The sequence below is a fragment of the Sorex araneus genome, chromosome 9 (genome assembly GCF_027595985.1).
Source record: "Sorex araneus isolate mSorAra2 chromosome 9, mSorAra2.pri, whole genome shotgun sequence".
In the NCBI taxonomy this organism is placed as follows: domain Eukaryota; kingdom Metazoa; phylum Chordata; class Mammalia; order Eulipotyphla; family Soricidae; genus Sorex; species Sorex araneus.
In genome coordinates, this window is record NC_073310.1 from 20,691,229 (window position 1) to 20,763,317 (window position 72,089).

Below are 72,089 nucleotides of genomic sequence, written 5' to 3' on the forward strand. Positions count from 1 at the left end.
ACTGAAGGGTTAGACTAAGGATATTTACTCATAATGTTGAGTTTGCCTTATATATGGACACTCCTGAACATGTCTTGATTAGAGGTGTATTGTCATGGCAAGGATGAAATCAAACGAGTAGAGAGGTCTCTGTTAGAGTAGCATAAATTCTGAGCTGAGGGATGAGAGTGAGCTCTGCAGCCTTCCTCTCCTTAGGCAGCTCTATGGTCCCTGCTTTCCCAGCACTTCAGGTTATCAGTAATCACTCATCTTTGGTCTGGTCCTGATCTGAAGGTTCTGTTGCCAGGTCTTTTAGAGGGTTTCAACAGGAAGAGATCTAGGAGATACACAGGTAAGATTGTCAGCAACAGACTCAAAAGCAATCACAGTGAAGAGATTCTCTGCGAAATCTAGAAAAAAGAACTGAATATAGTCTATAGATATTGTATTTTTGTGGGTTTTTCAGGGAGGAAAAGGCATCACAGCCAGCTATGCTCAAGGGTTACTCGTGGCTCTTCACTCAGGAATTACTCTTGGCAGTTCTCTGGGGACCAGATGTGATGCTGAAGATGAAATTCAGTTTGGGGACATCTAAGGCAAACCCCCGACCCACTGTACTATTACTCCAGCCCTTATCACATTTTTTTCTGCTTTAGATGTTGCATTTACTTTAGTATTTTAGATCAGTGTTTGTAACTGTTTTTACACCGTTGAACTAGCACCTGTGCTGCAAATAGATATATGACCTATCAGAACTGTCCATTTATTACCAGTGTAGTAAACTGGTGGATTAAATCTTTCTATACCTGTGGACAGGTCCATTGAATGGTTGTTAAAGAATGCTGTTCTAGCCTTTGAAGAACAGGAATCACTGTGGATGAATATAGTCTCAGTAATGAATGTGGGCATGGATACAACACGTGATTTGTGTAACAAAAGGCTTGATGCAAAGATGTGCTTTTCTTTTGAGTAGGCCACAGAAGAGCTTGTGGATTAGGTAAATTCTTTTTTTTTTTTTTTGCTTTTTTGGGGTCACACCCAGTGATGCCCAGGGGTTACTCCTGGCTTTGCACTCAGGATTTACTCCTGATGTTCTTGGGGGACCATATGGGATGCCGGGGATCGAACCACGGTCGACCACGTGCAAGGCAAACGCCCTACCCAGTGGGCTATTGCTCCGGCCCCAAGATAAATTCTAAATTTATCTCCACCAGCTTAAACTCCACCTGCCTCCCCTGGGGATCAAAGGATAAATTGTAAGTCACCATCCTGTTTAAGCTCCATGCTAACATACACATAGATGGATCCTAAGGCTATAGGTATCTCCTAAAGCAGGGATTTGTGTAATTGTCCCTTTTAGTATTGACTCACTGGCTATTTGTTGGAGGTTTAGTTTCCACCATTGTTGGTGAATATCTGTTTCCACTCTAGCACTGAACTATGGAGCCTGCTCTCTGGTGTCTCTGTTCTCTATAGATATACACCTGACTGTGATTCGAGATGCAACTTACCTCCTTGCAAATCAAGGTAATCTGGAGATACATCAATAATATATTTACACTTACTGTGACCCGTTTCAAAGTCTTCCACAGTCTTTCACTATGGGCCCTTGCTCCTCCAACTATTGGGTCACTTTTCATAACTGAAATTTCATTTCATTAATAAATCCATTGAGATATTGGAGAAAACATGTAGCATAATTACTCGTCTACTATTTTTCTGCTGAAGGCTTCATGATCCATTGTTTTCATTACATTTTGACTATAAACTTAAGCAATGGGTTGAGACAAACAGTTGTGAGATCATTCTTTCCCCGTTGGAAAGATTGCAATGGCATATATTGAGGATATTTCAGGTAGCCTTTTGACCTTTTCTCTAAACAGACTGGGTGACCATGTCAGTCCAGCTGCCTTCTTATCTACTGCAGTAATGGCACTCACAGCCACTCTATGTTTAATGCCATAAAGTAAAGCAACTCAGAAGATAGACAGAGCAGCTTTCAGTGTAGTTTCAGTTGCTTGAATCACATCAACTCTGTCAGGATCCCAAAATATCAATAAATTGATAATCTCTTCCAGATTTCTCCCAGAATGACCATCAATCATCACCCCTTCTTTCAGCAAACCTGTATTATACTAAAAGTCATTCTTGGGGGGGGGGAAGACTGAGTATACAAATAAGACATGTGGTACATGTGATAGCATGTTCTCTCCACTGTGTCTGTGCACACAACTTTGTGTCTCACCACCGAAAGATGCTTAGACATCACTTCCTTCTCATTGGCAAAAGATTTCCCGCATCTTTTTCAAAGTAACAACTAAAAACACAGTCTCATGCTCAATTAGTAAAACTAAAAGCAAAATATTTTCAGTTCATATATGCTTGAAACAATATTTTTAATGTTGGAGATACACTTCTTCATCTCTGACAACTGATGAATAACAAAGGAGAATCTGGTGACCTGCACAGGAGGATCTATGACAATTTTTTTTATCTAAGAGCATATGGTATGAAAAAACAGGTGCTCATATATGACCACTCAATAAAGGCTGGACCAGTTGGCATTCCTACCAACAGTGAAGAAGCGTCCCTTTTTCTCCACATCCACGCCAGCACAGGTTGCTTTGAACATGCTTCAATTAGCACAGAAGAATCCTCGAGCTTAGATTCTCTGCTCAAAAGAGGAAAGAAAAGTGGAAAAGGAGAAGGAAGAAGCGCTGATTTATGAAGTATCCTCCTTCTCAAAACTCCTACATACAGTTCCTTTCTGGAAAATCACAGACACTGAAGTTAGTTACTTTGGGACCTAACAACTTCAGATCAGAGAAAGGAAGGTTTGAAGCTAGAAAAGAGACAAGCAAAGGTGAATGTTCTCATCAGTGGACACTAGAGGGGGCAGTGTGCCATGTACTTAGAGCAAGCTCTGCAATGAGATGCAGCCCCAGGCCCTGCGCCCCTGTCTAGTGCATGTCACTGACGTGGAGCAACTCAGAAACTCTGCCATGGTCACACTGCTGAGTGACCCTCAGGAACTCATTTGCATGACAGCCCCACCTTCACAGGAGGAAGCAGGTATAAGGAGAACTTGGAGGGTGGTCCTGAGCTGAGGAAGTCTGACACATTACAGCATTGGGTTGTCTCCACCATGGCCTGGGCTCCTCTCCTGCTCACATTTCTGGCTCACTGCACAGGTCAGGGGACTCTCTGGGTTGGTGGGAGAAATTAGCAAAGGATGCTCTGCTTCTTTATAACATCTCATCTTAAGCCCTTGGTCTTACATCTGTTTACAGGGGTCACTTCTCAGAATGTGGTGATTCAAGAATCGTCATTGTCCACAAACCCTGGGGGTACAGTTACATTCACCTGTGGCTCCAGCACTGGGGCTGTCACCACCAATAATTATGCTGATTGGATTCAACAGTAGCCCTACCAGAAGCCCCGGGCTCTAATAGGTGATGCCAGTCATAGGCATCCAGATGTTCCTGCCCGATTCTCTGGCTCCCTGCTTGGAAACAAGGCAGTGCTCACCATCACTGGAGCCAAGGAAGAGGACGAAGCTGAGTATTTCTGTGCTCTGTGGTTCAGCAACCATTTCCACAGTGACAGATGCAAGTGGGGAAGTGAGACATAAACCTGAGCTAAGCTTCATCTTTTCTGCTGAGTAGAGCAGGTCCTCTCATGAAGTCACCCAGCTCAAGATCTTCTCTATTTTGTTGGTGGAAAATGGCAACAACTCTTCAATGCTAATTTTCAAATAAACAAAATTGTTCCAGGGCTTGATGAACTCCTTCACTTTTATACTGTTGTCCTATGACCTACCCTCACATTGAGTTAGGATTTACTCTATTTTGTTATTTTTTCTTACACAGCTAAACACAGTAAAATTTTCAGGTATGAACAAGTTATGCTATTACTGCAAAGTTAATTACATTTTCTCAAAAGAAGCCTCATAGTGTCCATTCTCACTAGGGCTCAGGATGGAAACAATAGTTTATGCATTTATAACATATATTTTCATTTTATACAATATAAGTATTTGTATTGCTATAAATTCATATGCATAAAATATAACATAAATCATATATGCAATATTTGAAAATTAATTCAAATTATATCCTATAGCCACTATTTTCCAGAAAAGTATTAAAAAATTTTTATGAAATAAAGGAATTTCTATACTGGAAAATTTTCAAAACTTGTAAATATGAGGAAGTAACCAGGGGACATCGATGCTTTTGATGTTTTGGATTTGGGGCTGGGGACTGTTGTATTTTGAGGGGGTGGTGTGTGTGGACATACCTTAAATGATCATGCTTCGGTGATGGTCCAGGATCTGTACTCAGGAATTAATCCTGAATGGTGCATGAGACCATATGGGATGCCAGGGATAGAACCTGGGTCAGGGGCATTCAAGGCAAGGGCCTTACCCACTGTACTGTCCCTCCAGCCCCATGACACTATTGAAGTGAACAAGGCCTGCAGAAAATCTAGATTTATGAGCCTCAGAAAATCTAAATCTCTCTGGTCTGAACTAGACGTGCCAACAGGTGCTTCCTCCTAGGGGACTAACCCAGCCCCCAACCATCCCAGGCTTGCCCCTCCCAGCAGAGCTAGTCCTTAATTGAAGACACAGTTGGGGTTGGGCATGTATGCTAAAGGGCCAGGTTTTCAGCAAGCACACCCAACAATAACACTTCCCTCAGGGCCAGAGGAACATGAAAGAGGCCCTAGAGGTCAACTATGGGGTCAGTGTGTCCTTGAAAGTCATACTATGAGTAAACTCCTCTCTTCTTTCTTCTTGTTCTCTTCTTTACTCACTGGCCAGGTTTGTGGATATTTCCTTAAATGATTTTTTAAAAATTATTTATTTTTTTATTGTATAACTGTGAAATACAGTTACAAATTTTCATATATGATCCACCACCAAACCCCCACATACCTCCCTCCCACTCCCCCTCTGCCTCTGTGGCAGACATTTTTCACTTTACTATTTCCTTACTCTGATTACATTCAATTTTCAACAGGAATCTCACTATTATTATTTGGAAGTTTTCCTCCAACAGTCAGACATGCTGGATGGCATCAATAGATTGTATGTTTTCATTTTTTGGAAAAGGTCTGTCCCAGTCCCGAATCCCGGACCATGATAGTAGCTGCTCAGTGTCGCCGGGCTCCATCTGGAGAAGGCGTACTGGCTGTACCTCCTTAGTCTGGCTCCCCGGTGTTGCTGGACTGGTCTTGGGTCCGGAGCATTCTCCGGCCTGCGTGGCTTACCAGAACTCCTAGATTCTTCCGGTTTGTGGATATTTTGATGACCTGCCTTTGGAGGATTTATTGGACTTCAATCTTCATTCCTGACATGCTTCTGTTTCCATTTCAGTGTCCAGTTCTCAGGCTGTGGTGAATCAGCCTTCACTGACCATGTACACACAAGGGACAATAATTTCACATTTAGTCTCAGCCTGGAGCAGTCACTGATGGTCAGTCTTCATACTGGTTTCAACAGAAGACTGGTCAAGCTCCCAATATACTAATTGATGACACATCCAAAACACTGCTGACTTTGGCCTGATTCTCTATCTCTCTCCTTGAGAACCCAGCTGCCCTCACCCTCTCTGGGGCCCAGCAGAGCAGTGATGCAGGAGCAGGGAAAGCTTGTCTCTGTGTTCTTTACAAGGTTTTAGATTCTTCAATATTTGTAGGAATGCTCCACGGCATGGAAAACGACCTCACATGCTGGAGGAAAAGGCAGCTCAGATAGAGAAGGGAACACCAAATAAAAGATATTGGGAGGACCCATTCGGGTTGAAAGATGTGTGCCAAAAGTAGACCATAGACAGAACATAACGACTGCTCAATACCTCTATTGGAAACCACAATACCCAACACAAGAGAGGGAGCACAAGGGAATACCTTGCCACAGAGGCATGGCAGGGTGGAGGGGATGGGGTGGGGGTGGTGGGAGGGATGCTGGGACCATTAGTGGTGGAAAATGGGCACTGGTGGAGGGATGGGTACTCAATCATTGTATGACTGAAATGCAAGCATGAAAGTTTATAAGTCTGTAACTGTACCTCACGGTGATTCACTAATATTAAAAAAAAAGACAAAAAAAGATGCTCAAAGTTAGAAAATAGAAATAGGTCTTAGAAATTAAGAACAATAGAGAGGCTCAGTTTAGAAGTAAGTTAGATATGCTTCCTGTGTGTGTGTGTGTGTGTGTTTGGGTGGGGGGACTGAGGGGGTTTTATAAAAACTGGGTCTTCATTCGCGTTGAAAGATGCAAGCTGAAAGTAGACTATAGACCGAACATGAAGGCCACTCAAAGCCACTCAATAACTCTATTGCAAACTACGACACCGAAAAAGAGCGAGAACAAAAGGGAATGCCCTGCACAGAGGCAGGGTTGGGTGGTGTAGGGTGGGGTGGGGGTAGTGAGAGGGATACTGGGATCATTGTTGGAGGAGAACGGCAGTGGTGGAGGGATGGGTAAACGATCACTGTATGAGTGAAATTGCAAACACAAAAGTTCATAACTTTGTGACTGTACCTCACAGTGATTCTATAATAAAAAATTAATTAAAAAAAAACCAAAAAAAACCCAAAACAACCAAAACAGGATCTTTGTGCTACTTGCCAAGTTACTAGCTTTTCATGAGTAGTTAGGGATATTACACTGTGAGCTGGCTGATTAAGGTCTTTGGGGTTATCTGCTTTACCATTTAAGATAGGTACTGCCCATTTTCTTTTAGTGGCTAATGAGCCTAAGCTCTGTGGTAGGAGGTGGTACTTTTGTCTTGGGAAATTTCAAACTTCCCTTCCTCAGAAAGGTAAACCCTAGATGTGAGGGGATGATTAAAGTGTGGAATGAAGACATCTAAAAACGGACTTTTTTTTTTCATCAACTACTAATGAGAAACTGAGGTTCCCTCTTTCATTCCCTCCTCTCAAAGAAAAAAAATTGTGACTGCAGTCAGGAAATAGAGAATCAGATTGCTCAAGGTACTTCCTGCTTAGGGGCATAAATAGGGTTCTAGTGCAGTGAAGGTGTTTTAGGAAGAAGGATGCGGGGAGGTCTGCAGTAACATGCCTTAGTCCCTTGTGTCCGTGGTTACACATTCGTCACCCTCTGTGGTTTAATGGCCTCAAGCATAAGGCACTGTAGCACTGTCTTCCCGTTTTTCATGGATTTGCTCGAGTGGGCACCAGTATTGTCTCCATTGTGAGACTTGTTGTTAGTATTTTTGGTATATCAAATATGCCATGGGTAGCTTGCCAGGTTTTGCCGTGCTGGCAAGATGCTTTGGTAGCTTGCTGGGCTCTCTGAGAGGGATGGAAGAATCAATCCAGGTTGGCTGCATGTAAGGCAAATGCCCTACCCGGTGTGCTATCTCACCAGCCCTCAATCATAGAGTCCTCAAGCATAGAAGAAACAAATTAGACAAGAAGGCTATAAGACCAGGTCCAGTTGTAGTCAGAAGACCACCATGGATTAAAAAAAGGCAGGACTTAAAAGAGCCAAGATTTAGTATTTACCATGGAAATCATGCCTGAGAAGCCTGTTCCCACAATTAGGGAATCTTTTAGTGAGTTGAAGATTGGTCTGTATTTGTCTAAATTTTTTCATCAAAGAAGCAAAATACCTTTCTATGCGTAGCACACCAATGATGGACTGATGAAACCTCACCTTTACGCGATGGGTAAAATATTTCAAGGTCAAAAGCCAATTATTCCCAATACAATGGAGAACTTTAGAATTTATTTTTTTAGTTTGTGGTATTGGAACATAGTCATACAAACAGGGGAGAGGAAGTTGAGATGATTATCTAAGAGTAGAATCTCCATTCTGGATGGCGTCAACAAATATAACTTAAAGTACTGTGAACGAGAGACAAGTTTTGTAAGGTGTACAAGAGGTAAGCTCCAAAGGTTTTAATCGATTTGTTCAAGCAGACACCAGTAAGTCTCTCATTGAAAGACTTATTATTACTGTTTTTGGCATATCCAATACGCACAGGTAGCTTGCCAGGCTCTGCCGTGTGGGCTCCGTACTCTCGGTAGCTTGCCAGGCTCTCTGAGAGGGGCAGAGAAATCAAACATGGGTCGGCCATGTGAAAGGCGAAAGCCCAACCACTGTGCTATTGCTCCAGCAAAAAGGTTTTAATGTGGGTAAATAATTAAAGATCTTAAGAAAACCTTGCTTAGTGCTAGTCTGCCCTAGAATGCATCAGACCCAGTAATTGAAGTTACTTAACCCCTCCAATTCCAGCGGTTCTATAGGAGCATCCTCAAGCACTTTAATTAGGAATGGGTGGGATGCTCAGCCAGAGGAAATACAGGATGGAAAGGATTTCAAGTTCCCTTTTATCTACAACAGAGTTTGTTTTGTTTTCATTTAAGAACTGAGAACTTGGTCCCCGGCACCATCTTGCCGCATTCAGCATTGAAGAAACCCAGTGGGCACCACAACACTGGAGATTTCTCCATGCCCCATACCAAGCCAATATCTCTGGGATGCCCCAGATGGAGCAGGTGCAGTCTCCCTGCCTTCTCCAGATGGAATCCCAGTGACCATGAGCTTCTATAAGCATGTCTCCAGTATGTGGCTATCAGAACTATTCCTCTGACCTTTCCTGATATGCAATGTGAGCAATGAAAAATAAATTATCTAGCATCTGCCCCTGGCCAAAACTAGAGAGAGAGCAGTGACATGTGGGGCCTCACAGCATGGGGGATGGAACCAGCACCTCTCCCCACCCTGGCGAGGCCCTGAACAGCAATGATCCCAGAGGCACACAGGCCAATCTTGAACCCAGTGGCTTTTGGCAGAAATGCATCTGGACTGAGCATTGAACTACTGCTCAGTATTCAACATGGTGCCACCCTGGGGGCAGGAAAGTGTTTTTCCCTCCCATCTTTTCTCCCTGGCAGTGTGGTGGCCACCAGCTTTCCAGAGCCTATTGGAGAGCCAGGTATGAGACTGAAGTGACGTTTCACATGAAGCCTCTCCGGATGGGAGGTGGAATAGGCCCCTCTTCCTGCCCTGATGAGGCCCCGAGTTGCTGCCCACAAAAGGTTCCTGGCTCCTAATCAGCCATGATCCCAGAGGCACACAAACCAATCTTGGAACCCAGAGGCTTTTGGCAGAAATCCCTCAGACTTATTACTAAAATATCAGAAATTCAAAATCATGCAGCTGCAAAGAGGCGGTGTGACATGATATGCTTTTGATAATTAGCAATAGAAAACAAATTATCTAATGATGCCTATTTTGTAAGGTCTGATTGTTGAGGAAAAATCCAAATAATAATGGTGGGTCTTTTGTCAAAATGTTGAATGTGATTAAAGTGGAGAGAGAGTAAAATCATCTGCCACATAAACAGGGGGAGGGGTGGGACAAGGGATATATCGGGGTTCTTGGTGATAGAAAATGTGCACTGGTGAAGGAATGGGTCTTGGACCATTGTATGACTAAGACTTAAACTGAAAATCTTTGTAACTACTCTCACAATAATTCAATAAAAAACAAAACAAAACAAAAAAACCCTGAGAATTGAATAGCACTCAGCTTTAAAAGGCACTGGTAGAGGTGAAGTATTACATGTGACATCATCAATTACCCATATGGCAAAGTATCCACATTAGTCCATGAGTTTCTCAGGAACTTGCAGCAATTAACAGAGAAGAATCCTAGACCTCAGAGCCTCTGCTCAACAGAGTTGTCTAAGGAAAGTGGAGGAGGATAAAGAAGAAGAATAGTGCTGATGCTTGCAGATTCCCCTTTCACAAAACTCATTCATCAAGTTTCTGCCTGGGGAATCACAGAGACTGAATTTAGATTGTTGGAGACTTAAAACCTTCAGATCTGAGCAAAGAAATTGGAAACTAGAAAAAAAAAAAAAGACAAGCAATAATGAATCTTCTCATCAGTGGACACTAGGGGGGGCAGTGTGCCATATTCTGAGAGCAAGTTCTCCAATGAAATGCAGCTGCAGACCCTAGGGCCCTCTAGTACATGTCACTAACATGGAGCAACTCAGAAACTGCCATGGTCACACTGCTGAGTGACCCTCAGGAACTCATTTGCATGACAGCCCCACCTCCACAGGGGGAAGCAGGTATAAGGAGAGCTTGGAGGCTGGTCCTGAGCTGAGGGGTCTGACAAGTCACAGCCTTGGGTTGTCTCCACCATGGCCTGGGCTCCTCTCCTGCTCACATTTCTGGCTCACTGCACAGGTCAGGGGCACTCTCTGGGTTGGTGGGAGAAAATGGCAAAGGATACTCTGCTGCACTTTTACATCATTGTCTCATCTTAAGCCCTTGGTCTTATATCTGTTTTCAGGGGTCACTTCTCAGAATGTGGTGATTCAAGAATCCTCACTAGCCACAACTCCTGGAGGCACAGTTACACTCACCTGTGGCTCCAGTACTGGGGCTGTCACCACCAGTAATTATGCTAATTGGATTCAACAGAAGCCGTACCAGAAACCCTGGAGTCTAATAGGTGGAACCAGTAATAGGCATCCAGATGTACCTGCCAGATTCTCTGGCTCCCTGCTTGGAAACAAGGCAGTCCTCACCATCACTGGAGCCAAGGAAGAGGATGAGGCTGAGTATTTCTGTGCTCTGTGGTTCAGCAACCATTTCCACAGTGACAGATGGAAGTGGGGAAGTGAGACATAAACCTGGGGCTAAGCTTTATCTTTTGCTGCTGAGTACAGCAGATCCTGTAATGAAGTAATCTATTTCAAGGTTTTCTCTGTATTTTTGATGAAAAATAACAACTATTCCTGCAAACTTTCAAATAAACAAATTTATTCCACGTTATGATCAATTTCTTCACTTAAACACTGGTTTCCTAGTTCCTGAATTCTCATTAAGTTAGGATTTACTCTATTTCTTTTTTTTTTTTTTTGGTATACAAGCTGATCACAGGGTCTAGGAATTTTCCAGGTATGCACAGGTAATATTATTGGGGTAAAGTCAATTATATTTTCTCCATATGCAGCATCACTAACAATGTTCATTCACATTAAGAGTAAGGAATAAAACAATATTTTATGAATTTATAACATCACTGAAAAGCTTTTTATACAGTGTACGTGTTGCTCTAAACTAGTATACTTAAATATAACATAACCAGATGGAATATTTAAAAATTAATTCCAATTATATTCTGTTATCATTAAAGTCCAGAAAATCATTGATAAATACTTATGAAATAAATGATCATTTGCTCTGAAAAATTACAAACAACATTGTGAATTGAGGAAGTTACCATGGGACAATGATACTTTAGACTTCAGAGTTTTGGGTTTTTTTGTTTTATTTTGTCTTGGCGGCCACACACAGCAATGCTTAGGGGTTGCTGCGAGCTGTGCACTCAGGAATTCCTCCTTATGTTCTGAAAGATGACAGTTGATGTTTCTTTGGATGAAGCCAGAGTGGGATATATACACTTTATCAATATAATAACCTACAACCGGGATTTTTGAAATTTAATTTAGAACATTTGTTTTAACATTTAAAATTATAGGTTAGTCAGAGAGATAGTTCGGTAGGTTATGTGCATTCTTTTCATGCCAGAAACATTGGTAAATTCTCCAGGATAGCATGTTCTTTGAGCCTTCCGGGGTGACTTCCAAGCACAAAGCTGTTGTTGCCCACAAATCCAACAGAAATATAGTTAGATGTATATAAATTCAATTCTTTTGAAAATTATTTATTTGAGTATTTAATATTTTATTATTTATTTTCAAAAATATGATATTTATTTTTCTAAAATATTATGAAAAAATATTTTTATTTGTTTTTGAGCCACACTCACTAGTTGTCAGAGTTCTGCACAGAGGGATCACTCCTGGTGTCCTCAGAGCCCATATGAAATGCCAGAGATTAGAGCCTGGGTTGACCACCTTCAAGAAAATGGTAGGAGACTACAGAATTGTCTAGAGGAAACCTGAAAGCCTGTGTAACATCTCCTGAGCAAGCACACTGACTCAGACAAGGACCAGGGCTTGTCTGTACCACCATTCTAGCCCCTTATGAAAATCACTGAAATGAAATTTGACCATGTAATCTTGAGACTTCTCTAAGTACCCTCATGATATCTTCTATATTTTATGCAAATCTATAAACTTGCTCTATATGGCTTTTCATATCTTTTACTGTTGCTTATTTTTATCTAATATACAATTCTGTATCTTACTTGAAATATTATTTGTAATCTAGTCTATGAGCTCTTTTTAGATTTTATTTTCATTTCAGTTTCTTCAAATACAATTAGCAGGGTCACTGTGGAACTACCTGTGCTTCTTTATCTGTTCAGTGAGATCAGTAAACTTGGTGTCTGGGCTGGTGGCTGTTCCCTGTGCCCTCACTGACGAGACTCTGCAGCTGCTCCTTCTCTGGCCCATCAGAGTCGCTGAGCATGGACTTAGTCTCCGTAGGTGCTTCCTGCTGGGCTCGCCCATGGGGGAAAGCAAATCTCCTTCCTGCTGACTCTGGGCTGAGATTTGGGTTCTAGACGCAGGACTCCGGAGGGTGTAGGTAATTCACTGTATCATTGTCATCTAGTTGTTCATTGATTTACTCGAGCGGGTGCCAATAATGTCTCCATTCGTTCCAGCCCTGAGATTTTAGCAGCCTCTCCTAACTCATTTTTCCCAATGATTGGAGGGTCAGAAGAATGAGACCTGTTATTGTTACTGTATTTGGCATATCGAATACGCCATGCGGAGCTTTCCAGGCTCTTTTGTGGTCCAAAAGATGAGAGAGAGAGAGAGAGAGAGAGAGAGAGAGAGAGAGAGAGAGAGAGAGAGAGAGAGAGAGAGAGAAACAGAAAATGAAACTGTCTGAAAAAGAGCAGAGGCCTCCTGTCCCCACTGTCCGCAGCCCCCAAAAGCCGTAGGTAATTAATGGATGGAAAATTGTTTGCATAGATAGTCCTTACATTGACATAGAGTGAAGAAGAAAAGGAGACCTGGGTAGAAATTCTCAAAGGTGGGGTCAGGGATCTTTATGTACCAGGGCCCGGGCTCCTCTCCTACTCGTGTGCCTCTCTCATTGCACAGGTAGGTCAGACCTGAAGAGCCAGCCCCAACATACCCCACAACCTAAATATTATTTCTCCTATCCCAATTTTGAAGAAAAGCTTCCATAATGGCCAACTGAAGGAACAAGATTGTCATGGAAGATAAGACATACAGGATAATTCAGGAATACATTTGCAGATCAACTCAGAAAAAAGTTAGTCATATCCAATGTGGGGCTGGAGTGATAGCACAGCGGTGGGTGTTCACCTTTCCTGCGGCCGACCTGTGTTCATTTCCTCCACTACTCTCAGAGAGCTGGGCAAGCTACCGAGAGTATCTCCGGCATGGCAGAGCATGGCAACTAAACGTGGCTTATTGGATACACCAAGAACACATACATGAAAGCTTGTAACTATCTCAAGGTGATTCAATAATATTTAAAATTTTTTTTAAAAAAAGAACAGTAACAATAAGTCTCACAATTAGAGACATTACTGGTGCCCACTCTAACAAATAGATGAGCAACAGGATAACAGTCACAGTGACATCCAATGTGATAATTTAATTGACTAAAAAGCCTGAATGTACTTGCTGGAAAATGAAATTGTTTATTTGTTCATTTTCACTTCTTCTGAATAATCACATATGTTAAAACTAACCAAAACATAAATGAACCAAACAAAGAATATCCCTTAGATTCTTTAGCAAATTTCTCGAGAGTTGACCAATTATAAATAAACACAAAATACAAATCTATTTAAAAATCAGTAGAAATAATAAGGCAAGAAAATAGGAATGAACTTTAAAAATAGAGTTAACAGATTGCTAGATATTCACAATATAAGGAAGAAACACAAGAACTTATGACCTACATAATTAGGGAATTATAAAGTAAAAAATAAATTAGATATCACCATACAAAAATAGAAATAGAATAGAAACAGTTTCAGTGTGCTGACAACTATTTGAAAATGGAAAGATGGAAAAATTGTAACAGTAACTAAAGTATATACCCAATAACCAAATGATCAAGATTAATATAATACCTAATTATAGGTAAAAGGCAAAACATATATAAGAAATATTTCTATATTTTTTGCTTTTCTCCGTAAATATAAAATTCTCACAGAAAAAATATCCCCATCATGAACATAGAGAAAAGGAAAAAAAGGTATTCTTTTTTTTAAAAAAAGTATTCTTTTTCCTCTGCTGTTTTAAATATTTGCCAGACCTAATTTTTATACTGCATGTAATCTGCATGTAATCTCATACTAGCCTATAAAACCTTTTTTGCAAGGTGGTACATAAGGCTTACTCCTGGCTGTGTGGTCAGGGATCACTCCTAGCAAGCTTGGAGGATAGTATTGGGGATTGAACACTTATCAGCGCCATCTGAGGGAGGTACTCTCCCCACTGAACCACAATTAAACCAAGACAAAGATTTTTAACCATAAACATAATGTCACCTTGATAAACACCCAAAACCAATAAAAATATTTATGAAATAAAATCAGTTATGAATACAAAGAAAGAGGAAATTACATAAGTGGTAATTGCTAAATGGGTGCAAGGATAGGTAGACACTTAGGCAGAATTGAAACTTTGAGAAGGATATTGAACAGAAGTAAAGAAGTTTCAACAAGGATTAGTAAAGATTGAATCAGAGTGATGGTACTAAGGAGAATTCAAAGGGTACTTAGTTGAATCCTAGCAACATTTTGAATGACTTCCATTTTTAAACAGAAGCAAAAGCAAAAATAAGAATTTGGTTTTACATGGCAAAAAAAATGTTTAATGCCATCAGTAATAAAGCAACTCAAAAGATAACCAGAGTAGTTTTCAATGTACTTTCACTTGTTTGAATCATATCAACTGTCAGGATCCCAAAATATCAATAAATTGGTAGTCTCTTCCAGATTTCTCCCATAATAAATATCAATTATCACCTTTGTTTCAGCAAGACTGTATTAATACTAAAAGTCCTGGTCTAGGTGAAGACTGGCTATACAAAGAAGACATGTGGCACATAAGAAAGCATGTTCTGTCCACTGTGTCTGTGCACACAACTTAGTGCCTCCCCACCCCTAGATGCTTAAATATCACTTCCTTCTCACGTGCAAAAGATTTTCCCAGTCTTCCTCAGAAGAACAACTAAAATCACAGTGTCCTGGTTAGTTAGTATAACTAAAAACAAAATATTTTCAGTTCATATATGCTTGAAAAATATTTTTAATGTTGAAGATACACTCTTTCATCTCTGACAAACGATAAATAACAAGGGGAATTTGGTGTCCTGCACAGGAGGACCTATGAACAACTTTCTTATCTAACAGCATGTTGTATGAAAAAGCAGGGGCTCAGTTATGACCACTTGTTTATAAATAAACCAAGAAACCTAAAGAGTCCAAGTGGAGCATCATGGTTTGCCTGAGGTCCTGAGGAAGCCACAAAAAGGGTGATGTGTCATGCTTCTAAGGAGAAACGTTGTGAACTAGATAGTGGGAAGCAGGACGTACCATACTATCACAAAGTCCTGTACTAGTGTCCCTGAGCCTTTCTATATATTAGGGGTACATTCCACACCCAAAGTGACTAGGGATGAGCATAGTCGGGAGCAGCCACTTGAAACTGCCTGATGGTCTCTACTGAGGGCTGAAAATCTACAATATTCAGGTGCATGGATACTAACACAGGCAACTTGAAGAGATACTCTATGAGGTTCACCATGCAAAGCAACCCTAAGCGGTAGAGAGTTTCTGTTTTTTCTTCAAATAGAAGTAATTTGGGGTTTGCAGCAGCCCATTCTCAAGCACTTAAAGTGGGGTTCGAATGCTCAAACAGGAAGTATAGGATGCAATGGATATGAGTACACTCTATCATAGGAGATTTTGTTAGTGTTTAGTTTGCTTTGCTTTAAGAACTGCAAACTAGACAATATTCAGGTACAAGTTCTAACCGAATTGGAGTGGTGAAGCATACAAACATGACATAAGAAATTATCCATCTGGCAAAGTATCTATATTATTCCAGATTTTGATCAATTCCTTCACTTAAATCCTGGTTTTCTAGGACCTGGCTTCTCATTAAGTTAGGCTTTACTTTATTTTGGTTATTTTTGTACACAAGCTAAACACAGGAAATTTTCTAGGCACGAACAAGTTATGTTATCACGGTAAAGTCAATTACATTTTCTCAGAAGCATCATAATATACATTCTCACTAGGGGTAAGGAGGGAAAAAATAGTTTATGTATTTATGGCATCTATTTTCATTTTATACAATATAAATATATGTATTGCTATAAATTCATATGCATAAAGATATCACATAAATCATATATGCAATATTTGAAAATTAATTCAAATTATATACTATAGTCATTAATTTCCAGAAAAGTATTGAGAAATTCTTATGAAATGAAGGAAATTCTCTTCTGAAAATTTTTCAAACTTTTTAATATGAGGAAGTTACCAGAGGACATCGATGCTTTTGATTTTTTGATCTTGGGGCATGGGTCATGTTGTATTATGCAGGTTATGTGTGGCCACACCTTACATGACCATGCTCAGGTAATATTCCTGTTTCTGTACTCAGGAATTAATACTGACAGGTAGAGGAGACCATATGGGTTGCCAGGGATAGAACCTGGGTCAGGTGCGTTCAGTTAGGGCAAGGTCCTTACCCACTGTACTTTCTCTCCAGCCCCATGACACTTTTAAAGTGTACAAGGCCTGCAGCAAATCCAGACTGTATGAGCCCCAGATAATCTAATCTCTTTGGTCTGATCTATAAGTGCCAACAGGTGCTTCCTCCTAAGGGACTAACATAGCTCCCAACCATCCCAGGCTTCCCCCTCCCAGCAAAGCTAGTCCTTAATTGAAGAGACAATTGGGGAGGGCGTGTATGCTAAAGGACTCAGGTTTTCAGCAAGCACACCCAACAATAACACTTCCCTCAGGGCCAGAGGAACAAGAAAGAGGCCCCACAGGTCAAGAGTCAACTATGGGTTCAGTGTGTCCTTGAAAGTCATACTATGAGTAAACTCCTCTCTTCTTTCTTCTTGTCCTCCTCTTCCTTACTCACTTGCCCAGATTGTGGAGATTTCAGTGACGAGAACTTGGAGGATTTCTCTTGACTTCCATCTTCATTCCTGACATGCTTCTGTTTCCATTTCAGGATCCAATTCTCAGGCTGTGGTGAATCAGCCTTTACTGACCATGAACCCAGAAGGGACAGTTATTCTCACATGTGGTCTCAGCATTGAAGCAGTCACTGATGGTCAGTATTCCTACTGGTTTCAACAGAAGACTGGTCAAGCTCCCAAGACACTAATTTATGACCTATACAAAACACCGCTGGGTTCTGGTCTGATTCTCTGTCTCTCTCCTTGAGAACTAAGCTATTCTCACACTTTCCTGGTCCCAGACAAAGAAGTGATGCACAGCAGGGAAAACTTGTCTCTGTGTTCCCTACATGATTCTAGATTGTTCAATATTTGTAGAAATGAAAACATTGTTTAAAAAATGGATGCTCAGGGCTGGAGCGATAGCACAGCGGGTAGGGCATTTGCCTTGCACGTGGCCATCCCGGGTTTGATCCCCGGCATCCCATATGGACCCCCAAGCACCTCCAGGAGTAATTCCTGAGTGCAGAGCCAGGAGTAACCCCTGAGCATCGCTGGGTGTGACCCAAAAAGCAAAAAAAAAAAAAAAATGGATTCTCTAAGTTAGAAAATAGAAATAGGCAGAGGAAATTAACTAGGAGAGAAAGAAATTTTCCAACAGTGGAGAAACTTAGCATAGAACTAAGTTAGATATAGCTCGAGTTTGTGTGTGTGTGTGTGTGTGTGTGTCTGTGTGTGTGTGTGTGAGTGTGCATGGTGGGCAGGAGGGGGTTATAGAAAAACTGGGTTGATCTTTGTGCTACCTGCCAAGAGACAGGCTTTTCATGAGTATTTAGGGATATTACAGTGTGGGCTGGCTGACTTAGTTCTTTTGGGATATTTATTTGACCATTTAAGATAGGTATTGACCATTCTCTCTTAGTGTCAAAACACTCTAGCTCTGCAGTGGAACTTTTGTCTTGGGATATTTCAAACTTCCCTTCCTCAAAAAGGTGAACTCAAGACGTGAGAGGATGCTTAAAGTGTGGAATGGAGACAGCTAAAAACGGACTGGTAACATCAGTCGCTAATGAGAAACTGAGGCTCCCTATTTCATTTTCCCCTCTCAAAGAAAGAAATTCTGACTGCAGTCAGGAAATGGATCATCAAATTGCTCAAGGTACTTCCTGCTTATGGGCATCAATAGTGCAGTGAAGGTGTCTTCGGCAGAAGGATGTGGGGAGGTCGTCAGTAACATGCCTCAGTTCCTTGCGTCTGGTTGCACATTAGTCACCTTCTGTAATTTAATGGCCTCAAACATACAGGAAACAAATTCGACAAGAAGGTTATAAGGCCAGATCCTGCTGTAGTCAGAAGCCCACCATGGATTCAAGAAAGCAGGACCTAAGAGAGCCAAGACTAAGCATTTTCTATGGAAATCATGCCTGAGAAGCCTGTTCCCAACTAGGGGGTCTTTCAGTGAGTTGAAGATTGGTCTGGATTTGTCTAGATTTGTTCACAAAGGAGCAAAAAACCTTTCGAAGCATAGCACACCAATGATGGGCTGAGGTGACCTCACCTTTAGGCAATGGGTAAAATATTTTGAGGTCAAAGGCCAATTATTCCCAAGGCAATGGAGGGCTTTAGAAATTTTTTTAAAAAATTCATGATATTGGAATGTAGCCATACAAACAGGGAGAGGAAGCTGAGATGATAATCTTCAAATCATGTCTATTCTGGGTAGCGTCAGGATATATAACTTAAAATATTGTGAATGAGAGTCAAGTTTTGTGAGCTGTACAATAGGTATGTGCCAATAGTTTTAATGTGGGAAAATAATGAAAAACTTTAAGAAAAGCTTGCTTAATGCTAGTCTCCCCTTGAATGCCTCAGACCCAATAGATGAGATTATTTGACTCCTCTAACTCCAGGGGTTCAGTAGCAGCACCCTCAAGCACTTTAGGTTGAGTTGGGATGCTCATCCCGAGAACATACAGGACTCAAAGGACTTCAAATTCCCTTTAATCTACAATAGATTTTGTTTAGTTTTCATTTAAGAACTGAGAACTAAATAGTACTCAGCAGTAAAAGGCACAGGTGGCAGTGAAGCATTACACGTGACATCATCAATTACCCATATGGCAAAGTATCCACATTAGTCCATGAGTTTTTCAGGAACTTGCAGCAATTAACAGGAAAGAATCCTGTAGCTCAGAGCTTCAGCTCAACAGAGTTGTCTAAGGAAAGTGGAGGAGGATAAAGAAGAAGAAGAAGAATGCTGATGTGTGCAGATTCCCCTTTCATATAACTCATTCATCCGGTTCCTGCCTGGGGAATCACAGAGACTGAATTTATATTGTTAGAGACCTAAAATCTCCAGATCTGAGAAAAGAAATTGGAAACAAGGAAAAAAAGACAAGCAATGGTTAATCTTCTCATCAGTGGACACTAGGGGGGGCAGTGTGCCATATTCTGAGAGCAAGTCCTGCAATGAGCTGCAGCTCCAGACCCTAGGGCCCTCTAGTACATGTCACTGACATGATACAACTCAGAAACTCTGCCATGGTCACACTGCTGAGTGACCCTCAGGAACTCATTTGCATGACAGCCCCACCTCCACAGGAAGAAGCAGGTATAATGAGAGCTTGGAGGCTGGTCCTGAGCTGAGGAGTCTGACAAATCACAGCCTTGGGTTGTCTCCACCATGGCCTGGGCTCCTCTCCTGCTCACATTTCTGGCTCACTGCACAGGTCAGGGGGACTCTCTGGGTTGGTGGGAGAAAATGGCAAAGGATACTCTGCTGCACCTTTGTATTATTGTTTTATCCTAAGCCCTTGATCTCACATCTGTTTTCAGGGGTCACTTCTCAGAATGTGGTGATTCAAGAATCCTCACTAGCCACAACTCCTGGAGGCACAGTTACACTCACCTGTGGCTCCAGTACTGGGGCTGTCACCACCAATCACGTTGCCAGCTGGGTTCAACAGAAGCCCTACCAGAAACCCTGGGGTCTAATGGGTGCAACCAGTAATAGATATCCTGATGTTCCTGCCCGATTCTCTGGCTCCCTGCTTGGAAACAAGGCAGTCCTCACCATCACTGGAGCCAAGGAAGAGGACGAGGCTGAGTATTTCTGTGCTCTGTGGTTCAGCAACCATTTCCACAGTGACAGATGCAAGTGGGGAAGTGAGACATAAACCCATAGCTAAGCTTCATCTTTTGTTGCTGATTACAGCAGCAAAAGATAGATGACTTCTAGTAAAGTCATCTATTGCTATGTCTTCTCTATATTGTTGATGAAAAATAACAAATATTCCTGCAAACTTTCAAGTAAACAAAGTTATTCCAGGTCATGACCAATTCCTTCACTTAAATACTGGTGTCCTAGTTCCTGGCTTCTTATTAAGTTAGGATTTACTCTATTTCTTTTTTTTTAGCATACAAGCTGATCACAGGAATTACCAGCCATGCACAAGTAATGTTATTGGTGTAAAATCAATTATATTTCCTCCATATGCAGCATCACTATCAATGTTGACTCTCATTATGAGTACAGAATAAAACAATATTTTATGTAATTATAACATCACTGAAAACTTTTTATATAGTATACATGTTGCTCTAAATTAATACACATTTAATATAACATAATCATATGGAATGTTTAGAAATTAATTCCAATTACATTCTGTCATCAGTAATGTCCAGAAAATCATTGAAAATTACTTATGAAATGAATGATCATTTGCTCTGAAAAATTACAAACAACATTGTGAATTGAGGAAGTTACCATAGGACACTGATACTTTAGATTTTGGGGATTTGGGTTTTGTTTTGTTTTGTTTTGTTTTGGCGGCCACACCCAGCAATGCTTAGGGGTTACTGCTAGCTGTGCACTCAGGAATTCCTCCTTATGTTCTGAAAGATGACAGTTGATGTTTCTTTGGATGAAGTCAGAGTGGATGTATATACTTTATCAGTATAATAACCCACCTTTGGAATTTTCAAAATTTAATTTAGAACATTTGTTTTAACATTTAAAGTTATAGGTTAGTCAGAGAGATAGTTCGGTAGGTTATGTGCATTCTTATCATGCCAGAAGCATTGCTTAATTCTCCAGGATTGCAGTTCTTTGAGCCTCCCAGATGGGACTTTCAAGCACAAAGCGGGGGTTGCCCCAAAATCCAAACAAAAATAAAGTTAGAGGTATAAAAATTTAATTATTTTAAAAATTATTTATTTGAGTATCGAGTATAGTATTATTATGTTTTCAAAAATATGATATTTATTTTTTAAACAGCTTATGAAAAGGGCTGGAGCGATAACATAGCGGGTAGGGCATTTGCTTTCCATGCAGCCAGGGGTCAATTCCTCCATTCCTCTTGGGGAGCCCAGCAAGCTACTGAGAGTATCCCTCCCGCACTGCAGAGCATGGCAAGCTACCCATGGCATATTCAATATGCCAAAAACAGTACAACAAGTCTCAAAATGGAGACATTACTGGTGCCTGCTGAAGCAAATTGATGAACAATGGGACAACAGTGCGACGACAGTGCTATAGTTACAAAAAATATGTTTGTTTGTTTTTGAGCCACACCCACTAGTGGTCAGAGTTCTGCACAGAGAGATCGCTCCTGGTGTCCTCAGAGACCATATGAAATGCCAGAGATTAGAGCCCGGGTTGGCCACATTCAAGGCAATGGTGGGAAACTACAGTATTGTCTAGAGGAAACCTGAAAGCCTGTGTAACATCTCCTGAGCAAGCACACTGACTCAGACAAGGACCAGGGCTTGTCTGTACCACCATTCTAGCCCCTTATGAAAATCATTGAAATGAAATTTGACCATGTAATCTTGAGACTTCTCTAACTACCCTCATGATATCTTCTATATTTTATGCAAATCTATAAAATTGCTCTACATGGCTTTTCATATCTTTTACTACTGTTTATTTTTATCTAATATACAATTCTGTATCGTACTTGAAAATTGTTTTTAATCTAGTCTATGGGCTCTTTTTAGATTTTATTTTCATTTCAGTTTCTTCAAATACAATTAGCAGGGTCACTGTGGAACTACCACCTGTGCTTCTTTATCTGTTCAGTGAGATCAGTAAACTTGGTGTCTGGGCCCGGTGGCTGTTCCCTGTGCATTCAGAGGAGACTCTGCAGCTGCACCTTCTCTGGCCTATCAAAGTCACCTGAGCCTGGACTTAGCCTTCATAGGTGCTTCCTGCTGGGCTCTCCCATGGGGGAAAGCAAATCTTTTTCCTGCTGACTCTGCACTGAGATTTAGACTCATTTAATTAATGGATGGAAACTTGTTTTGCATATATAGTCCTTACTTTTACATAGGGTGAAGAAGAAAAAGGGACTTGGGTAGAAATTCTCAAAGGTGGGGTCAGGGATCTTTAGCTACCAGGGACCGGGCTCCTCTCCTACTCATGTGCCTCTCATTGCACAGGTAGGGTCAGACCTTAAGAGCTAGCACCAAAACCCCACAACCTACATAATTTTTCCACCCCAATTTTTAAGAAAAGTTTTCATAATGGCCAACTCAAGGAGCAAAATTGTGATGGAAGGTAGCACATCCAGGGTAATTCAGGAACACATTTGCAGATCAACTCTGAAAGAATCACTCATACCCAATGTGATGGTTTAATTGGCTGAAAAGCCTGAATCTATTTGCTGGCAAATGAAATTGTTCATTTGTTCATTTTCATTTCTTCTGAATAATCACATATATTATTCACATATGTTACTCTCTGCAGGCAGAAAGGCTCTTGCCCGCCCGCCTGGCTGTCTTCCCCAGGGCCCCTCGGAGGGGATGGGCTCCAGCTTCCCTCCACACCCTGAGCAGAGCTCCCAGCGGCCGAAAACCACCAAACCTAGCTATAGCCATGCTTGAGGCCCCTCTCCACATCTTCGGAGAGGCCTCACGCATGAAGGTACTGGCAGAGGAACCCAGGTGTGTGTAATCCCATCAATGGCCAACATCCAGAGAGAGACTTAAAAGCAAGCTCCCAGAAGAGATATCCTGTAGCCTACTTCTCCCTCTGGGAGAAACTGGCAATCTTCTGACAGTTTCCTGCCCACATGGGACAGCCTTGCAAGCTTCCCATGGTGTATTCATGTGCTAAATCCAGTAACAAGCTGGATCTCATTCCCCTGACTCTGAAAGAGCCCCCAGTGAGACATCCTTGGGAGGGCCTAGTAGAGATAGACTTATAAGATCTCAGGGAGGGAAAGAAATGAGAGGTTACTGAGCCCATTCAAGAAATTAAAAATTAGCGGGATTTCATGATTGTGATCATGAATCACATATATTAAAACTAACCAAAACATAAAGAACCAAATGCAGAATATCCCTCAGATTGTTTAGCAAATTACTCGAGAGTTGAACCTATAATAAAAAATAAGGCAAGAATACACAAATGACCTTTAAAAATAAGTCTAACACATTGTTAGATATTCACAATATAATATAAGAAATAAACGCAGAAACTTATGAACTATATAATTAGGGAAATATAAAGTAAAAAATAAATTAGATATCACCACACAATAGAATAGAAAAAGTTCAGTGCATTGACAACTATTTGAAAATGAAAAGATGGAGAAATTGTAACAGCAACTAAAGTAACCAAATGATCAAGATTAACATAATACCTAATTATAGGTAAAAATCAAAACATATGTAAGAAATATCTATTTTTTGCATTTTGTCTGTAAATTTAAAATTTTTACAGAAAAAATCCACATCAAGAACATAGAGAAAATAATTAAAATGTATTCTTTTTTCTTCTGCCTGTTTTAAATATTTGCCATATCTAATATTGTACTGCATGCAATCTCATACTAGCCTGTAAACCTTTTTAGCCACATGGTATTCAGGGCTTATTCCTGGCTGTGTGGCCAGGAATCATTCCTAGCAAGCCTTGAAGACAGTATGAGATACTGGGGATTGAACCCTATTCAGCCACATGCAAGGGAGGTACTCTCCCCACTAAACTATAGCTCAAACCAAGACAAAGATTTTTGACAATAAACATGATGTCACCTTGATAAATGCCCAAAACAAATAAAAAATACTTCCAAGTAAAATGAGTTATGAGTACAAAGAAAGAGGAAATTACATAAGTGATCATTGATAAATGGGTGCAAGGTTAGGTAGACACTTAGGCAGAACTGAAAGTTTGAAGAGGATATTGAACAGAACTAAAGAAATATTAATAAGGATTAGTAAAGACTGAGTCAGAGTGATGGTACTAAGGAGTATTCGAAGGAAATAAGTTGAATCCTGGCAATATGTTGAATGATTTCCATTAAAAAACAAAAGCAAAAATAAGAATTTGGTTTTACATGATGAAAAAGGATCTTTTAAAAGACTAAAAAAGACATAAACAAAACCACTTTGCTCTGAATAATTAAAATACACTAAACATTATCTTGAGATATCAACAGGGGGCACTGTTGCTTTTGAAGAAAACAAGGCATGTAGCATGCCCAGACTGAAGAAGTGTCAACAGGTGCTTCCTCCCAAGGGACTAAACCAGCTGAAAACCACCCCAGAGTTAGTGTTGCCTTGAAGACACAGTATTGGGGAGGGGATTTATGCTAAGTGACTCAGATTTGCAGCAAGAGCCCGCAACACAAACCCTTCCCCCTTGGTCAGAGGGACATAAAAGAGGCCCCAGAGTCTTGTGTCAGCTCTGTGGCCAGAATGTCCTGGAAAGTCTGCAGCATGAGCAGGACTCCTCTCCTCCTCGTCGTTCTTCTTGTCCTTACTCACTGCCCAGGTTCATGGAGATTCAAGTGACCAACTTTTGGGGAATTTCTCTAATTTCCATTTTCATTCCTGACATGCTTCTGTTTCCATTTCAGGGTCCAGTTCTCAGGCTGTGGTGACTCAGGAGCCTTCACTGACCGTGAACCCAGGAAGGACAGTCATTCTCACATGTGCTTCCAGCACTGGAGCCGTCACTGATCGTCACTATCCACACTGGTTCCAGCAGAAGTCTGGTCAAGCTCCCAGAACTATGATTTACAACACAAACAAAAAACACTCCTGGACTCCGGCCCGGTTCTCAGGTTCCATCCTTGGGGACAAAGCTGCCCTCACAATCTCGGGGGCCCAATCAGAGGATGAGGCTGAATATTGTTGTTGGCTGTTAGATAGTAATGCTTGACACAGTGACAAATTTAGATGAGGTACCAGTACATAAATTAGCTGCCCTTGTTCCCTTGGGTCTATGAGTAATCGTGCTATACAGTTGCTGCAAATCTCTATGCATTTAAAGCTTTACTCTACTCAATAGTATTTGAAATATTCTTTGAATTTTCACTAATCTTTTAATTTAAAATTTTATTCTTTATCATGAGTCTGATTTGGCAAGTTGTTCATAATACAGTTATTTCCGGCTTCAATGTTCCAATGCCAATCCCACTATCAGTGTGTTTTTCCCTCCACCAATATGTCCAACCCACCACTCGAGCTTGCCCTCTTAGCAGGCACAAACAACTTTGCTTCATATTGCTTATTGTAACAAAAAGATGTGCCCTGGTGACCTAGTACAAGTAGCCAATTCCAATGCTTCCTGTGACTGATGATTACAGACATAAACTACTGACTGATGGTCAGTAGACAAGTTTACTCAGGACAAGCCATGATTATATAAAAATGAAAGAAATGCACTACGTGCAGGACAAGGGCATGTGGTAAGGGGAAGTGAAAGCAAAGATTAATGGGAAGGGAAATTAATCTTTATATGGGCTATGTGTAGTTTCTGAAAAGGAATACGTACCCAGGGTCTCAACGTTTTCTAAACAGGAACAAAGCTTTTACTCCCTTAGAGGATTCATACAACAAATGAAACCCACATCCCCAAGCCCAGCCAATGATAAATTATTCATCTTTAATTAATCTTTAATATTCTCCAGGAAACATTAGGTCCCTGACTTCAGTCTGTTGCCATTGTTTGGACTCAGTATCCAAGCTTTTGCCTCTCGGATTCCCTGGAGCATTCTCACAGGTTACCCAGTCCAGATGTCTCAGGTGCTGAGCCAGCAGGAACTCCAACATAAAGGGAGATGGAATGATCAAAACTTAGATCAATAAAATCAAATTTTCATAATTATTGTCTCACAATTGATTACTAAAGTTATAGTCTGATAATTTACTGGGTTGACTGATGCTAACTGAATCTTCTGTATTATTTGGTTTGCTCATTGGGATTGGTGGACTTCTGTGTGACTTTTCATCAGATTTTCTGTGGTCCTACTGGGCTGACAGTACTACAAAATTTGGAGGTATTTGGAGCTGGAACGATTTGTGTCTGGATAAGTTTCGGTTGTGGGGCTGGGCAAGTTCCATGCCAGAGAGGGTCTCATGTTTCTGGGGGCTCCTGTGCCTTCATGCAGAAAGGAGAATCTGCCAGTCCTCCTTCCAAGAAGGCCCAGATGATTCAGATTCTTTTTTTTCATTCTATTCAAAGTTACTTATGGAGCTGGGTTGTTTCTATGCCAGGGGCTGAGGGTTGTGATGGGGCTGCTGTACCTTTTGGCAGAAAGAGGAATCTGCCACCCTATTACAAGAAGGCCCCTAAGTTTTCAGTCCATAGACCAGTCCCACCTGGGAAGTTTCAGTTGCTTGTCATTCTTTTCCTGAGATTACATTTTTTCCACCATTTGTAGCACATTTCTGTGTTTTCTCATTTTGTTTAAAACTACTGATAAGTTTTTTGTGCAGTGGGGAGGAGAAAGACAGTCACTTTTCCCCTTCTGCCTCTGCCACCCGGGACCCAGGGTTATTGGGTTTCTGTCTGTCCTTGCAGAAAAGCATTTCAGAAGTAGACAAGCAGTGAAGCAAAACAGATTATATTTAAAGGATTTGAAGGGAATAGGGGAGAGAAAGTGGAGAGAGCACCAAGTACTGTGCTCAAGAGAGAAACCAGGCTTCTCCAAGGGCAGAGGGAGCCTCTACACACATCCCGGTATTAGACATGAAAATATGAAAGCACACATCTCAAGAGGGGAGATGCTGGCAACACATGTGCTCGGGCAACACATGTGCTCAGGTAACACATGTGCCTGGCCACGTGGGCACAATCAGCACATGGGTTTGGGCAGCAAATGTGTGCCCCTCCTTTGTTTAAGGTGGCATTTACAGGGTTTCTCCAAGGTGCCCCCCATGTGGGGCTTCACCTAGGTCAAAGTCCATTGTTAAGGAGGTTGTCAAATGGGGTAGAGTTGGGAGTGGTGATGGACTTCTTTGAAATTCCTTTCTGGCCTTTTATTCCTGATGGAGCTTCTGTCAGAGGGGTGCCAGCCTCCTCAGGGTCCATTGCTGGAGCCAGGAGAGGGTCTTATCAGGCCTTAGTTCCTGTTTTCTTCAAGGTTGGTCTTTGCAACTTGAGAACTATTACTTCCCAGGAAACTTACTGCCATCATCTGGGGAGGAGAGCTTCCCTATCTGCCTATATCAGTATTATGTGTCGAGTTGGATTACTGTATTTTCTTGACTTGCTTTTCAGACTTTATGTGGAATTTGTAAACTGAAGGGTTAGACTAAGGATATTTACTCATAATGTTGAGTTTGCCTTATATATGGACACGCCTGAACATGTCTTGATTAGAGGTGTATTGTCAATGCAAGGATGAAATCAAACGAGTAGAGAGGTCTCTGTTGGAGAGTAGCATAAATTCTGAGCTGAGGGATGAGAGTGAGCTCTGCAGCCTCCCTCTCCTTAGGCAGCTCTATGGTCCCTGCTTTCCCAGCACTTCAGGTTATCAGTAATCACTCATCTTTGGTCTGGTCCTGATCTGAAGGTTCTGTTGCCAGGTCTTTTAGAGGGTTTCAACAGGAAGAGATCTAGGAGATACACATGTAAGATTGTCAGCAACGGACTCAAAAGCAATCACAGTGAAGAGATTCTCTGTGAAATCTAAAAAAAATAAAACTGAATATAGTCTATAGATATCGTATTTTTGTGGGTTTTTCAGGGAGGAAAAGGCATCACAGCCAGCTATGCTCAAGGGTTACTCCTGGCTCTTCACTCAGAGTTACTCTTGGCAGTTCTCTGGGGACCAGATGTGATGCTGAAGATGAAATTCAGTTTGGGGACATCTAAGGCATCCCCTCGACCCACTGTACTATTACTCCAGCCCTTATCACTTTTTTTTGTGTTTAGAAGTTGCATTTAATTTAGTATTCTGTATCAGTGTTTGTAACCATTTTATACCCTTGAACTAGCACCTCTGCTGCAAACAGATCTATGACCTATCAGAACTGTCCATTTATTACCAAGGTAGTAAAGGGGTGGATTAAACCTTTCTATACCTGTGGACAGGCTCATTGAATGGTTGTTAAAGAATGCTGTTCTAGACTTTGAAGAACAGGAATCACTGTGGATGAAAATAGTGTCAGTAATGAGTGTGTGCATGGATACAATACGTGATTTGCCTAACAATAGAAATGATGCAAAGATTTGTTTTTCTTTTTTTTTTAATTTATTTATTTCTAATTAGAGAATCACTGTGAGGGTACAGTTACAGATTTATACACTTTTGTGCTTATACTTCCCTCATACAAAGTTCGGGAACCCATACCTCCACCAGTGCCCATTCTCCACCACCCGTAAACCCAGCGTCCCTCCCACCCTCCACAATCCCATCTCCCCCCAACCCCACACTGCCACTGTGGCGGGGCATTCCCTTCTGTTCTCTCTCTCTAATTAGCTGTTGTGGTTTGCAATAAAGGTGTTGAGTGGCCGCTGTGCTCAGTCTCTAGCCCTCATTCAGCCCGCAACTCCCTTCCCCCACATGGCCTTCGACTACAATGTAGTTGGTGATCGCTTCTCTGAGTTGCCCTTTCCCCGGAACGTGAGGCCAGCCTCGAAGCCATGGAGTCAACCTCCTGGTACTTATTTCTACAGTTCTTGGGTGTTAGTCTCCAACTCTGTTATTCTATATACCATAGATGAGTGCAATCTTTCTATGTCTGTCTCTCTCTTTCTGACTCATTTCACTCAGCATGAAACTTTTCATGCCCATCCACTTAACTACAAAATTCTTGACCTCCTTTTTTCTAACCGCTGCATAGTATTCCATTGTATAGATGTACCAAAGTTTCCTCAACTAGTCATCCGTTCTGGGGCATTCGGGTTTTTTCCAGATTCTGGCTATTGTAAACAGTGCTGCGATGAACATACATGTGCAGATGTTGTTTCGATTGTACTTTTTTGCCTCCTGGGATATATTCCCAGCAGTGGTATTGCTGGGTCAAATGGGAATTCAATATCTAATTTTTTGAGAATCGTCCAAATTGATTTACAGAAGGGCTGAACCAGTCGGCATTCCCACCAGCAGTGAAGAAGGGTCCCTTTCTCCCCACATCCTCTCCAACAGCGGTTGCTTTTGTTCTTTTGGATGTGTGCTAGTCTCTGTGGTGTGAGGTGGTATCTCATGGTTGTTTTGATCTGCATCTCTCTGATGATTAGTGATGCAGAGCACTTTTTCATGTGCCCTTAGGCCATTCGTATTTCTTCCTTGGTAAAGTTTCTGTTCATTTCTTCGCCCCATTTTTTGATGGGGTTGGATGTTTTCTTCTTGTAGAGTTCAACCAGTGCTTTATATACCATTGATATCAACCCCTTATCTGATGGGTATTGTGTAAATATCCTTTCCCATGCTGTGGATAGTCTTTGTATTCTGGTCACTGTATCTTTTGCGGTGCAGAAGCTTTTTAGTTTAATGTAGTCCCATTTGTTGATCTCTGTTTTTACTAGATTGCTTAGTTCTGTGTCACCTTTGAAGATACCTTTATCTTCAATATCGTGGAGAGTTTTGCCGACCTTGTCTTCAATGTACCTTATGGTTGTGGTCTAATGTTGAGGTCTTTAATCCATTTTGATCTGACTTTTGTGCATGGTGTCAGGTCAAGGTCTAAACCCATTTTTTTGCATGTGGTTGTCCAGTTGTGCCAGCACCATTTGTTAAAGAGTGTTTCCTTGCTCCACTTCACATCTCTTGCTCCCTTATCAAAGACTAGATGATCATACATTTGGGGTTGTGTGTAGGGATATTCCACCCTGTTCCATTGGTCTACGGCTCTGCCTTTGTTCCAGTACCATGCTGTTTTAATTGTTACTGCTTTGTAGTAAAGTTTGAGGTTGGGGAGGGTGATGCCTCCCATCATCTTTTTCCCAAGAATTGTTTTAGCTATCCTTGGACGTTTGTTATTCCATATGAATTTTAGGATTGCTTGATCCATTTCTTTGAAGAATGTCATGGGTATACTTATAGGGATCGCATTGAATCTGTATAATGCTTTAGGGAGTATTGCCATTTTGACAACATTGATTCTCCCTATCCACGAGCAGGGTATATGTTTCCATTTCCTCATGTCCTATTTGATTTCATGGAGTAGCGTTTTGTAGTTTTCTTTGTAAAGGTCTTTTACTTCCTTGGTTAAGCTGATTCTGAGGTACTTGATTTTCTGGGGCACGATTGTGAATGGGATTGCTTTTTTCATGTCCCTTTCCTCTGCCTCATTGTTTGCATATATGAAGGCCATGGATTTTGGGGTATCGATTTTGTAGCCTGCAACTTTACTGTGTAAGTCTATTGTTTCTAAGAGTTTCTTAGTAGAGGTTTTAGGCTTCTCTCGATATAGTATCATGTCGTCTGCAAATAGTGAGAGTTTGATTTCTTCCTTTCCTATCTGGATGCCTTAATCTCTTTTTCTTGTCTAATAGCTATCGCAAGTACTTCCAGTACTATATTGAAGAGGAGTGGTGAGAGTGCGCATCCTTGTCTTGTGCCTGATCTCAGAGGAAAGGCCCTTAGTTTTTCCCCATTGAGGATAATGCTTGCCGTAGGCTTGTGATAGATGGCTTCGACTATCTTGAGGAAAGTTCCTCCAAACCCCATTTTGGCGAGGGTTTTCATCATGAAAGGATGTTGGATCTTGTCAAATGCTTTCTCTGCATCTATTGATATGATCATATGGTTTTTATCTTTACTTTTGTTGATATGCTGGATTATGTTGATTGATTTCCGAATGTTAAACCATCCTTGCATCCCTGGGATGAATCCCACTTGGTCGTGATGTATGATCTTTTTGATGAGTTGTTGGATCCTATTTGCTAGTATTTTGTTGAGGATCTTCGCATCGGTGTTCATCAGGGAAATTGGTCTGTAATTTTCTTTCTTAGTGGTGTCTTTGTTTGCTTTTGGTATTAGGGAGATATGTGCTTCATAGAAACTGTTTGGGAGAGTTCCTGTTTTTTCAATTTCCTGGAAAAGTTTGAGGAATACAGGCAATAGGTCTTCTTTAAATGTTTGGAAGAATTCGCCAGTGAAACCATCTGGGCCTGGGCTTTTGTTTTTGGGGAGGTTTTTGATTACAGTTTCAATTTCCTTAACATTGATGGGTCTATTTAGGTATTCCAGGTCTTCTTTCTTCAGTGTTGGGAGATTGTAGGAATCAAGGAATCCATCCATTTCTTTTAGGTTCTCCTTTTTTGTGGCGTAAAGACCTTCAAAGTAGTCTCTAATGATCTTTTGAATCTCCCTGGTTTCTGTTATGATGTCTCCCTTTTCATTTCTGATTCGATTTATTAGAGTTTTCTCTCTTTCTTTCTTTGTGAGTCTTGCTAGCGGTTTATCACTCTTATTTATTTTCTCAAAGAACCAACTCTTTGTTTCATTGATCTTTCGGATTGTTTTTTTGGTTTCGATGTCATTAATTTCTGCTCTAATTTTTATTATTTCTTTCCTTAGGTCTGGTTTGGAGTCCTTTTTCTGGTCCTTTTCTAAGGTCTTGAGTCGTGAAGTCAAGCTATGTATGTGGGTCCTTTCTTCCTTCCTGAGGAATGCTTGGAGACCTATAAATTTTCCCCTTAACACGGCTTTAGCTGCGTCCCATAGGTTTTGGTAGCTCGTGTCTTCATTCTCATTTGTTTCTAAGTATCTTTTGATTTTTTCCTTGATTTCCTTCCTGACCCACTCATTGTTCAACATTGAATTGTTTAATTTCCAGGTGTTTGATTTGATTTTCCGTATTTGTGAGTGCTTAGCTTCTATCTTCAGCGCATCGTGGTCTGAAAAGATGGTTGATACAATTTCTATTTTTCCGATTCTATTGAGATATGTTCTGGGGCCCAGTATATGGTCTATTTTAGAAAATGTTCCATGTGCACTGGAAAAGAACGTGTATTCTTTCTTTTTGGGGTGTAAGGCCCTGTATAGGTCTATTAGGCCTCTCTCTTCAATTTCTTCTTTCAGAGTCAGTGTTTCCTTGTTGAGTTTTGTTCTTGTGGATCTATCTAGAGGCGATAAGACCGTATTGAAGTCTCCGACTACAATTGTGCTGTTAGTGATGTCCTCTTTGAAGTCTGTTAGGAGTTGTTTTAAATATTTAGCCGGTCGTTCGTTAGGAGCATATACGTTTAAGAGTGTGATTTCTTCCTGTTGTACATATCCCTTGATAAACAGAAAATGACCTTCGCTGTCCCTTTTGATCTTTTTCATCCTGAAATCTATGTTGTCGGATACCAGGATGGCCACTCCAGCTTTTTTAAGGGGGTTGTTTGCTTGGAGGATTGTTTTCCATCCTTTGACTTTGAGTCTATGTTTACTCTGTTTGTTCAGGTGTGTTTCTTGCAGGCAACAGAATGTTGGGTTTAACTTCCGGATCCATTTAGCCACTCTGTGTCTCTTGATAGGTGCATTTAGGCCATTGACATTGAGAGAGATTATTGTGATGTGGTTTTGTGTCATCTTTCTGTGGGATTTGTTGTTCTTATGGGGCTCCTCCTTGTCTTACAGTAGCCCCTTTAGACCTTCTTTCAAGATTGGTTTTGAGTCTATGAAGTTCCTGAGCTGTTGTTTATCCGAGAAATAGTGTATGGTTCCTTCGAGTTTGATTGAGAGTTTAGCCGGATAAAGTATTCTTGGTGAGGCATTCATTTCGTTGAGTTTTTTCACTATGTCCCACCATTGTCTTCGGGCTCGGAGGGTTTCTTCTGACAGATCGGCCGTAAATCTGAGGGGTGCTCCTTTGTATGTGATTTCCTTCCTTGACCTTGCTGCTTGCAGAATTGTGTCTCTATCCATGGTATCCGTCATTCTGACTATGATATGCCTTGGGGTCTTTTTATTCGGGTCTCTTTTTGCTGGTACTCTTCGGACTCCTTGTATCTGGATGCCTGCCTTCTCCAGCTCTGGGAATTTCTTAGCAATGATATCTTTGACTGTGTTTTTTTCATTGGGGTTGCTTCCCTGCGGTTCTGGTACTCCAATGATTCTTATGTCGTTCCTCTTGAAGTCATCCCCCAGGGCTCTGATTCGCTCTATAGCCATTTTGAGGTCTTTGGCCATGATTTATTGTTGTCTATAAGCTTTCTGCAGCTCATCTTCCAGCTCACTAATTCTGTCTTCGGCTGTAGTCATTCTACTGTTGAGGGCATCTAGTGAGATTTTTATTTCATCTACCGATTCCTTTATTTGTGAGACTTCTGTTCGAAGGTTTGAAATTTCTGCTCTCATTTCTGCTCTCATTTCTTCCTGGATTTTCTTGGTAGACCGTTCCAGCGCTTCATTCATCTCCTCCCTTAATTTATTGGATGTCTGTTCCATATTTGCTTGGAGTAGGTCGACTCTCCTCCAGATTTCCTCTCTGAATTGTTTATCTGAGAGGTCGTAGATGTGAGAAAACCTGTTGAGGTTTCTGGTATCTTTTCTTCGCCCTCTCTTTGCGGAGGGGATTTTCGCTGCTTCTTCATATTGTCACGGAAGTATAGAGTTGGAACCTTGTAGTTATTTATTCCTCTTCCTTTTTGTGGAAAGAAGGGGCTCCGATTGTGCTAAACTTCTCTTATTCACTGATAGCTTTTATACTGTCAGCCTAAGCTAATGGCTATTTTGCGTAAGTGTTTGAGATAGAAAAAGTGAATTTTCAAAGAAATACACAGTACCGATTGAGCTGAGGTAGGAAAGAATAACTGCGGCCGCATTAGTGGCCACCGCTCTGAAAGCAGGCCACACCCACTTTGAGACCACGCCCACTGAGACACAGGCCACGCTCCCAGTGTCTTCCTGTAGATGGGGGGGACGGGAGGGCATGGCCGAGGGATGGTCCTCGTACCTGAAGGACGTGCGCAGTTACAAGCTGGTTCGGGAGACGGGGTGCGCAGGGCGGGCGGGGAGTGGCTTCAGAAACTCGGGGGACGCAGACGGCAGCAGGAAGGGGGCGCGGGAGGGCGTGGCCGAGGGATGGTCCTGATTTGTTTTTCTTTTGAGTAGGCCACAGTAGAGCTTGTTCAGTTCCCACCAAATTCTAAATTTATCTCCATCAGCTTAAACTCCACCTGCCTCCACTGGGGATCACAGGATAAATTATAAGTCACCATCGTGGATAAGCTCCATGCTAACATACACAGGATAAATTGTAAGTCACCATCCTGGATAAGCTCCATGCTAACATACACATAGATGGATATGAGTACCCATCTATCAATGCTTTGCTTTAAGAACTGAAAACCAAACACAATTCAGATATAAATTCTAAACAGAATTGGACTGGAGAAGCATTCATAAGTGACATAAGTAATCACCCATACGGCAAAGTATTTATATTATTCTACACGTTTGGGGAGAACAATTAACACAGAATAATAATACTGCTTAGATCCTCTGCTCAAAAGGGCTAAGAAAAGTAGGTAACAAGAAGGAAGGAGTGCTGATTCATGAAGACTCCTTCTTCTCAAAACTCCTCTATACAGTTCCTTCCTGGGAAATCATGAAGCTAAAGTTAGCTACTTTGGGACCTAACAACTCCAGATCCGAGAAAAATTTCTAAGCTAGAAAAAAGACAAGCAATAGTGAACACTAGAGGAGGCACTAGAGGGGTCAGTGTGCCATGCCCTCAGAGCAATATCTGCAATGAAATATAGCCCCAGACCTTGGAGCTCTCTTCTGTATGGCACTGACTTGGAACAACTCAGAAACACTGTCATGGTGACACTGCTGAGTGACCCTCAGGAACTTATTTGCATGACAGCCCCACCTGCACCGGGGAAAGCTTGTATAAGAAGAGCTTGGAGTCTGGTCCTGAGCTGAGGGGGTCTGACAAAGCACAGCCTTGGGTTGTCTACACCATGGCCTGGGCTCCTCTCCTGCTCACATTTCTGGCTCACTGCACAGGTCAGGGAACTCTCTGGGTTGGTGGGGGATAAAAGCAAAGGATACTTTGCTTCTTTATATCATCTCATCTTAAGCCCTTGATCTCACATCTGTTTTCAGGGATCACTTCTCAGAATGTGGTGATTCAAGAATCCTCACTGTCCACAAATCTTGGGGCCACAGTTACAGTCACCTGTGGCTCCAGCACTGGGACTGTCACCACCAGTAATGATGCTCGTTGGATTCAACAGAAGCCCTACCAGAAGCCCTGGGTTATAATAGGTGGTACCAGTAATAAGAATCCAGAAGTTCCTGCCTGATTCTCTGGCTCCCTGATTGGAAACAAGGCAGTTCTCACTATCACTGGAGTCATGGCTGAGGATGAGGCAGAGTATTTCTGTGCTCTGTCATTCAGCGACCATTTCCACAGTGATAGATGGTATTGGGAAAGTGAGACATAAACCTGAGCTAAGCTTCATCTTTTGCTGCTGAGTAGAGCAGGTCCTCTAATGAAGTCACCCAGCTCAAGATCTTCTCTATTTTATTGATGAAAAATCGCATCAACTCTTCCTGCAAATTTTCAAATAAACAAAGTTATTCCAGGGTTTGATGAACTTCTTCACTTTTATACTGGTGTCCTAGGACTGCCTTTATATTAACTTAGGATTTACTCTATTTAGGCTTTTTTGGTACACAAGCTAAACACGGGAAATTTTTCAAGGAAGAACATGTTGTGCTATTACGGTAAAGTCGATTATATTTTCTAAGAAGCAACATCATAATGTTCATTCTCAATGGGGGTAAGGAGGGAAACAATAGCTTATGTATTTATAGCTTCTATTTTCATTTTATATAATATATGTGTTGCTATAAATTCATATGCATAAAAATAGAACATAAATCATATATGCAACATTTGAAAATTAATTAAAATTATATCCTGTAGCCACAAATTTTCAGAAAAGTATTGAAAAAGTTTTAGAATTGAAGGAAACTCTGTTCTGAAATATTTTCAAAACTTGTTTATATGAGGAAGTAACCAGGGGACATCGATGCTTTTGATGTTTTGGTCTTAGGGCATGGGGAGTATTGTATTTTGACAGGGGAGTTGTGTGGCCACACCTTACATGATCATGCTTACATGATATTGCTGGATCTGCACTCAGGAATTATTCATGACAGGCACAGGGGACCATATGGGATGCCAGGGATAGAACCTGGGTCAGGTGCATTCAAGGCAAGGGCCTTACCCACTGTACTGTCCCTCCAGCCCCATAACACTTTTAAAGTGTAATTGGCCTGCAGCAAATCCAGATTATACAAGCCCCAGAAAATCTAAATCTCTCTGGTCTGAATTAGAAATGCCACCAGGTTCTTCTTCTAAGGGACTAACATAGCTCCCAACCATCCCAGGCTTGCCCCTCCCAGCAGAGCTAGTCCTTCATTGAAGACACAATTGGCGTTGGGCATGTATGCTAAAGGGCCCAGGTTTTCAGCAACCAATACATCAATAACACTTCCCTCAGGGCCAGAAGAACATGGAAGAGGCCCCAGAGGTCAATTATGGGGTCAGTGTGTCCTTGAAAGTCATTCTATGAGTGGATTCCTCTCTTCTTTCTCCTTGTCCTCCTCTTTCTTACTAACTGACCAGGTTTGTGATTTCAGTGACCAGAGTTTGTAGGTTTTCTCTGACTTTAATCTTCATTCCTGACATGCTTCTGTTTCCATTTCAGGATCCAATTCTCAGGCTGTGGTGAATCAGCCTTCACTGACCGTGAACACAGAAGAGACAGTCATTTCACATGTGGTGTCAGCATTGGAGCTGTCACTGCGGGTCAGTGTCCATGCTAGTTTCAATAGAAGACTGGTCAAGCTCCCAAGACACTAATTTATGACACATTGAAAACAGTGCTGGACTCTGGCTTATTCTCTGTCTCTCCTTGAGAACTAAGCTTCCCTCACCCTCTCTGGGACCCAGAAAGAGAAGTGATGCAGGAGCAGGGAAAGCTTGTCTCTGTGTTATCTACATGGTTCTAGATTCTTCAATATTTGTAAGAATAAAATATTATTTAAAAAGTGATGCTCAAAGTTAGAAAACAAAAATAGGTCTTGGATATTAACAAGGAGAGAAAGAAATTTTCCAACAGTGGAGATCCTTAGTATAGAAGTAAGTTAGATATGGCTCCTTTGTGAGTGTGTGTGTGTGTGTGTGTGTGTGTGTGTGTGTGTTTATGTGTGTGGTCGGTGGGAGGGGGTTATAGAAAAACTGGTTCAGTCTTTGTGCTTTCTGCCAAGTGACAGGCTTTTTGTGAGTATTTAGGGATCTTACACTGTCAGCTGCTTGATTTAAGTCTTTTGGGCAATCTACCTTACCATTTAAGATAGGTATTGCCCATTTTCTCTCAGTGCCTAATGAGACTAATGCGATTCAGAGACAAGCACTGGACTAGCTCTGTTACTGACTGGATTCCATGGGATATCAAAGGACCGCATGGCTGCCCACCAACAAGATGGTCAGACTTCTTCGACAAAACTCTGAATGAATGATTTGAGGCTCTTCCTGTTCCTGGAGCGAGCAGATATCATTGGGCTACACTAACACACGACAAAGACAAATGGAATTGTCACTGGCGCCCACTCGAGCAAATTGAGGATCAATGGGATGACAAGTGATACAGTAATACAAGTCTAATGAGCCTAAGATCTGAGGTGGAAGGTGGAACTTTTGTCTTGGGAAATTTCAAACGTTCCTCCCTAAAAAGGTAAAGTCAAGATGTGAGAGGAGGTTTAACATTTGGAATGAAGACAGCTAAAAACAGACTGCTAATGAGAAACTGAGGCTTCCTCTTTCACTCGCTGCACAAAGAAAAAAATTCTGACTGCAGTCAGGAAATGGAGCATCAAATTACTCAAGGTACTTCCTGCTTATGGGGATCAGTAGGGGTCCAGTGCAGTGAAGGTGTCTTAGGAAGAAGGATGTGAGGAGGTCTTCAATAACATGTCTCAGTCCCTTGCATCTGTGGTTACACATTAGTCACCTTCTGTAGTCTAGTGGTCTCAAGCATAGAGGAAACAAATTGGACAATAATGTTATATGGCCAGATCCTGTTGTAGTCAGTAGCCCACCATGGATTCAAGAAAGCAGGACCTAAGAGAACCAAGACTAGTTATGTTTCATGGAAGTCATGCCTGAGAAGCATGTTCCCAGAATTTGGGGGCCTTTCGGTGAGTTGAAGATTGGTCTGTATTTGTCTAGATTTGTACACAAAGAAGGAAAACACCTTTCTAAGCATAGCACACTAATGATGGGCTGATGTGACTTCATCTTTAGGCAATGGGGAAAATATTTCGAGGTCAAAATCCAATTATTCCCAATATAATGGAGAGCTTTAGACTTTTTTTTAAATTCATGATATTGGAATGTAGCCGTACAAACATGGGAGGGAAAGCTGAGATAATCATTTTCAAATAGAATGTCCATTTCATGTGGCATCAACAAATATGACTTAAAATATTATGAATGAGAGAAAAATTTTGTAAGGTGTACAAGAGGTAAGCGCCAAAGGGTTTTTAAAAAATTTATTTTAAGTCTCAGTCATATAATGATTAAACTCCGATCCCTTCACCAGTACACATGTTCCACCACCAAGAACCCCAATATACCCCTCTTCCTCCCACCCTCCACCTAAGTAGCTAATGATTTTCATTTTATTCTTTCTATACTTTGAATGCATTCAATATTTCAATAGAGAACTCACTATTATTGTCTGGAATTTTCCCCCAACAATCAGGCCTGCTGAAAAGGCATCATTTAATAATTTCTTTTCATTGCTGAGAATGAAGACTCTATGAGTTTTGGATTTCTGATATTTTAGCTCAGTTCACAGTCTAGATGCATTTCTGTAGAAACCTCTCTGGGTGCCAAAATGGGTTAGAAGACCTCTCAGATCATAGTCTTTAGGAGCATAGGGTTTGTTTCTCACTCGGCAGTTCCAGATCTTATCTGGGCAGAGGGCATGCCGGTAATGCCCCCCTCCTATGATTGCCTACGAGCAATGTCACTGCAAAACTCATACCTCCGGGTTGGGAGTCTTAGGAGCTTTTGCCACATGGATGTTGCCGCCGCCGCCACCATATTCCACGTAGTAAAACAGGGTTGAGAGGAAAAATCCCTCCCTGCGTGGCACAGGGTTGTAGCACAGCTCACAGCCTAGATGCATTTCTGTAAGGAGCCGCTCTGGGTGACAAAATGGGTTAGAAGACCTCTTGGATCATAGACTTTAGGTGCAGAGGGTTAGATTCACACTCGGCAGCTCTGGATCTTAAGCACCAAAGATATTTAATGTGGGTAAATAATGAAAGACCTTAAGAAAATCTTGCTTAATGCTAGTCTCCCCTTGAATGCCTCAGACTCAGTGGTTGAGGTTATTTCACATCTCCAATTCCAGGGGTTTGGTAGCAGCATCCTCAAGCACTTTAGGTGGGAATGGGATGCTCAGCCAGAGGACATACAGGATGCAAAAAACTTCAAGTTCCCTTTTACCTACAATAGATTTTGTTTTGTTTCCATTTAAGAACTGAGAACTAAATAGCACTCAGTTGTAAAGGCACAGGTAGAGGTGAAGCATTATAGCTGACATCATCAATTACCCATATGACAAACGTATCTACACTAGTCCATGAGATTCTCATGGAATCAATTGCATCAATTAACAGGAAAGAATCCTAGACCTCAGAGCCTCTGCTCAACAGAGTTGTCTAAGGAAAGTGGAGAAAGATAAAGAAGAAGAATAGTGCTGATGCATGCAGATTCACCTTTCATAAAACTTATCCATCCAGTTCCTGCCTGAACAATCAAAGATACTGAATTTAGATTGCTGGAAAACTAAAACTTCCACATCTGAGGAAAGAAGATGGAAACTAGAAAAAAGACAAGCAATAGGGAATCATTGGACACTAGAGAGGGCAGTGTACCATATTCTGAGAGTAAGATCTGGAGTGAGATGCAGCCCCAGACCCTAGGGCCCTCTAGTACATGTCACTGACTTGGAACAACTCAGAAACTCTGCCATGGTCATACTGCTGATTGACCCTGAGGAACTCCTTCTCATGAAAAACCCACCTCCACAGAGGGAAGCAGGTAGACGGAGAGATTGGAGGCTGGTCCTGAGCTGAGGGGGTCAGACAAATCACAGCATTCTAGCTATAGAGCTAGAACTATTTGTGGCTTGATGAGGTTCAGTTGGGGAGCTGGACCAACTCCATGCCAGAGAGGGCCTAGTGTATGTGGGGGCTGCTGAGCCTTCAGGCAAAAAGAAGATTCTGCTTGTCCCTCTTCTGAGAAGACACTGAAGATTCAGCTTCTTGTTCTTCTCATTCCTTTCAAGACTATTGCGGTGTTAGTCTGTTTCTAGACCAGGGAGTGTGGGATGTGACTGGGGGCTGCCATGTTACAGCAGAAAGAGGAATCTTCCACCCCATCACAATTTTTAGCCCATAGACCAGTCCCACCTGGGAAGATTCAGTTGCTTGTCATTGTTTTTCTGAGATTTCATTTTGCCCATCATTTGTAGCACATTTCTGTGTTCCGTCAGTTTGTTTAGAATTGCTATGTGTTGACTTGGATTACTGTATCCTATTGGCTGGCTTTTTTAGGCTTTATGTGGAATTTGTAGACTGGGGGGCTAGACTAAGGATATTTACTCACAATGTTGAGATTGCCTTTTATACGGACACTCCTGACCATGTCTTCATTATAGGTCTAGTGTCAATGAAGGAATGATATCAAAGCAGTAGAGAGGTCTCTATTGGAGAGTAGCATAAATTCTGAGCTGAGGGATGAGAGTGAGCTCTTCAGCCTCCCTCTCCTTAGGCAGTTCTATGGTCCATGCTTTCCCAGACACTTCAAGTTATCAATAGTCACTCATCTTTGGTCTGCTTATGATCTGAAGGCTCTTCTGCCCAGGACTTTTTAGAGGGTTCAGACAGTATAAGATCTAGGAAACACACATGTAAGATATCAGTCAGCAGCATACTCATGAGCAATCACAATGGAAATATAGTGAAGAGATTCTTGAAGTCTACAGCTATCATATTTTTTGGGCTTTTGAGGGGAGAGCAGAGCATCATACCAGGTTATTCTCAGGGGTTACTCTTGGCATTGCTCTGGGGACCACATGGGGTTCTGGCAATATAATTCAGGTTGGCCACATCTAAGGCAAATCTCAGACCCACTGTACTATTGCTCCATCCCCTATCACATTATTTAAGTCTTTTAGAAGTGGAATTTACTCTAGTATTCTAGATCAATGTTTTGCAACCTTTTTAACACCCTTGAACTAGCACCTCTGCTGCAAGCAGAACTATGACCTGTCAGTACTGTCCATTTACAGCCATGATGGTAGAATGGTGGATTCAACCTTTCCTTACCTGTGGAGAGGTCCATTGAGTGGTGGTTAAATAATGCTGTTCTAGAACTTAAAGGACAGGAATCACTGTGGATGAATATTGTCCCACTAATGAGTAGGGGCATGGATACAACTGTGATCTGCATAACAAAAGACTTGATGCAGAGATGAGCTTTTCTTATGAGTAGGCAACAGTAGAGTTTGTTCAGTTCCCACCAAATTCTAAATCCATCTCTACAAGCTTGAACACCACCTGCCTCCACCGAGGATCGCAGGATAAATTGTCAGCCACCACCCTGGATAAATTCCATGCTAACAAACATACAAATATATTTTAAAGCTTCAGGTACCTCCTAAAGCAGGGATTTATGGAGATGTCCCCTTTAGTATTGAATCATTGGCTATTTGCTGGTGGTTTGGTTTCCACCATTATTGAAGAACCTCGGTTTCCACTCTAGCACTGTGCCATGGAGTCTGCTCCCGGGTAACTCTTTTCTCTATAGAAATAAAGTCTCTAATTATATAACTGACTGTGATTCAAGATGCAACTTACCTCCTTGCAAATCAAGATAACGTAGGGACACATCAATCACATTATTTACGCTTACTGTGAATATTTCAATGTCTTCCACAGGTCTCTCTCTATGGGCCATTGCTCCTCCAAACATCTTGTCACTTTACAGAACTGAAATTTCACTTCGTTAATAAATACATTGAGATATGGAAAGAAAACATGTAGCATCTTTACTCATCTACTACTTTTCTGCTGAAGGCTTCATAATGATTGTTTTCATTACATTTTGATTATAAAGCTTAAGCAATGGGTTAAGTAATGTGATCATCCTCTCCCTGTTGAATAGATTGCAGTGGCATATATTGAGGATATTTCAATTCTGAAATTTTCTCTAGACAGACTAGTTGACCATGTCAGCTCCAGCTGCTTCTTATCTACTGCGTTTATGACACTCACAGCCACTCTGTTTAATGCTATCAATAATAAAAGCAACTTAAAAGATAGCCAGAGTAGTTTTCAATATACTCACACTTGCTTGAATCATATCAACCTTGTCAAGGATCACATAATATCAAGAAATCCGGGCCTCTTCCTGATTTCTCCCAGAATTACCATCAATCTCAACTTTGTTTTAGCAACCCTGTAGCACTGTCTTCCTGTTGTTCATCGATTTTCTAGAGCAGGCACCAGTAACATCTCCATTGTGAGACTTATTGTTACTGTTTTTGGCATATTGAATCTGCCACGAGTAGCTTGCCAGGCTCTGCTGTGCGAGTGGTATACTCTCTGTAACTTGCTGGGTTCTCTGAGAGGGATGGAGCAATTGAACCTGGGTCAGCCGTAAAAGGCAAATGCCCTACCCAGTGTGGTATCACTCCAGTCCAAGCAATCCTGTATTAATACTAAAATCATGATCTTGGTAAAGACTGACTATGCAAAGAAGACATGTGGCACATGTGAAAGCATGTTTTCTCCATTGTGCCTGTGCACACAAGTTTGTGCCTCCCCACTTTAACATGCTTAGACATCACTTCCTTCTCACTTGCAAAAAATTTTCCCAGTATCATTCAGAAGAACAATTAAAAATAGTCTCCTGGTTAATTAGTATAACTAAAAACAAAATATTTTCATTTCATATATGCTTGAAACAATATTTTTAATGTTGGAGATACATTAAATGATGAATTAAATGACAAATGATGAATAACAAAGGGGAATTTTGTGTCCTGCACAGGAGGACCTATGAACAACTTTCTTATCTAACAGCATATTGTGTGAAAAAACATGGGCTCATTTATGACCACGAATTAAACAAGGAAGCTTAAAGAGTTCAAGTGGAGCATCAAGATTTGCCTGAGGTCCTAGGAAACCACAAAATGGGTGATATGTCATGCTTCTAAGGAGAAATGTTGTGAACTAGATAGTGGGGAGCAGGAAGTATGATACTATCACAAAGTCCTGTACTGGTATGTCTGAGCCTTTCTATATATTAGGGGTACATTCCATATCCAATGTGACTAGGGATAAGCATAGTTGAGAGCAGCCACTTGAAACTGCCTGATGGTCTCTGCTGAGGTCTGAAAATCCACGATATTAAGGTGCATGGATAATGACACAGGAAACTTGAAGAGATACTCTATGACGTCCACCAAGCCAAGCAACACTATCCAGTATAGTGTTTTTGTTTCTTCTTCAAATAGAAGTAAACCAAGTGCAGGGGTTTGCAGCAGCCCATTCTCAATCACTTAAGGTGGGGATAGGATGCTCAAACAGGACATACAGGATGCAATGGATATGAATACCTATCTGTTAACAGGAGATTTTGTTATAGTTTAGTTTGCTTTGATTTAAAAACTGAAAACTGAACACTATTCAGATATAAATTCTAACCAGATTTGGACTGGTGAATCATACAAACAGGACATAAGTAATTACCCATAGGGCAAGATATCTATATTATTCTCCACGTTTGAGGAGAACGTGCTTCAATTTTTCTTTTAATTTTTAAAATTTTATTGAATTACCATGAGATAGTTACGAGCTTTCATGTTTGGGTTACAATCTCACAATGATCAAAAACCCATCCCTCCACCAGTGCACATTCCCCACCACCAATATCCCGGGTATAACCCCCCTTTCCCAACCTCCCCCTGCCTCCATGGCAGACAATATTCCCCATAATCTCTCTATACTTTTGGGCATTATGGCTTGCAACACAGACAGAGAGGTCATCATGTTTGGTCCATTATTTGTGGAAGTCGATGTGGAGGTCTCGTTCTCTTCAGCAGGGAGAACCCTTCGTAGGGTGCAGCCGAAAGAACAGAAGCAGAGCACGGAGGAGGGAGAAAAGGCATTTATTCTATGGCAGTTACAGTATTTATACCTCCCTGTTGGGAGGAGGTGGTACCAGGACCCCCAACAGAAATGCAGGGTGTGGCACGGGATTTAGCTAGTAATAAACAAATGCTGATAGGATAAAATCAGTAAGATTAGGAGTGGCAACCTTTGCTAGGTGTGGCATGGGGTTAGCTAGTGATTAAACAAATAGTGACAGGATAAGATCAGTAAGGTAAAATGGCTCCCTACAATTATTTACTTTTGGCATGCATCTCCCATCCCAACTGGTTTCTCCAGCCATCATTTTCGTGGTGATCCCTTCTCTATTCCATCTGCCTTCTCCCCTCTGCTTATGAAGCAGTCTTCCAGCCATAGGGCAATCCACCTGGCCCTTGTATGTACTGTCCTTGGGTGTCAGCCTGATGTGATGTTATTTTATACTCCACAAGTGAGTGCAGTCCTTCTTTGTCCGTCCTTCTCTTTCTGACTCATTTCACTTAGCAAGATACTCTCCATGTCTATCCATAAATAAGAAAATTTTATGACTTCATCTCTCCTAACAGCTGCATAGTATTCCTTAGTGTAGATGTACCAAAGTTTCTTTAGCCAGTCATCTGTTTCAGGGCACTCGGGTTGTTTCCATATTTTGGCTATTATGAACAGTGCTGCAATGAATATATAGGTAGATGTCATTTCTACTGTACTTTTTTTGCATCCTCGGGATATAATCCCAGAAGTGGTATTGCGGGGTCATATGGAAGCTCAATTTCTAGTTTTTGAAGGACTGTCCATATTGTTTTCCAGAAAGGTTGGACCAGTCAGAATTCCCACCAACAGTGAAGGAGCGTCCCTTATCCCCAAAATCCACGCCAGCACTGTTAGCTTTGAATATGCTTCAATTAGCTCAGAAGAATCCTTGAGCTTAGATACTCTGCTCAAAAGAGAAAAGAATAGGGGAAAAGGAGAAGGAAGAAGTGCTGATTTATGAAGACTCCTTCTTCTCAAAACTCCTCCTTTCCTTTCTGGAAAATCACAGACACTGAAGTTAGTTACTTTGGGACCTAACAACTCCAGATTTGAGAAAAAAAGGTTTGAAGCTAGAAAAGAGACAAGCAAAGGTGAATCTTCTCATCAGTGGACACTAGAGGGGGCAGTGTGCCATGTACTTAGAGCAAGCTCTGCAATGAGATGCAGCCCCAGGCCCTGGGGCCAGAGTGCATGTCACTGACTTGGAGCAACTCAGAAACTCTGCCATGGTCACACTGCTGAGTGACCCTCAGGAACTCATTTGCATGACAGCCCCACCTTCACAGGGGGAAGCAGGTATAAGGAGAACTTGGAGGTTGGTCCTGAACTGAGGGAGTCTGACACATTACAGCATTGGGTTGTCTCCACCATGGCCTGGGCTCCTCTCCTGCTCACATTTCTGGCTCACTGCACAGGTCAGGGGACTCTCTGGGTTGGTGGGAGAAATTAGCAAAGGATGCTCTGCTTCTTTATATCATTTCATCTTAAGCCCTTGGTCTTATATCTGTTTACAGGGGTCACTTCTCAGAATGTGGTGATTCAAGAATCGTCATTGTCCACGAATCCTGGGGGTACAGTGACATTCACCTGTGGCTCCAGCACTGGGGCTGTCACCACCAATAATTATGCTCGTTGGATTCAACAGAAGCCCTACCAGAAGCCCTGGTGTCTAATAGGTGGAACCAGTCATAAGAATCCAGATGTTCCTGCCCGATTCTCTGGCTCCCTGCTTGGAAACAAGGCAGTGCTCACCATCACTGGAGCCAAGGAAGAGGACGAGGCTGAGTATTTCTGTGCTCTGTGGTTCAGCAACCATTTCCACAGTGACAGATGCAAGTGGGGAAGTGAGACATAAACCTGAGCTAAGCTTCATCTTTTGCTGCTGAGTAGAGCAGGTCCTCTCATGAAGTCACCCAGCTCAAGATCTTCTCTATTTTGTTGGTGGAAAATGGCAACAACACTTCAATGCTAATTTTCAAATAAACAAAATTGTTCCAGGGCTTGATGAACTCCTTCACTTTTATACTGTTGTCCTATGACCTACCTTCACATTCAGTTAGGATTTACTCTATTGGGTTATTTTTTCTTACACAAGCTAAGCACAGTAAATTTTCTAGGCATGAACAAATTTATGCTATTACTGCAAAGTCAATTACATTTTGTCAAAAGAAGCCTCATAATGTCCATTCTCACTAGGGGTAATGAGGGAAACAATAGTTTATGCATTTATAACATATATTTTCATTTTATACAATATAAGTATTTGTATTGCTATAAATTCATATGCATAAAATATAATACAAATCATATATGCAATATTTGAAAATTAATTCAAATTATATCCTTTAGCCACTATTTTCCAGAAAAGTATTAAAAAATTTTTATGAAATAATGGAATTTCTATTCTGAAAAATTTTCAAAACTTGTTAATATGATGAAGTAACCAGGGGCCATCATTGCTTTTGATGTTTTGGATTTGGGGCTGGGGACTGTTGTATTTTTAGGGGGGGTGTGTGTGGACATACTTCAAATGATCATGCTTCAGTGATGGCCCTGGATCTGCACTCAGGAATTAATCCTGACAGGTGCATGAGACCATATAGGATGCCAGGGATAGAACCTGGGTCAGGGGCATTCAAGGCAAGGGACTTACCCACTGAACTGTCCCTCCAGCCCCATGACACTATTGAAGTGAACAAGGCCTGCAGGAAATCCAGATTTATGAGCCCCAGAAAATCTAAATCTCTCTGGTCTGAACTAGATGTGCCAACAGGTACTTCCTCCTAGGGGACTAACACAGCCCCCAACCATCCCAGGCTTGCCCCTCCCAGCAGAGCTAGTCCTTAATTGAAGACACAGTTGGGGTTGGACATGTATGCTAAAGGGCCCAGGTTTTCAGCAAGCACACCCAACAATAACACTTCCCTCAGGGCCAGAGGAACATGAAAGAGGCCCTAGAGGTCAACTATGGGGTCAGTGTGTCCTTGAAAGTCATACTATGAGTAAACTCCTCTCTTCTTTCTTCTTGTTCTCTTCTTTACTCCCTGGCCAGGTTTGTGGATATTTCTTTTTTTTTTTTTGATGATTTTTAAAAAATTATTAATTTTTTTAATTGAATCACTGTGAAATACAGTTACAAAGTTTTCATATTTGATCCACCACCAAACCCCCACATACCTCCCTCCCACTCCCCCTCTGCCAAAGGTTTTAATCGATTTGTTCAAGCAGACACCAGTAAGTCTCTCATTGAGAGACTTATTGTTACTGTTTTTGGCATATCCAATATGCACAGGTAGCTTGCCAGGCTCTGCCGTGTGGGCTCCGTACTCTCAGTAGCTTGCCAGGCTCTCTGATAAGGGCAGAGAAATCAAACATGGGTCGGCCATTTGAAAGGCGAAAGCCCTACCACTGTGCTATCGCTCCAGCAAAAAGGTTTTAATGTGCGTAAATAATTAAAGATCTTAAGAAAACCTTGCTTAGTGCTAGTCTGCCCTAGAATGCATCAGACCCAGTAATTGAGGTTACTTAACCCCTCCAATTCCAGGGGTTCTGTAGGAGCATCCTTAAGCACTTTAAATAGGGGTGGGTGGGATGCTCAGCCAGAGGAAATACAGGATGCAAAGGATTTCAAGTTCCCTTTTATCTACAACAGAGTTTGTTTTGTTTTCATTTAAGAACTGAGAACTTGGTCCCCAGTGCCATCTTACCACATTCAGCATTGAAGAAACCCGGTGGGCACCACAACACTGGAGATTTCTCCAGGCCCCATACCAAGCCAATATCTCTGGGCTGCCCCAGATGGAGCAGGTTCAGTCTCCCTGCCTTCTCCAGATGGAATCCCAGCAACCATGAGCTTCTATAAGCATGTCTCCAGTATGTGGCTATCAGAACTATTCCTCTGACCTTTCCTGATACGCAATGTGAGCAATGAAAAATAAATTATCTAGCATCTGCCCCTGGCCAAAACTAGAGAGAGAGCAGTGACATGTAGGGCCTCACAGCATGAGGGATGGAACCGGCTCCTCTCCCCACCCTGGCGAGGCCCTAAACAGCGATGATCCCAGAGGCACACAGACCAATCTTGGAACCCAGTGGCTTTGGGCAGAAATGCATCTGGACTGAGCATTAAACTACTGCTCAGTATTCAACATGGTGCCACCGTGGGTGGGAAAGTGTTTTTCCCTCCCGTCATTTCTCCCTGGCAGTGTGGTGGCCACCAGCTTTTCAGAGCCTATTGGAGAGCCAGGTAAGAGACTGAAGTGACGTTTCACATGAAGCCTCTCCAGATGGGAGGTGGAATAGGCCCTTCTTCCTGCCCTGATGAGGCCCCGAGTTGCTGCCCACAAAAGGTTCCTGGCTCCTAATCAGACATGATCCCAGAGGCACACAAACCAATCTTGGAACCCAGAGGCTTTTGGCAGAAATCCCTCAGACTTATTACTAAAATATCAGATCCAAAAGCACGCAGCTGCGAAGAGGTGTGACATGATATGCTTTTTATAATTAGCAATAGAAAACAAATTATCTAATGATTCCTTTTTGTCAGGTCTGATTGTTGAGGAAAAATCCAAATAATAATTGTGGGTCTTTTGTCGAAATATTGAATGTGATTAAAGTGGAGAGAGAGTAAAATCATCTGCCACATAAACAGGGGGAAGGGTGGGACAAGGGATATATCTGGATTCTTGGTGATAGAAAATGTGCACTGGTGAAGGAATGGGTCTTGATCATTGTATGACTAAGACTTAAACTGAAAATCTTTGTAACTATTCTCACAGTAATTCAATAAAAAACAAAAGAAAATAAAAAAACTGAGAACTAAATAGCACTCAGCTTTAAAAGGCACTGGTAGAGGTAAAGTATTACATGTGATATCATCAATTACCCATATGGCAAAGTATCCACATTAATCCATGAGTTTCTCAGGAACTTGCAGCTATTAACAGAGAAGAATCCTAGACCTCAGAGCCTCTGCTCAACAGAGTTGTCTAAGGAAAGTGGAGGAGGATAAAGAAGAATAGTGCTGATGCGTGCAGATTCCCCTTTCACAAAACTCATTCAACCAGTTTATGGCTGGGGAATCACGGGGACTGAATTTAGATTGTTGGAGACTTAAGACCTTCAGATCTGAGCAAAGAAATTGGAAACTAGAAAAAAAAAAAGACAAGCAATAATGAATCTTCTCATCAGTGGACACTGGGGGGGGGGGCAGTGTGCCATATTCTGAGAGCAAGTTCTGCAATGAGCTGCAGCTCCAGACCCTAGGGCCCTCTAGTACATGTCACTGACATGGAGCAACTTAGAAACTGTGCCATAGTCACACTGCTGAGTGACCCTCAGGAACTCATTTGCATGACAGCCCCACTTCCATGGGGCAAGCAGGTATAAGGAGAGCTTGGAGGCTGGTAATGAGCTGAGGGGTCTGGCTAGTCACAGCATTGGGTTGTCTCCACCATGGCCTGGGCTCCTCTCCTGCTCACATTTCTGGCTCACTGCACAGGTCAGGGGGACTCTCTGGGTTGGTGGGAGAAAATGGCAAAGGACACTCTGCTGCACTTTTACATCATTGTCTCATCTTAAACCCTTGGTCTTATATCTGTTTTCAGGGGTCACTTCTCAGAATGTGGTGATTCAAGAATCCTCACTAGCCACAACTCCTGGAGGCACAGTTACACTCACCTGTGGCTCCAGTACTGGGGCTGTCACCACCAGTAATTATGCTTATTGGATTCAACAGAAGCCCTACCAGAAGCCCTTGGGTCTAATAGGTGATACCAGTAATAGGCATCCAGATGTACCTGCCCGATTCTCTGGCTCCCTGCTTGGAAACAAGGCAGTCCTCACCATCACTGGAGCCAAGGAAGAGGATGAGGCTGAGTATTTCTGTGCTCTGTGGTTCAGAAACCATTTCCACAGTGACAGATGGAAGTGGGGAAGTGAGACATAAACCTGGGTCTAAGCTTTATCTTTTGCTGCTCAGTACAGCATGTCCTTAATGAAGTAATCTATTTCAAAGTTTTCTCTGTATTGTTGATGAAAAATAACAACTATTCCTGCAAACTTTCAAATAAATTTATTCCAGGTCATGATCAATTTCTTCACTTAAATACTGGTTTCCTAGTTCCTGAATTCTCATTAAGTTAGGATTTACTCTATTTCTTTTTTTTTGGTCTACAAGCTGATTACAGGGTCTTGAATTTTCCAGGCATGCACAGGTAATATTATTGGGGTAAAGTCAATTATATTTTCTCCATATGCAGCATCACTAACAATGTTCATTCTCATTAAGAGTAAGGAATAAAACAATATTTTATGTATTTATAACATCACTGAAAATCTTTTTATACAAAAAAGCTTTTTTGTATAAAAAAAGTGTACTTGTTGCTCTAAACTAGTATACTTAAATAAAACATAACCAGATGGAATATTTAAAAATTAATTCCAATTATATTCTGTTATCATTAAAGTCTAGAAAATCATTGATAAATACTTATGAAATAAATGATCATTTGCTCTGAAAAATTAAGAACAACATTGTGAATTGAGGAAGTTACCATGGGACACTGATACTTTAGACTTCAGAGTTTTGGTTTTTTTTGTTTTGTTTTGATATGGCGGCCACACCCAGCAATGCTTAGGGGTTGCTGCTAGTGTGCACTCAGGAATTCCTCCTTATGTTCTGAAAGATGGCACTTTATGGTTCTTTGGATGAAGCCAGAGCGGGATATATACACTTTATCAATATAATAACCTACAACCGGGATTTTTGAAATTTAATATAGAACATTTGTTTTAACATTTAAGTTACACGTTAGTCAGAGAGATATTTCGGTAGGTTATGTGCATTCTTTTCATGCCAGAAACATTGGTAAATTCTCCAGGATAGCATGTTCTTTGAGCCTCCCGGGGTGACTTCCAAGCACAAAGCTGCTGTTGCACAAAATCCAAACAGAAATATAGTTAGATGTATGTAAATTCAATTCTTTTGAAAATTATTTATTTAATATTTAATATTGTATTATTTATTTTCAAAAATATGGTATTTATTTTTCTAAAATATTATGAAAAAATATTTTTGTTTGAATTTGAGCCACACCAACTATTGGTCAGAGATCTGCACAGAGGGATCACTCCTGGTGTCCTCAGAGACCATATGACATGCCAGACATTAGAGCCTGGGTTGGCCAAATTCAAGGAAATGGTAGGAGACTACAGAATTGTCTAGAGGAAACCTGTGTAACATCTCCTGAGCAAGCACACTGACTCAGACAAGGACCAGGGCTTGTCTGTACCACCATTCTAGCCCCTTATGAAAATCATTGAAATGAAATTTGACCATGTAATCTTGAGACTTCTCTAACTACCCTCATGATATCTTCTATATTTTATGCAAATCTATAAACTTGGTCTATATGGCTTTTCATATCTTTTACTGTTGCTTATTTTTATCTAATATACAATTCTGTATCTTACTTGAAATATTATTTGTAATCTAGTCTATGGGATCTTTTTAGATTTTATTTTCATTTCAGTTTCTTCAAATTCAATTAGCAGGGTCACTGTGGAACTACCTGTGCTTCTTTATCTGTTCAGTGAGATCAGTAAACTGGGTGTCTGGGCTGGTGGCTGTTCCCTGTGCCCTCACTGACGAGACTCTGCAGCTGCTCCTTCTCTGGCCCATCAGAGTCACTGAGCATGGACTTAGTCTCCAATGGTGCTTCCTGCTGGGCTCTCCCATGGGGGAAAGCAAATCTCCTTCCTGCTGACTCTGGGCTGAGATTTGGGTTCCAGATACAGGACTCCGGAGAGTGTAGGTAAATCACTGTATTATTGTCATTCCATTGTTCATTGATTTACTAGAGCGGGTGCCAGTAATGTATCCATTCGTCCCAGCCCTGAGATTTTAGCAGCCTCTCCTTACTCTTTTTTCCCAACGATTGGAGGCTCTTTTCAGGGTCAGGGGAATGAGACCTGTTATTGATACTGTATTTGGCATATCGAATACGCCACACAGAGCTTGACAGGCTCTTCTGTGGTCCAAAAGACAAAAGAGAGAGAGAGAGAGAGAGAGAGAGAGAGAGAGAGAGAGAGAGAGGGAAGGAGGGAGGGAGAGAGAGAGAGAGGGAGAGGGAGAGGGAGAGAGAGAGAGAAGAAAAACAGAAAATGAAACTGTCTGAAAAAGAGCAGAGGCCTCCTGTCCCCACTGTCCACAGCCCCCAAAAGCCGTAGGTAATTAATGAATGGAAAATTGTTTGCATAGATAGTCCTTACATTGACATAGAGTGAAGAAGAAAAGGAGACTTGGATAGAAATTCTCAAAGGTGGGGTCAGGGATCTTTATGTACCAGGGCCCGGGCTCCTCTCCTACTCGTGTGCCTCTCTCATTGCACAGGTAGGTCAGACCTGAAGAGCCAGCCCCAACATACCCCACAACCTAAATATTATTTCTCCTATCCCAATTTTGAAGAAAAGCTTCCATAATGGCTAACTGAAGGAACAAGATTGTCATGGAAGATAACACATACAGGATAATTCAGGAATACACTTGCAGATCAACTCAGAAAAAAATCAGTCATATCCAATGTGGGGCTGGAGTGATAGCACAGCGGTGGGTGTTCACCTTTCCTGCGGCCGACCTGTGTTCATTTCCTCCACTACTCTCAGAGAGCCCGGCAAGCTACCAAGAGTATCTTCTGCACGGCAGAGCCTGGCAAGCTACACGTGGCATATTGTATATGCAAAGAACACAAACATGAAAGCTTGTAACTATCTCACGGTGATTCAATAAAATTTAAAAAATTTAAAAAAAGAACAGTAACAATAAGTCTCACAATGAGAAACATTACTGGTGCCTGCTTGAACAAATCGATGAACAACAGGATAACAGTGACAGTGACATTCATTGTGATGATTTAATTGACTAAAAAGCCTGAATGTACTTGCTGGAAAATGAAATTGTTTATTTGTTCATTTTCACTTCTTCTGAATAATCACATATGTTAAAACTAACCAAAACATAAATGAACCAAACAAAGAATATCCCTCAGATTCTTTAGCAAATTTCTCGAGAGTTGACCAATAATAAATAAACACGAAATACAAATCTATTTAAAAATCAGGAGAAATAATAACGCAAGAAAATTGGAATGACCTTTAAAAATAGAGCAAACACATTGCTAGATATTCACAATATAAGATAAAAAGTAAACATAAGATCTTATGACCTATATAATTAGGGAATTATAAAGTAAAAAATAAATTAGATATCACCATACAAAAATAGAAATAGAATAGAAAAAGTTTCAGTGTGCTGACAACTATTTGAAAATGGAAGGATGGAGAAATTGTAACAGTAACTAAAGTATATACCCAATAACCAAATGATCAAGATTAATATAATACCCAATTATAGGTAAAAGACAAAACATATATAAGAAATCTTTCTATATTTTTTTGCCTTTTTTCTGTAAAGATAAAATTCTCACAGAAAAATATCCCCATCATGAACATAGAGAAAAGACTAAAAAGATATTCTTTTTCCTCTGCTGTTTTAAATATTTGCCAGACCTAATTTTTGTACTGCATGTAATCTGCATGTAATCTCATACTAGCCTATAAAACCTTTTTTGACAGGTGGTACATAAGGCTTACTCCTGGCTGTTTGGTCAGGGATCACTCCTAGCACGCTTAGAGAATAGAATTGGGGATTGAACACTAATCAGCCCCATCCGAGGGAGGTACTCTCCCCATTGAACTATAGCTCAAACCAAGACAAAGATTTTTAACCATAAACATAATGTCACCTTGATAAACACCCAAAACCAATAAAAATATTTCTGAAATAAAATCAGTTATGAATACAAAGAAAGAGGAAATTACATAAGTGGTAATTGCTAAATGGGTGCAAGGATAGGTAGACATTAGGCAGAATTGAAACGTTGAGAAGGATATTGAACAGAAGTAAAAAAGTTTCAACAAGGATTAGTAAAGATTGAATCAGAGTGATGGTACTAAGGAGAATTCAAAGGGAGAATTCTGAGTTGAATCCTAGCAACATTTTGAATGACTTCCATTTTTAAAAAGAAGCAAAAGCAAAAATAAGAATTTGGTTTTACATGGCAAAAAAATGTTTAATGCCATCAGTAATAAAGCAACTCAAAAGATAACTATAGTAGTTTTCAATGTACTTTCACTTGTTTGAATCATATCAACTGTCAGGATCCCAAAATATCAATAAATTGGTAGTCTCTTCCAGATTTCTCCCATAATGACTATCAATTATCACCTTTGTTTCAGCAAGACTGTATTAATACTAAAAGTCCTGGTCTGGGTGAAGACTGGCTGTGCAAAGAAGACATGTGGCACATATGAAAGCATGTTCTGCCCACTGTGTCTGTGCACACAATTAGTGCCTCCCCACCCCTAGATGCTTAAATATCACTTCCTTCTCACTTGCAAAAGATTTTCCCAGTCTTCCTCAGAAGAACAACTAAAATCACAGTGTCCTGGTTAGTTAGTATAACTAAAAAAGAAAATATTTTCAGTTCATATATGCTTGAAAAATATTTTTAATGTTGAAGATACACTCTTTCATCTCTGACAAATGATAAATAACAAGGGGAATTTGGTGTCCTGCACAGGAGGACCTATGAACAACTTTCTTATCTAACAGCATGTTGTATGAAAAACGGGCTCAGTTATGACCACTTGTTTATAAATAAACAAAGAAACCTAAAGAGTCCAAGTGGAGCATCATGGTTTGCCTGAGGTCCTGAGGAAGCCACAGAAAGGGTGATGTGTCATACTTCTAAGGAGAAACGTTGTGAACTAGATAGTGGGAAGCAGGACGTACCATACTATCACAAAGTCCTGTACTAGTGTGTCTGAGCCTTTCTATATATTAGGGTCACATTCCACACCCAAAGTGACTAGGGATAAGCATAGTTGGGAGCAGCCACTTGAAACTGCCTGATGGACTCTACTGAGGGCTGAAAATCCACAATACTCAGGTGCATAGATAATGACACAGGCAACTTGAAGAGATACTCTATGAGGTTCACCATGCAAAGCAACCCTAAGCAGTAGAGAGTTTCTGTTTTTTCTTCAAATAGAAGTAATTTGGGGTTTGCAGCAGCCCATTCTCAAGCACTTAAAGTGGGGTTTGAATGCTCAAACAGGAAGTACAGGATGCAATGGATATGAGTACACATCTATCATAGGAGATTTTGTTAGTGTTTAGTTTGCTTTGCTTTAAGAACTGAAAACTAGACATTATTCAGGTACAAGTTCTAACCGAATTGGAGTGGTGAAGCATACAAACATGACATAAGAAATTATCCATCTGGGGCTGGAGAGATAGCACAGCGGGTAGGGCGTTTGCCTTGCACGCAGCCGACCCGGGTTCAAATCCCAGCATCCCATATGGTTCCCTGAGCACGGCCAGGGGTAATTCCTGAGTGCAGAGCCAGGAGTAACCCCTGTGCATCGCCGGGTGTGACCCAAAAAGCAAAAAAAAAAAAAAAAAAAAAAAAGAAATTATCCATCTGGCAAATTATCTATATTATTCCAGATCTTGATCAATTCCTTCACTTAAATCCTGATTTCCTAGGACCTGGCTTCTCATTAAGTTAGGCTTTACTCTATTTTGGTTATTTTTGTACACAAGCTAAACACAGGAAATTTTCTAGGCACAAACAAGTTATGTTATCACGGTAAACTCAATTACATATTCTCAGAAGAAGCATCATAATATCCATTATCACTAGTGGTAAGGAGGGAAACAATAGTTTATGTATCTATGGCATCTATTTTCATTTTATACAATATAAATATATGTATTGCTATAAATTCATATGCATAAAGATATAACATAAATCATATACGCAATATTTGAAAATTAATTCAAATTATATCCTATAGTCATTAATTTCCAAAAAAGTAGTGAGAAATTCTTATGAAATGAAGGAACTTCTCTTCTGAAAATTTTTCAAACTTTTTAATATGAGGAAGTTACCAGAGGACATTGATGCTTTTGATTTTTTGGTCTTGGGGCATGGGTCATGTTGTATTATGCGGGTTATGTGTGTGACATGACTGCTAGGGGTGGCAGATCTCTGCCCAGGGGAGGCTCAAGAGACAAAAGAACAAAACCAAGATAAGTCTTTCTGCAAATGCACAGGGTTTATTCAAGCCAATATAGCTACATTGGGACCTTCAACTGTGCCTCAATAGCATGGCATAGCCAAAGGCCCTGAACTCCAAAAGCTAGCTGTTTTTATACCCTTTAGGGGGAGAAATGAAAATCTCACATATCAAAGGGATTCACATCTATAGATCAAAGGGGATCACACATAGGTCACTTAATTTGCATATCTAAACATTTGTTGACTGTTAACTGTTTCCAGGCAAATGTTTGCTTACAGTTCCTAGGGCAGTTTGTTGGCCCATTTGGTGACAGTTTCCTGCCCAGCGGGAGGTCGTGAAGAAAACCTTTTTCAAAGCAGTCAAACAGTTACAAAGGAAAATTGCACGTTCCCCTGGAGATCTCAGGCCCAGCGAGAGACAACAGTGGAAAGTGCTCCTAATTGGATGGGTTCTATGAGCGGTCCCAATCTGAAAATGAAACTGGTGAGGATAATAAATAGGGGGCTCAAGATGATAAGTACCAATCAAGAGCGTCTTTATTAACAGCCATGCTGGTTTTATAACTTTCTTAGCAGAGGGTTGGTACATAAGTTGTCAATCATCAGGGAAGTGTCTTCTCAGACCAAATAAGGAAAAGTTCGGGGCGTACTTTGATGGGCTTACAATATTCTCCAAGAGTAGGTTGAGAAATAGTGAGGAGGGGAAGACAAGGGTTTATCTGGCAGGAGCATCTGTCAGGAGGAATGTACAAGGCTTTTAGTGTAAAGGAAGGCATTCTACTTTATGGGCCTTTTGGGGTCTCGAGGTTACCTGCCCTGGGCTACTTTTACTTCTTGAGTTTAGCTATTTCCTTTGTCACAAGGGCACCTGTGCCTCAGGTTATGCAAAGCTGGTAGTAGAATTTTGCGGTTTGTCCAGGGTAAAGGTTTCGGGGTCCTCTTTTGTTCAGGGTCCTGAACAGTCCCCAACAAAAAATTTAACCCTTAACCTGCCCTCCTCTTCATGACCATGCTCAGGTAATATTCCTGTTTCTGTACTCAGGAATTAATACTGACAGGTAGAGGAGACCATATGGGTTGCCAGGGATAGAACCTGGGTCAGGTGCGTTCAGTTATGGCAAGGGCCTTACCCACTGTACTGTCTCTCCAGCCCCATAACACTTTTAAAGTGAACAAGGCCTGCAGCAAAATCAGACTGTATGAGCCCCAGATAATCTAATCTCTTTGGTCTGATCTATAAGTGCCAACAGGTGCTTCCTCCTAAGGGACTAACATAGCTCCCAACCATCCCAGGCTTCCCCCTCCCAGCAAAGCTAGTCCTTAATTGAAGAGACAATTGGGAGAGGGCATGTATGCTAAAGGACTCAGGTTTTCAGCAAGCACACCCAACAATAACACTTCCCTCAGGGCCAGAGGAACAAGAAAGAGGCCCCACAGGTCAAGAGTCAACTATGGGGTCAGTGTGTCCTTGAAAGTCATACTATGAGTAAACTCCTCTCTTCTTTCTTGTCCTCCTCTTCCTTACTCACTCGCCCAGTTTGTGGAGATTTCAGTGACGAGAACTTGGAGGATTTCTCTTGACTTCAATCTTCATTCCTGACATGCTTCTGTTTCCATTTCAGGATCCAATTCTCAGGCTGTGGTGAATCAGCCTTTACTGACCATGAACCCAGAAGGGACAGTTATTCTCACATGTGGTCTCAGCATTGAAGCAGTCACTGATGGTCAGTATTCCTACTGGTTTCAACAGAAGACTGGTCAAGCTCCCAAGACACTAATTTACGACATATCCAAAACACCGCTGGGCTCTGGTCTGATTCTCTGTCTCTCTCCTTGAGAACTAAGCTATTCTCACACTTTCCTGGTCCCAGACAAAGAAGTGATGCACAGCAGGGAAAACTTGTCTCTGTGTTCTCTACATGCTTCTAGATTGTTCAATATTTGTAGAAATGAAAACATTGTTTAAAAAATGGATGCTCAGGGCCGGAGCGATAGTACAGCGGGTAGGGCGTTTGCCTTGCACGTGGCCAACCCGGGTTTGATCCCCTGCATCCCATATGAACCCCCAAGCACCTCCAGGAGTAATTCCTGAGTGCAGAGCCAGGAGTAACCCCTGAGCATCGCTGGGTGTGATCCAAAAAGCAAAAAAAAAAAATGGATGCTCAAAGTTAGAAAATAGAAACAGACAGAGGAAATTAACTAGGAGTGAAAGAAATTTTCCAACAGTGCGGAAACTTAGCATAGAACTAAGTTAGATATAGTTCGAGTGTATGTGTGTGTGTGTGTGTGTGTGTGTGTGTGTGTGTGTGTGTGTGTGTGTGAGAGAGAGAGAGAGTGTGCATGGTGGGTAGGAGGGGGTTATAGAAAAACTGGGTTGAGGGGCTGGAGTAATAGCACAGCAGGTAGGGCGTTTGCCTTGCACACGGCCGACCCGGGTTCAATTCCCAGCATCCCATATGGTCCCCTGAGCAGGGCCTGGGGTAATTCCTGAGTGCAGAGCCAGGAGTAACCCCTGTGCATAGCCGGGTATGACCCAAAAAGAAAAAAAAAAGAAAAAGAAAAACTGGGTTGATATTTGTGCTACCTGCCAAGTGACAGGCTTTTCATGAGTATTTAGGGATCTTACTGTGTGGGCTGGCTGACTTAGTTCTTTTGGGATATTTATTTGACCATTTAAGATAGGTATTGACCATTCTCTCTTAGTGTCAAAACACTCTAGCTCTGCAGTGGAACATTTGTCTTGGGAAATTTCAAACTTCCCTTCCTCAAAAAGGTGAACTCAAGACGTGAGAGGATGCTTAAAGTGTGGAATGGAGACAGCTAAAAACAAACTGGTAACATCAATCGCTAATGAGAAACTGAGGCTCCCTATTTCATTTTCCCCTCTCAAAGAAAAAAATTCTGACTGCAGTCAGGAAATGGATCATCAAATTGCTCAAGGTACTTCCTGCTTATGGGCATCAATAGTGCAGTGAAGGTGTCGTCCGAAGAAGGATGTGGGGAGGTTTTCAGTAACACGCCTCAGTTCCTTGCGTCTGGTTGCACATTAGTCACCTTCTGTAATTTAATGGCCTCAAACATACAGGAAACAAATTCGACAAGAAGGTTATAAGGCCAGATCCTGTTGTAGTCAGAAGCCCACCATGGATTCAAGAAATCAGGACCTAAGAGAGCCAAGACTAAGCATTTTCTATAGAAATCATGCCTGAGAAGCCTGTTCCCACTAGGGGGTCTTTCAGTGAGTTGAAGATTGGTCTGTATTTGTATAAATTTGTTCACAAAAGAGCAAAAAACCTTTCGAAGAATAGCACACCAATGATGGGCTGACGGGACCTCACCTTTAGGCAATGGGTAAAATATTTTGAGGTCAAAGGCCAATTATTCCCAAGGTAATGGAGGGCATTAGAAATTTTTTTTAAAAATTCATGATACTGGAATGTAGCCATACAAACAGGGAGAGGAAGCTGAGATGATAATTTTCAAATCATGTCTATTCCAGGTGCCGTCAGGAAATATAACTTAAAATATTGTGAATGAGAGTCAAGTTTTGTGAGCTGTACAATAGGTATGTGCCAATAGTTTTAATGTGGGAAAATAATGAAAAACTTTAAGAAAAGCTTGCTTAATGCTAGTCTCCCCTTGAATGCCTCAGACCCAATAGATGAGGTTATTTGACTCCAACTCCAGAGGTTCAGTAGCAGCACCCTCAAGCACTTTAGGTTGAGTTGGGATGCTCATCCCGAGAACATACAAGACTCAAAGGACTTCAAATTCCCTTTTATCTACAATAGATTTTGTTTTGTTTTCATTTAAGAACTGAGAATTAATAGTACTCAGCAGTAAAAGGCAGAGGTGGCAATGAAGCATTACACGTGACATCATCAATTACCCATATGGCAAAGTATCCACATTAGTCCATGAGTTTTTCAGGAACTTGCAGCAATTAACAGGAAAGAATCCTGTAGCTCAGACCTTCAGCTCAACAGAGTTGTCTAAGGAAAGTGGAGGAGTATAAAGAAGAAGAAGAATGCTGATGTGTGCAGATTCCCCTTTCATAAAACTCATTGATCCAGTTCCTGCGTGGGGAATCACAGAGACTGAATTTAGATTGTTGGAGACCTAAAATCTCCAGATCTGAGAAAAGAAATTGGAAACAAGGAAAAAAAGACAAGCAATGGTGAACCTTCTCATCAGTGGACACTAGGGGGGGCAGTGTGCCATATTCTGAGAGCAAGTTCTGCAATGAGCTGAAGCTCCATACCCTAGGGCCCTCTAGTGCATGTTACTGACATGAAACAACTCAGAAACTCTGCCGTGGTCACACTGCTGAGTGACCCTCAGGAACTCATTTGCATGACAGCCCCACCTTCACAGGGGAAGCAGGTATAATGAGAGCTTGGAGGCTGGTCCTGAGCTGAGGAGTCTGACAAGTCACAGCCTTGGGTTGTCTCCACCATGGCCTGGGCTCCTCTCCTGCTCACATTTCTGGCTCACTGCACAGGTCAGGGGGACTCTCTGGGTTGGTGGGAGAAAATGGCAAAGGATACTCTGCTGCACCTTTGTATTATTGTTTTATCCTAAGTCCTTGATCTCACATCTGTTTTCAGGGGTCACTTCTCAGAATGTGGTGATTCAAGAATCCTCACTAGCCACAACTCCTGGAGGCACAGTTACACTCACCTGTGGCTCCAGTACTGGGGCTGTCACCACAAATCACGTTGCCAGCTGGGTTCAACAGAAGCCCTACCAGAAACCCTGGGGTCTAATGGATGGAACCAGTAATAGATATCCTGATGTTCCTGCCCGATTCTCTGGCTCCCTGCTTGGAAACAAGGCAGTCCTCACCATCACTGGAGCCAAGGAAGAGGACGAGGCTGAGTATTTCTGTGCTCTGTGGTTCAGCAACCATTTCCACAGTGACAGATGCAAGTGGGGAAGTGAGACATAAACCCTGAGCTAAGCTTCAGCTTTTGTTGCTGATTACAGCAGCAAAAGATCGATGACTTCTAGTAAAGTCATCTATTGCTAGGTCTTCTCTATATTGTTGATGAAAAATAACAAATATTCCTGCAAACTTTCAAGTAAACAAAGTTATTCCAGGTCATGACCAATTCCTTCACTTAAATACTGGTGTCCTAGTTCCTGGCTTCTTATTAAGTTAGGATTTACTCTATTTCTTTTTTTTGGCATACAAGCTGATCACAGGAATTACCAGCTATGCACAAGTAATGTTATTGGTGTAAAATCAATTATATTTCCTCCATATGCAGCATCACTATCAATGTTGACTCTCATTATGAGTACAGAATAAAACAATATTTTATATACTTTATAACATCACTGAAAACTTTTTATATAGTATACATGTCGCTCTAAATTAATACACATTAAATATAACATAATCATATGGAATGTTTAGAAATTAATTCCAATTACATTCTGTCATCAGTAATGTCCAGAAAATCATTGAAAATTACTTATGAAATGAATGATCATTTGCTCTGAAAAATTACAAACAACATTGTGAATTGAGGAAGTTACCATAGGACACTGATACTTTAGATTTTGGGGATTTGGGTTTTGTTTTGTTTTGTTTTGGCGGCCACACCCAGCAATGCTTAGGGGTTGCTGCTAGCTGTGCACTCAGGAATTCCTCCTTATGTTCTGAAAGATGACAGTTGATGTTTCTTTGGATGAAGTCACAGTGGATGTATATACTTTATCAGTATAATAACCCACCCTTGGAATTTCAAAATTTAATTTAGAACATTTGTTTTAACATTTAAAGTTATAGGTTAGTCAGAGAGATAGTTCGGTAGGTTATGTGCATTCTTATCATGCCAGAAGCTTTGCTTAATTCCCCAGGATTGCAGTTCTTTGAGCCTCCCAGATGGGACTTTCAAGCACAAAGCGGTGGTTGCCCCAAAATCCAAACAAAAATAAAGTTAGAGGTATAAAAATTTAATTATTTTAAAAATTATTTATGTGACTATCAAGTATAGTATTATTATGTTTTCAAAAATATGATATTTATTTTTTAAACAATTTATGAAAAGGGTTGGAGCGATAACATAGCGGGTAGGGCATTTGCTTTGCATGCGGCCATCCAGGGTCAATTCCTCTATTCCTCTTGGAGAGCCCAGCAAGCTACTGAGAGTATCCCTCCCACACTGCAGAGCATGGCAAGCTACCTATGGCATATTCAATATGCCAAAAACAGTACAACAAGTCTCATGGTGGAGACGTTACTGGTGCCTGCTGAAGCAAATTGATGAACAATGGGACAACAGTTCGACGACAGTGCTATAGTTACAAAAAATATGTTTGTTTGTTTTTGAGCCACACCCACTAGTGGTCAGAGTTCTGCACAGAGGGATCGCTCCTGGTGTCCTCAGAGACCATATGAAATGCCAGAGATTAGAGCCTGGGTTGGCCACATTCAAGGAAATGGTAGGAGACTACAGAATTGTCTAGAGGAAACCTGAAAGCCTGTGTAACATTTCCTGAGCAAGCACACTGACTCAGACAAGGACCAGGGCTTGTCTGTACCACCATTCGAGCCCCTTATGAAAATCACTGAAAGGAAATTTGACCATATAATCTTGAGACTTCTCTAAGTACCCTCATGATATCTTCTATATTTTATGCAAATCAATAAACTTGCTCTACATGGCTTTTCATATCTTTTACTACTGTTTATTTTTATCTAATATACAATTCTGTATCTTACTTGGAAATTGTTTTTAATCTAGTCTATGAGCTCTTTTTATAAAAGATTTTATTTTCATTTCAGTTTCTTCAAATACAATTAGCAGGGTCACTGTGGAACTACCTGTGCTTCTTTATCTGTTCAGTGAGATCAGTAAACTTGGTGTCTGGGCTGGTGGCTGTTCCCTGTGCCCTCACTGATGAGACGCTGCAGCTGCACCTTTTCTGGCCCATCAGAGTCGCTGAGCATGGACTGTAGTCTCCATAGGTGCTTCCTGCTGGGCTCTCCCATGGGGGAAAGCAAATCTCCTTCCTGCTGACTCTGCACTGAGATTTGGACTCATTTAATTAATGGATGGAAACTTGTTTTGCATAGATAGTCCTTACTTTTACATAGGGTGAAGAAGAAAAAGGGACTTGGGTAGAAATTCTCAAAGGTGGGGTCAGGGATCTTTAGCTACCAGGGACCGGGCTCCTCTCCTACTCATGTGCCTCTCATTGCACAGGTAGGGTCAGGCCTTAAGAGCTAGCACCAAAACCCCACAACCTACATAATTTTTCCACCCCAATTTTTAAGAAAAGTTTTCATAATGGCCAACTCAAGGAGCAAAATTGTGATGGAAGATAGCACATCCAGGGTAATTCAGGAACACATTAGCAGATCAACTCTGAAAGAATCACTCATACCCAATGTGATGGTTTAATTGGCTGAACAGCCTGAATGTACTTGCTGGCAAATGAAATTGTTCATTTGTTCATTTTCATTTCTTCTGAATAATCACATATATTATTCACATATATTACTCTCCGCAGGCAGAGTCTCTTGCCTGCACACCCGGCTGTCTTCCACGGGACCCTCGGAGGGGATGGGCTCCAGCTTCCCTCCACACCCCGAGCAGAGCTCTCAGCGGCCGAAAACCACCAAACCTAGCTATAGCCATGCTTGAGGCCCCTCTCCACACGTTCGGACAGGCCTCACGCATGAAGGTACTGGCAGAGGAACCCAGGTGTGTGTAATCCCATCAACGGCCAACATCCAGAGAGAGACTTAAAAGCAAGCTCCCAGAAGTGATATCCTGTAGCCTATTTCTCCCTCTGGGAGAAACTGGCAATCTTCTGAGAGTTTCCTGCCCACATGGAACAGCCTTGCAAGCTTCCCATGGTGAATTCATGTGCTTAATCCAGTAACAAGCTGGATCTCATTCCCCTGACTCTGAAAGAGCCCCCAGTGTGACATCCTTGGGAGGGCCTACTAGAGATAGACTTATAAGATCTCAGGGAGGGAAAGAAATGAGAGGTTACTGAGCCCACTCAAGAAATTAAAGATTAGCGGGATTTCGTGATTGTGATCATGAATCACATATATTAAAACTAACCAAAACATAAAGAACCAAATGCAGAATATCCCTCAGATTGTTTAGCAAATTTCTCGAGAGTTGAACCAATAATAAAAAATAAGGCAAGAATACACAAATGACCTTTAAAAATAAGTCTAACACATTGTTAGATATTCACAATATAATATAAGAAGTAAACACAGAAACTTATGACCTATATAATTAGGGAATTATAAAGTAAAAACTAAATTAGATATCACCACACAATAGAATAAAACAAGTTCAGTGCATTGACAACTATTTGAAAATGAAAAGATGGAGAAATTGTAACAGCAACTAAAGTAACCAAATGATCAAGATTAACATAATACCTAATTATAGGTAAAAATCAAAACATATGTAAGAAATCTCTATTTTCTTTGCATTTTGTCTGTAAATTTAAAATTTTTACAGAAAAAATCCTCATCAAGAACATAGAGAAAAGAATTAAAATGTATTCTTTTTTCTTCTGCCTGTTTTAAATACTTGCCATATCTAATATTTGTACTGCATGCAATCTCATACTAGCCTGTAAACCTTTTTAGCCACGTGGTATTCAGGGCTTATTCCTGGCTGTGTGGCCAGGAATCATTCCTAGCAAGCCTGGAAGACAGTATGAGATATTGGGGATTGAACCCTATTCAGCCACATGCAAGGGAGGTACTCTCCCCACTAAACTATAGCTCAAACCAAGACAAAGATTTTTTTTTTCTTTTTTTTTTTTTTTTTTGCTTTTTGGGTCACACCCAGCGATGCTCAGGGGTTACTCCTGGCTTTGCACTCAGGAACTACTCCTGGCGGTGCTATGGGATGCCGGGGATCAAACCCGGGTCGGCCGCGTGCAAGGCAAACGCCCTACCCGCTATGCTATCGCTATGGCCCCAAGACAAAGATTTTTGATAATAAACATGATGTCACCTTGATAAACGCCCCAAACCAATAAAAAATACTTCAAAGTAAAATGAGTTATGAGTACAAAGAAAGAGGAAATTACATAAGTGATCATTGATAAATGGGTGCAAGGATGTGTAGACACTTAGGCAGAACTGAAAGTTTGAAGAGGATATTGAACAGAACTAAAGAAATAGTAACAAGGATTAGTAAAGACTGAGTCAGAGTGATGGTACTAAGCAGGATTCGAAGGAAATAAGTTGAATCCTGGCAATATGTTGAATGATTTCCATTAAAAAAACAAAAGCAAAAATAAGAATTTGGTTTTACATGATGAAAAAGGATCTTTTAAAAGACTAAAAAAGACATAAACAAAACCACTTTGCTCTGAATAATTAAAATACACTAAACATTATCCTGAGATATCAACAGGGGGCACTGTTGCTTTTGAAGAAAACAAGGCCTGTAGCATGCCCAGACTGAAGAAGTGTCAACAGGTGCTTCCTCCCAAGGGACTAAACCAGTTGAAAACCACCCCAGACTTAGTGTTGCCTTGAAGACACAGTATTGGGGAGGGGATTTATGCTAAGTGACTCAGATTTGCAGCAAGAACCCTCAACACAAACCCTTCCCCCTGGGTCAGAGGGACATAAAAGAGGCCCCAGAATCCTGTGTCAGCTGTGTGGCCAGAATGTCCTTGAGAGTCTGCAGCATGAGCAGGACTCCTCTCCTCCTCGTCGTCCTTCTTGTCCTTACTCACTGCCCAGGTTCATGGAGATTCAAGTGACCAACTTTTGGGGAATTTCTCTGATTTCCATTTTCATTCCTGACATGCTTCTGTTTCCATTTCAGGGTCCAGTTCTCAGGCTGTGGTGACTCAGGAGCCTTCACTGACTGTGAACCCGGGAGGGACAGTCATTCTCACATGTGCTTCCAGCACTGGAGCAGTCACTGATGGTCACTATCCACACTGGTTCCAGCAGAAGCCTGGTCAAGCTCCCAGAACTATGATTTACAACACAAACAAAAAACACTCCTGGACTCCGGCCCGGTTCTCAGGCTCCATCCTTGGGAACAAATTTACCCTCACAATCTCGGGGGCCCAATCAGAGGATGAGGCTGAATACTACTGTGTGCTGGCATACAGTGGTGTACGACACAGTGACTCATTGAGATGAGAAACCAGTACATAAACCTGCCCTTGTTACCTTGGGTCTATGAATAATTTTGCTATAAAAGTTGCTGTAAATCTCCATGTATTTAGAATTAAGATTTACTTAATTCTATCACATTTCAGATATTTGAATTTTCACTGATTTTTTAATTAAAAATTTTACTCTTTATTATGACTTGTATTATGCTTTGTATTTCTATGTTTAGCAACCATTTCCACAGTGGCAGATGGAAGCAGGAAGAGACAAACCCCAACCTAAGCTTCATCTTTTACTTTCTTCTTTTTCAAAAATCTATTATATTTTTTTAAATTTTAAATTTTATTGAATCACCATGAGATAGTTATAAGCTTTCATGTTTTGGGTTAAAATCACACAATGATAAGACATCCATCCCTCCACCAGTGCACATTCCCCACCACCAATCTTCTGGTATACCACCCCTTCCTCACTCTCCCCCTGTCTCCATAGTAGACAATATTCCCCATATACTCTCTCTCTACTTTTGAGCATTATGGCTTGCAACACAGTCACTGAAAGGTCATCATGTTTGGTCCATTATCTACTTTCATCACACATCTCTCATCCAGACCGATTCCTCCAGCCATCAATTTCTTAGCGATCCCTTCTCTATTCCAGCTGCCTTCTCCCCTCTGCTCATGATCTTTTGCTGCTGAGTACAGCATTTCTCTAAAGATGTCACCTAGTTCAAGGTCTTCTCTATATTGCTTATGAAAAATAACAAGTGCTCTTGCAAACTTTCAAATTAACAAAGTTATTCCAGAGCCTGATTAACTCCTTCACTTCAATACTGGTGTCCTAAGACCTAGTTTGACATTAAATTAGGATTTGTTGTATTTCTTTTTTGGTACAAAAACTAAATATAGAATCTAGGAAATTTTCCAGGCAGGGACAGTTCATGCTATTGAGGTAGTGTCAATTACATTTTCTCCAGAAGAAGCATCACAAACAATGTCCATTCCACTATGGGTAAAGAGGGAAACAGTCATTATATATTTATAATGTCCATTTTATTGAAACCATTTCTTAAAATATGAGTATGTGCATTGTTATAAATGTACATACATAAAAATGTAACATATAAATAATATATGTAGTATTTGAAAACTAATTCAAATTATATTCAGTAATCATTAATTTCCAGAGAGTATTAAAAATACTAATAAAATATAGGAACCTTTGTTCTGAAAAATTTTTAAAAATTGTTATTATGAGGAAGTAACCAGGAGACATTGATGCTTTTGAATTTTTTGGTCTGGGGGAGTGTTATATTTTTGGTTTTTTGTTGTGGCTACAGCTTACATGGTATGCTTAGGCGATATTCCTTAATCTGCACTCAGAAATTAATACTGACAGGTTAGGAACCAAATGAGATGCAAGAGATAGAACCTAGGTCAGGGGCATTCAAGACAAGGGTCTTACCCACTGTACTGTCTCTCCAGCCCCAGGACACTTTTGAAGTGAACAGGGCCTGAAGCAAATCCAGATTGAATGAGTCCAAGTCAAACTAACTCTCTCTGGTGTGACCTAGAAGTGCCAACAGGTGCTTTCTCCTAAAGGACTAACCCATTTCCCATCACCCCACATTGGCCACACAGCAGAGGTATCCTGCATTGAAGGCACAGAATTGGGAGAGGGAAAATATGCTAAAGGGCTCACTTTTGCAGGTAGAAACCCAAATAATAACCCTTCCCCCTAGGTAGAGGGACATAAAAGAGGCCCGAGAGGTCCTGTATCAGCTATGGGGTCAGAGTCTCCTTGAAAGTCATACAATGAGTGTATTACTCTCTTCTTCCTTGTCCTCCTCTTCCTCACTCACTGGCCAGAGTCATGGAGATTTCAGTGACCTGTATTTGACTCTATTTCTCTGACTTCAATCTTCATTCTTGACAGGCTTTTGTTTCCATTTCAAGATCCAGTTCTCAGGCTTTGAATCAGTAGCCTTCACTGACCAGGAACTCAGTAGGGACATTCATTCTCACATATTTTCTCAGCCCTGGAGTAGTCATTGACGGTCAGTATCCACACTGGCTTCAAGAAGAGCCTAGTCAAGCTCCCAGGACACTGATTTGTGACACACACTGAAAACATTGCTGCACTCTAGCCTGATTGTCTCTCTCCTTGAGAACAAAGCTGCCCTCACACTCTGGGAACCAGCCAGAGAAATGGTGCAGGAGCAGTGAGAGCGGGTCTCTGGGTTCTTAACATGGTTACTAGATTCTTCAATATTTTTAGGAATGAAATACTTTTTTAAAAACTTTTTAAAAAATTTTATTGAATCATCGTGAGATAGTTACAAGCTTTCATGTTTGGGTTGCAATCTTGCAATGATCAAACACCCATCCCTCCACCAGTGCACATTCCCCACCACAAATATCCCCAGTATGTCCTCCCTTTCCCACCCTCCCCTGCCTCCATGGCAGACAATATTCCCCATACTCTCTCTCTCTACTTTTGGGCATTATAGCTTGCAGCACAGACAGTGAGAGGTCATCATGTTTGGTCCATTATCTACTTTCTGCATGCATCTCCCATCCAAACTGGTTCCCCCGGCCATCATTTTCTTGGTGATCCCTTCTCTATTCTAACTGCCTTCTCCCCTCCGCTCATGAAGCAGTCTTCCAGCTATGGGGAAATCCCCCTGGCCCTCATATCTACCATCCTTGGGTGTCAGCCGCATGTGATGCTACCCTTACTCCACAAATGAATGCAGTCCCTCTATGTCTGTCCCTCTCTTTCTGACTCATTTCACTTAGCATGATACTCTCCATGTTTATCCAATCGTAAGCAAATTTCATGAGTTCATCTCTCCTAACAGCTGCATAGTATTCCATTGTGTAGATGTACCAAAGTTTCTTTAACCAGTCATCTGTTTTAGGGCACTTGGGTTGTTTCCATATTTTGGCTATTGTGAACAGGGCTGCAATAAATATATAGGTACAGATGTCATTTCTACTGTGCTCTTTTGCATCCTTGGGATATATTCCCAGAAGTGGTATTGCGGGGTCATGTGGAAGCTCAATTTCTAGTTTTTGAAGGACTGTCCATATTGTTTTTCAGAAAGGCTGGACCAGTTGGCATTGCCACCAACAGTGAAGGAGTGTCCCTTTTTCCCCACATCCATGCCAGCATCGGTTGCTTTTGTTCCTTTGAATGTGTGCCAGTTTCTGTGGTGTGAGATGATATCTCATTGTTGTTTTGATTTGCATCTTCCTGATGACTAGGGATGTGGAGCATTTTTTGATGTGCCTTTGGGCCATTTGTATTTCTTTTTTGAGGAAACTTCTGTTCATTTCTTCTCCCCATTTTTTGATGGGGTTGGAGGTTTTTTCCTTATACAATTCTACAAGTATGTTGCATGTATTGGATATTAATCCCTTATCAGATATTAATCCCTTATCCCTTATTTATTGGGTAAATATTCTTTTCCATTCTGTGGGCTCTTTCTGTATTTTGGTCACTGTTTCTTTTGAAGTGCAGAAGCTTCTTAGTTTGATGTAATCCCATTTGTTTATGTTTGCTTCCACTTGCATGGTCAGTGCTGTTTTGTCCTTAAAGATGCTTTTAGCTTCAATGTCATGGAGAGTTCTTCCTACATTTTCTTCTACAAATCTTATAGATTCGTGTCTGATATTGAGGTCTTTAATCCACTTTGATATGACTTTTGTGCCTGGCATTAGACATTTTTTTGCAGGTAGCTGTCCAGTTTTCCCAGCACCACTTGTTGAAGAGGCTTTCCTTGTTCCACTTTGCATTTCTTGCTCCTTTGTCAAAGATTAAGTGGCCATATATTTGTGCTACCTGCCAAGTGACAGACATTTTATGAAAATTTATGGATTTTACAAAGTGGACTGGTTGATTTAGGTGATTGGGTTATCTACTTATGATTTGCCTTGGGTATTGTCCATTTTCTCTTAGTGTTCAGTTAGCAGAATCTTTGTATTAGGAAATTTCAAGCCTCCTTTCCTCAGGAATAACCGGAGATGTGACACTATGCCTAAAATATAGAAGGAAGGCAGCTAAAAATGGACTGGTCACATCAGCTGCTAAGGGGAAACTGAGGCTTCCTCTTTCATCCCTACATCTCAAAGAAAAAATTCTGACTGCAGTCAGGAAACGAGCATTGAATTGATCAAGCTACTTCCTCCTTGGGAGCATTGATCGGGTTCAGTGCACTTATTTAGAAGCAACTTCGGCTTCGTAAAGATCATTCTAAGATTTTTCAATTTAAGATAGTTGAACATACAACTTTCAGTGAACTCTGAAAAAAATAAGATGGAGCAGAGATGTATATTTTACTTGGCAAACCAATTTTTAATGATGAGAAACAAATGGATTGGCTTTTATAAGACTATTTGCATAGCAACTATAACCCGCCTAGGTATCTTACTTAGACCATCAGCACCACCATGCAGGTCGAAAGCCCTCCACAGGACTTGGATTGTGTTTTGGTAGGTGTTTAAGAGACTTTCTTTACACTACTATTCATCAATCACCTCATCCATAGGCTCCTGTGCTCAGGGCTATTTAGTTTTCTCTGTGTCACAGAATAAGGCATTCAGGTATTGAGAAACTGAGTAGATTTAAATGAAAAAGTATTTCCAGCAAAGAGATGATCTGACCTCTCTCTCATTTTCAGGCACTGAAGCTTCAGGAGTAAAATCAGGACAGAGGGTTCTGCAAGAGGGGAGCTGGGTCTGAGGTGCTGGATGAACATTGAGCCTGCTCCAGGGAAGATGGATGAATCACTTTTAGAGCCCACAGCACACAGGATCCAAATGCTTTCCACTGATAAGATTAAGTAGCTCTCAAGGCTAGACTATATCCTCTCCTTCTTACACCACACAGGCAATTGGCCTGTGATGTTGATGTTAGTTTCTGCACATCAAGGATTAGCTAAGTTTAAGGTAACTTTATTCAAAGAAACTATATAGAAAACCCAGATCTACTGTCTACTATCTTTTAATGCAGTGGAAACATGAGCTTTGGGGGTTCCTAGTGGGAGCCCAGAAGGAAAACTCCTAAGTTTGCCAGTACTGATTTACCGTCGTGATTCCCAGCCTGAATGTCTTCTTCTGGAGTAGTGAACGTCCTCTGGGTTCTAGTGAACACAAGACTGACCATCCCTGTCTTTCAGGTGACATTAAGGTCCAACCACGAGAGCTTCTGATGAACAGACTCAAAATCTTCTATTCA

The 72,089-nt window shown here is 41.2% G+C and overlaps 2 gene segments (V, D, J or C); both read left to right on the forward strand.

Moving 5' to 3' along the window:
- Window positions 1–10,169: 10,169 nt before the first annotated feature.
- LOC129407128 (Ig lambda-2 chain V region-like) lies at window positions 10,170–20,270 on the forward strand (the record flags this gene model as incomplete). The annotated part of the segment is given in 3 exon segments: window positions 10,170–10,215; window positions 10,322–10,630; window positions 20,002–20,270. Coding segments are annotated over 3 exon segments (624 nt in total), but the record flags the coding sequence as incomplete, so codon positions are not given.
- A 25,681-nt stretch (window positions 20,271–45,951) lies between these two features.
- On the forward strand, window positions 45,952–50,484 carry LOC129407140 (Ig lambda-2 chain V region-like; the record flags this gene model as incomplete). The annotated part of the segment is given in 3 exon segments: window positions 45,952–45,997; window positions 46,097–46,405; window positions 50,219–50,484. Coding segments are annotated over 3 exon segments (621 nt in total), but the record flags the coding sequence as incomplete, so codon positions are not given.
- Between the last annotated feature and the right edge of the window lie 21,605 nt (window positions 50,485–72,089).